At 46.1% G+C, this 72,089-nt stretch overlaps 1 pseudogene; it reads left to right on the top strand.

The window, feature by feature from the left end:
- The first annotated feature begins 42,600 nt into the window (after positions 1 to 42,600).
- Positions 42,601 to 55,507, top strand: LOC144125720 (uncharacterized; annotated as a pseudogene).
- Positions 55,508 to 72,089: the final 16,582 nt, after the last annotated feature.

Below are 72,089 nucleotides of genomic sequence, written 5' to 3'. Positions count from 1 at the left end.
GGCGAGTTAAACAGACCGTCTGGGATGGAATCGCTTGAGGCGGGCTACATGCACCACCTGAGATTGGCGTGACCGTCGACCACTAGCAGTTAGTCGTGCTATAACGTAATTAACGTCACTTATGCACTCCAACCCAACAAATGGTCCAGTGTAGTGGGATAGCAGTTTCCGACACAGACCACGCTTGCGTAGAGGGGTCCACAACCACACAATGTCACCAGGAACATAAGAAACTTCTTGGTGTTGGACGTCGTAGCGGTTCTTGGAACGCTCTTGCGAAGATAAAATTCGAACGCGGGCAAGCTGGCGAGCTTCTTCAGCTCTGCAGAGTGTGGTCGCAAGAGAAGGTTCATCGTGGATGAAAAATGGTAGCATGGTGTCAAGGCCGCAGCGAGGCGAGCGAGCATAGAGCAGGTAAAAGGGGCTGTAGCCAGTTGTCTCATGTTGCGCGGTGTTGTACGCATGAGTGATGAACGGGAGTACGCCATCCCAGTCCTTATGATCTGCAGCGACGTACATGGCAAGCATGGTGGTGAGCGTACGATTAGTGCGTTCTACCACACCGTTCGTTTGGGGATGATATGGCGTGGAGTGGCGAAAACTGCAGCTGCTGAGGCGGAGAAGTTCTTCAACAACGTCCGCTGTAAATTGACGTCCACGGTCGCTAATGAGAACTGCAGGAGGGCCGTGCCGAAGAATGACGAATCGAAGTAAGAAGTTAGATACTTCAGACGCAGTAGCAACTGGTATCGCGGCTGTCTCACAATAACGGGTTAAGTGGTCTACGCACACAAGAATCCATCGATTTCCTTTAGAGGATCGTGGGAAAGGTCCAAGGAGGTCAATGCCAACTTGCTCAAACGGGGCTGTTGAGGTGTGATTGGCCGCAATTTGCCCGGTGGACTTGAAGTCGGCAGCTTAAAGCGCTGGCATTGCACACAGCTGGCTACATAGTGCTGGATGGTTGAACGCATGTTAGGCCAGTAAAATCGTTGTTGTGTGCGGTGGAGTGTGCGTGTCACTCCCAAGTGCCCAGACGTGGCGTCGTCGTGCATCATTTCAAGAACTGTGATGCGTAGGCTTTCGGGTACGACAAGAAGCATGCGTGCTCCTCCAGAAGCGAAATTCTTCTTATAAAGCAAACCGTCGCGAATGCAAAAAGTATTCTTTACAGAATCTTGAGCGGCATCAAACAAAGAGGTTAATGTTTGGTCCTTGCGTTGCTCAGTTCGAAAAACTTGAAGATCGGGGAAGGCTTGTGAAAGTGACGACAAGTATTCATCAAAGTTGTCTGCGTCGTCCTCAGTCGTTAGAAGCGGCAAACGGGAAAGACAATCGGCATCTGAGTGTTTACGGCCGCTTTTATGCACAACAGTGAAATTAAATTCTTGTAGGCGCAAAGCCCATCGAGCAAGCCGGCCACAGGGGTCACGAAGACTCACTAACCAGCAAAGCGAGTGGTGGTCGGTCACGACGGTGAAAGCATTCCCGTACAGATAGGAGCGGAAGCGCTGTACAGCGAAAACAACGGCGAGACATTCTTGCTCAGTAACCGTGTAATTTCTTTCGCTCTTACTCAACGAACGGCTGGCATATGCTACCACGTGCTGATCGTGACCATGGCGTTGTATAAGTACAGCGCCGATACCGATACCACTTGCATCAGTGTGCACTTCAATTGGTGCAGATGGGCAGAAGTGGCGTAGGATGGGGCCCGAGGTCAAAAGAAATTTCAGATGCCGGAAAGCTGCGTCACATTCGCTGGTCCAATTGAACGGTGCATCTTTATGCAGCAAACACGTGAGTGGGTAAGCGATGTCCGCAAACCTAGCTATAAAGCGTCGAAAGTACGAGCAGAGCCCTAAAAAACTCTGCAGCTCTTTCACTGATTGAGGCACCGTAAAACTTTTGACAGCTTCAATTTTCTTTGGATCTGGTCGAACACCTTCTTTATCAACTAAATGACCAAGAACAATTGTTTCACGGTTCCCAAAATGACATTTCTTGGAATTGAGGATAAGGCCAGCTCGTTCCATGCAATCAAGCACAATATCCAGACGGCGGTTGTGCTCACTAAACGTTTTGCCAAAAATTACAACGTCGTCCAGATAACATAAACAAATTTGCCACTTGAGGCCACGCAGGATTGTATCCATGAACCGCTCGAATGTTGCAGGTGCATTACATAATCCGAAAGGCATAACGTTGAACTCGTAAAGTCCGTCTGGTGTAATGAATGCCGTTTTTTCCCTATCTGCAGCGTGCACGGGGATTTGCCAGTAGCCGGATCTCAAATCAATAGAAGAAAAGTATGAAGCGGAGTGCAGACAATCAATTGCGTCATCTATACGTGGAAGCGGGTAGACGTCCTTCTTCGTGGCCGTATTTAAGCGACGGTAGTCAACACAGAACCTCCATGTGCCATCTTTTTTCTTAACAAGGATAACTGGAGCCGCCCAAGGACTGGAGGATTCTCGAATTATGCCTCGCTTTAGCATCTCTTGAACTTGGTCATCTATTAACTTACGTTCAGTGGCTGAGACTCGATAGGGCTTCTGGCGTATAGGAGGTGCGGAGCCGGTGTTGATCGTGTGATGAATACGACTGGTAGGCGGTGGTGTTGAATCGTCTTTGGCAAAGTCGAACACGAACACGTGTTTCAGAAGGAGTTCCACTAGAGTGCGACGCTCGGTTGGGGAAAGAGCCTGATTAATCATAGCCTTAACTTGGGTCTCCATATCTCTTTTCACGTGCTGCTCACTGACAGAGTTGGTTAACGCCGCGACGAAACCTGACACACCTTCCTCGAAACGGGCGAGTTTGAGGCCCCGGGGCAACACAGCTGGCTCTTCAGAGTGGTTCACTGTCCACAGCTCGGTACGGCCTCTCACCACGGGAACGACGCAACGAGGCACGACGATACTCTTCTTAGAGCAGGCGAGTGTCGTAGGCTCTACCACAGCTTCAAAAGATTCGCACTGATTGTGAATAGAGGAAACCCGCACGAATGCTGCAGAGAAAGCTGGTACAATAGTATCTTCTTCCACCGCAAATGCTCCAAAATCCGGTGTCGAGTTATCCACAAGAGCTGAAAGTAACGAAGAATTCAAAGCAACTTCTCCCGTACGACAGTCTAAAGTTGCACCACACTCTTGCAGAAAATCAATCCCAAGAATCACATCATGCGTTGACCGTGGTAGCACTGCGAATTCTGTTCTAAACGTTAGACCACCAATAACAACATCCGAAGCACACACACCAAGTGGAACCAAAGGTTCACCACCGACACCACGGAATAACGCTGCACGGTCACCACTAAACATCACTTTCCTACCTAAACGATTCTTAAACCTCAAACTCATAACGGATACGGTAGCACCAGTGTCCACAAGAGCCATTGTTTTCACACCATCAATAAACACTTCCAGTTTGTTCTTCAACATAAACACGGGCAGAGGTAGATTGGACGTCATCGACTCGCCGGCGGCCTCACCTCCATCGGCCGCGCCTCCTAGTTTCCCGGAGGCGGAGGGGATGCACGACGTCGAGGAGAAGGTGACCGCCGTTGGCGCTGAGGTGGCGGCGTCACACTGCGGTCAGATGCGGGTGATGAACTCCGCAAATTGCTCGGACGGTACGGGTCCCAAGCGGACGTTGGGGGTCTCTGCTGCGCGGTGTGCAGTTGCCCGTAAGTATTCGCCGGGGGTTGGCAGTCTTGAGAAGTTGGGAAACGACGGCGGCAATATCTAGCGATATGCCCTGCAATGCCACACCGGTAGCACAAAGGTTGAGAGCGCCAGCGACCGCCATAAGAGTCCTGGCGAACAAAGTCGCGACGTTGGCTGAAGCCAGGATCTCGCTGCTGACGAACCACGTCTTCTGGGTAGGTGGGCCTCCTTTCTGTCGGCTGGTGGCGATAACGTTGGGCAATGTTCCGATCGTCCATGGGCAAAGTGCCGTTGGGTGGAGCCCACGGAGTCGACAGGGTGGCAACATCTTCCTCCGGTGCAGAACTGTGCCGCAGATATTGTGTGTGGCAGAAGGTATCCCGGGATCTGGACAATTCCTCGCGCACAATCTCTCGAATCATATCAGCCATAGAATTTGGAGGACTGGCTTCAACACTGGCTATAGAGGTGACATTGGCCAATCTTCCGAATTTAGGGGTGATTCGACGCAGCTTAAGAGCTTCAAATGTTCTGCAATGTTCTATAACGTCAGCGGTGGTGCTCAGGCTCTCTTTGCTAATCAGGAAATTGTAAACATCTTCCGCAATTCCTTTTAGAAGGTGGCCGACTTTGTCTTCTTCAAGCATTCTGGAGTTAACTAGCTTGCATAACTTTAAGATGGCTTCGATGTATGCCGTGCAAGTTTCTCCGGGTACTTGCGCGCGGTGAAGCAATGTCTGTTCCGCACGCTTCTTCTTTGCCGATTCATCACCAAAATTTTTCTTTATCTCGGTCGTAAAGGTAGCCCATGAACTCAGTGTATCCTCATGATTGTCGAACCAGTCAAGGGCAGTGGCGGCAAGGAAAAACACAACGTTAGCCAGTTTAGTAGCAGCGTTCCATCGATTGTATTTGCTCACCCGCTCGTAGTGTTTCAGCCACTCGTCAACGTCCTCTTCAGGTTTTCCAAAAAATGTGCGGGGCTCTCGATAATGTGGCCAGTTGTTCGCTGTGGATAGCCAGGGTTGCTCAGCATTGTCGTCTCCAGGCATGTCCGATGGCAGTGGTGGGAAGCCTGCGAGTCTACGGCTCCTTCGGTAGATGGAATGCTCCGTGGTCGATACCCGGCACCTCTCACCAACCTGTTACGTGCTTTGCACGCACGGGGGTTTATTCAAAGAGGGGACCGGTCGAAGCAGGATGGAAGCAGGAAGCCTAGCAGCGTCCTTCAGCTCTCTCTTTTTCTTCCTCTTTCTCCGCGGGTCAGTCCTTCATCTTCTGCTTCTTCCGTCGAGGTTCTGTGGAAGCACGTTACAATACTATACCATACCATGCCATACCATACCGTACCATCCCATACCATACCATATAATATCATAGCATACCGTACCATACCATACTATACATACCGTATCATACCGTACCATACCACACATACCATTAAATACCATACCATACTGTATGATACCATACCATACCGTAACATACCATACATACCATTCCATACCATACCATAGCATATCATACCCTACCATTCCATACATACCACTCCATACCATACCATACCGTACCATACCATACGTGCCATTCCATACCATACCGTACCATACATACCATACCATAGCGTACTAGACCGTACCAGACCATACCATACCGTACATACCACTCCATACCATACCATACCGTACCATAACATACATGCCATTCCATACCATACCATACCGTACCATGCTATACCGTACCATATCGTACCATACCATATATACATTCTATACCATACCTTATCATACCATACCGTATTAAACTATACATCTCATTCCATACCATACCATACCGTACCATGCCATACATACCATTCCATACCATACCATACCATCCCACACCATACCATATCATAGCATACTGTACCATACCATACCATACATACCATTTCATACTGTACCATACAATACATACCATTTCAAACCGTACCATACCATGCTGTACCATACTGTACGTACCATTCCATACCATACCATACTATTCTATACCGTACCATACCATACATACCATACCATACCGTAACATCCCTTACCATACCATATCATAGCATACTGTACCGTACCGTACCATACATACCATTTCATATATTACCAAACACACACATCATTACATACCATACCATATTATACGATACCATACCACACCGTACCATACCATACCATCCATACCATACCGTACCATACCATACCGTATCATAGCATACCGTACCATTCCATACATTCCATTCCATACCATACTGTACCATACCATACCACACCATACCATACATATCATTCCATACCATACCATACCATACATACTATTCCATTCCATATGGTACCATACAATACCATAGCATATCATACATTCCACTCCATACCATACCGTACCATACCATACATACCATTCCGTACCATACCGTCCCATGCATTACCATACCGTACCATACCTTACCATACCGTACCATACCATACATTCCATTCCATACCGTACCATACCATACATACCACTCTATACCATACAATACCATACTGTACCATACCATACATGCGATTCCATACCATACCATACCGTACCATACCATACCGTACCATACCGAACCATACCGTACCGTGCCATACCATACCATACACCACCGTACCATACTATACCACATCGTACCATACCATATATACCATTCCATACCATACTATACCATAACATGCCATACATACCATACCATACTGTACCATTCCATACCATACATACTATTCCATACCATACCGTACCATACCATACCATACAATACCGTACCATACCGTTTCATACCTTACCGTACCATACCATAACATACCATACCGTACCATACCGTATCATATCGTACCGTACCATAGCGTGCAATACCGTACCATACCATACCGTACCATACCATACATACAATTCCATACCATACTGTACCATACTATACATATCATTCTATACCATACCATACTGTACCATACCATACATACCATTCCATACCGTACCATACAATACATTCCATAAGGCCACTGAAACTGCATATGGTGGCTTCGTCTTTCTCTGGATTCTGTGGCAGTTGGCCTTCACAAATACCATATTGTCGCTGAAATAAAGACAAAAGTACTGGCATCAGCATTTGTTGCATGACCTCTGCAGTCTCGTCCCCAAGGGTCATTAAGGGGAGAGAACAGCATAGCAGGATGAAAACGAAAAAGGTACACTGAGCTTCGTAACACTGTCACTTCGCCCTCATCTTGTCGGGTTGCTTTATCCCGTGTACTGCAATGTATGCAAACCTGAAATAGTACCGCCGTCTTACTTTATAATGAATAAATATCTGGGTGTTCCAACGCTCTGCAGTAGTAGGTCTTATCTACGTAGTGAAAGGAATACTGCGAAGGCACTGTGCGCGACGCGAACACATGCACAAAACAGGATAGCACGAATACGAGGAACACGAGACGTCAACACAAGATTCTAACGAGCGTTCTTTATTGCACGTGTATTTAATTCGATCTTTCGAAGCAGCGCGTACAAATAAAAATAGGCAAATCAGTTTAATGGGGCAGACCTACAGGTCAATCCGGCAGCGTAAAACAAAGCGAGCACATAACATCGGGCGCCTTTCTCCGTCACTCCGCTTGCGCTTAATCAGTTCGGTTTAACAACATTTAAGCGCCCAAACGAAGTATGGCTACTTACGTTGTGCAGGAATAATTCGCTAACACAGATGACGTGACGACGTAGCTTTCGGTGACGAGCTTGTATGCTTTCCGCTGACATTTCGTGGTCGCTGTCAACCGCGACACGTATGCATCGATGTGTGCCCTCCGAAGCGGCGGCAACTTGGTCAAGTCGCTCTCCCATAAACGCACCGGATACACGATATCACTCATTTCCGTTCAAACAATGCCTCTGTACTAACGGTGGCTCAGCACTACAGCAGCAAAATCGCAGCTTAGCAAGTGGTGCGTGCCCACGCCAACGGAGCAAAGGCAGTCAGGCTACAGAGAATCACAGCAGTAGTCAGCTTGCGGCGGAGAGGCGGCTTCCCCTAAGATGGCGAATGTCTTCCCAGCGTGCTTTTCGAACCGAAACCGGAACCGAAATTCACCGGCAGGTGACGTATTTTTGCAAGGGGTCTCTTCCTTTCCTTAAAGCCATCGCCGTCTAGAACATTGTCAACGCCAACTCCAATGAACACAGTGAACGCCAACATCTTTCGCTTTGTATATCCTGTATTAGCTGAGCTAATCCACATTAATATTTCTTTTTTATTTTTGTATGTGTATTCGAGTGTATTTGATAAGTTGGCTCACAACAAGTTCCCGAGGCAGGGTAAAAAAGCTTAGCGCTCAGCATGCCGTTTTTCTGCGCGGCGTACGGCTGCAGGAACAGAAGTGGCCGTGACTATGTTGCATTCCACCACTTCCCTAAAGACAAGGCGCTTGCTAAAAGGTGTATTAGGTTTTGAGGAAATTAAGAGCGCATAACTGGCTCCCTCGGTCAGCGGATGCTTTAACCGCGCTTTGAGGTACGTGGCCGTGGTGAGAGGGAGAGAACTGGGCTGCATGCATTAGCGCTGACAATGTTGTGGCAAACACGCGGCACTGCAGCAATAGGCCGCAGCGTTCATTAGGTGACCAACCTCTCGCGATCAACCATTAATTTATCTGCCACCTGCCAGGGTGGCAGGGTGAACACGCTGCCTATACAGTGTGCAGAACGCACACAACATTAAGGCGCCAAGCCGCGTCTAGTTGCCCGGTACACCACAGCTTTCTCTCTAACCAGGTTCAGCAGTAGTTAAACAGCCGCTAATTTTTGAAGCCAGAAAATCCACTATGCTAGGTAAAGCAGTCGACGCGTAGGCGGGAGAATGACCTTGAACGACTTTCAGCCCAACCACGTTAGCCGTGTATGACCATATGTGCTACAGTTATGGTGTCGAACCGTTGACCCCTGACATTGACCCATGACCTCTAGTCAACCTTCGACATTGGTTGACCTTCGGGCTGGCCTTTGACCTTAAGATTATCCCATGGGATGACGTGAAGCCACGTGGTGACATCCGATGGTGGTGTCATAAGACCATGAGATACTACATCGCGGCCGCGTGGTCGTGCGGGTGTATACAGAACGGCTGTCGCGAGCATACAGCTGAGCTGCCATGGACCAACCAGCCTCAGGCGCTTAGCAAGCGTCCTTGCTTTTATCTTAATTCCATGATTAACCAAGTTAAGCCACTGCCAATTTTTTTCGTTCACTCAGTCCTTTACCCCTTCCCTTACGGCGTGGTTCGGGTGTCCAGCTGAGATATGTGAGACAATTACTGCATCATTTCCTATCCTCAAAAATAAAAAAAAAAACAAATTTAATTTTCCACTGACACAAACACCGCATTGTGATCGCCTTCGTATGCAGCGGGATAGAAAGGACAAGCGTGGAACGTTTATTACAGCATTCCGCCAGACAGTGCTGACGCGCTCGGAGAGTAATTGATCTAACCGCACTCTCGGACGATCCGCAACCACTCCCGCTGCAGGTGACGGAACCTGTGCCGACTCTCCAAGGCAATCTCCCTTCAAATCAGCATGGCTGCGTCCCCTCCCAACCAACCCCCTACAGGGCGCCGCCACCCGCAAAGACAACAAGCTCTTTCCCTTGTACAGTGAAATTGTCGGGGTTTCAAAGACCGGACCAAACGCGCCATCTTAAGGGCGTACATCTACAACCTCGAACACCCCGTCGCAGTCCTTGCGTTGCAAGAAACCAGGGATGCGGCCAAGCTCTCGGGCTATAGTACTTTTCAACGAGACCCGTTCACCTGTCTCCGAGTCCATAAGCCCTGCACTGCGCAGGAACTTAATCTCGACCTAAATCTAGAATATTCGTACGTGATGCTCTTTATCCTCCCTGTCAGCCACGGTGGCTCATTGTTTATAGCGCTCGGCTGCTGACCCGAAAGACGCGGGTTCGATCCCGGCCGCAGCGGCCGAATTTCGATGGAGGAGAGATTCTAGAGGCCTGTGTACTCTGCAATGTCAGTGCACGTTAAAGAACCCCAGATGGTCGAAATTTCCGGAGCCCTTCACTACGGCGTCCCCCATAGCCTCAGTCGCTTTGGGACTTTAAACCCCCATAAACCATAAATTATACTCTCTCTACGGCTAACATATAGCCCGCACGCATCCTGAATATCTACTGCCCCCGAAACTTAAAAACATCAGTTTTTCTAATATCTTTAGCGCAGCATTAAGTGGGCGATTTAAACGCCCCCTGTCCCATGTGGGGCTATCGCAAGGAAGAGCCGCGTGGTCGTAAGTTGGCGGAACTTATATCTACACTGGGCATCACTCTTCTAACCGACCTTGCCCACCCGACACGTGTAGGGAATTCCGAAACTCGGGACACCTCCCCCGAAGTTGCCCTCACGAAACACATCCGACACGCAGGGTGGATCAACACCGTGGACTCCCTCGGTAGTCACCACTGCATACTGAACACTAATTTACACTCGACCCTTACATCGCCCCCTGCCAAACTTCCCGACTGGAATGCTTTCCGTCAGGCCATCCCAGTAACTTCTCTCTTAGAACAATATTACTCCACTTAGGCACACGGACTCATGCAAACACTCCGTTCACACTAAAAGCAGATCCAGGTTACGGAGCATGCATCGGACGTGGATATCCACCTGATGCAGCTCTGAGAAGCTCGTCGCAGCCTCAATAAATGATGGCGGCGGCAAGAACGCAATTGTAAACTCCCCGCTCGCATCTCTGACCTCACCCAACAAGCTGCCGAGTATGCTGCCCAGCTCGCTGACAATAACTGGATAGACAGATGCAACAGCGCCACAAAACAGATGTCCAGCCGCAACACTTGGCTGCTCTTTAGAATCCTCACAGACCCCACACAAACACTCTCGGAAACCCAGAAACACCTCACTCGAGTGATACACAACTTTCAAGGAAACACAGAGCAGCTAGCGAACGTCTTGTGCTTACAGTATCTCAATCAGGATAAAGACTCGCGCGGGCAGGATTATTCTCATGTAGGCAGCGATAATCCGGAACTTTATCAGCTTTTCCAGCTTCACGACTTTCCCGCGGCTCTTGCCAAAATGAGCAGGGACACGGCGCCCGGAAGGGATAAGGTCACAGTCAAACTGTTGGAAAACCTTCCTGATCGTGCATTGAAGCCCTACTTGAATATATCAACGCCATTTGTACCGGGGACACTTCGTTGCCACGCGAATGGAAGACATCATTGGTAACCTTTACATCGAAGGCGGAAAAACACAGACAACCTCCAGCTCATCTCCCTCATTTCATGCGCAAGGAAACTTATGGAAACGATTGTCCGTGACCTCCTCTCGAAATATCTCGAGAACAAGGAAGGAAGGAAAACGTGTATTGAGCTCTAGAGAGTAGGTGAGGTATTTGGCGGAGTCAGATGGTGTCTTCCATCTTCTTAGAAATGGTCGTCTGCCCCTAGTCCAGGGCTCCGCTGGATGCTGCTGCCGGCTGTGCTCGCCGGATCAGCCCAAGTTGGACGTCCTGGCGGTCGCTGGAGAGCATTCCTTCCCATTGCTCCGCACTCGGGTTGGGTATTTTTGGTGCCACCTCTATTTTCTGGCAGGCCCACGTTATGTGATAGAGCGTGGGTGTTTCGTGGCACCATGGGCATTTATTTGTCTGTGTATTGTGTGGGTTGTATTTTGTTAAGTGTATTTAGATTCGGGTATGAGCCCGTCTGTAGCAGCCTCCAGGCGACGGCGTCTTCTCTGGAGAAAGATGCATGTGATGGGGGTACCGTTTCCTGCAGCCCTTGTAGTGGTTTAAGATTGCTGAGTAATCTCTAGGGACAGGTTCGGCTTCCTCGAGGTCGCTTGTGGGGGGAGATCGGTAAAAAGTGTACCCTCGAGCTACCCTGTCGACCGCTTGGTTCCCTTCCACTCCCGCGCGTTCCGGCGTCCATACTATCGTATGTTTTATTGCTTCTTATTCTGTGCTTTGTTTGGGTCGGTCCCCAGAGCGGAGTATGCGGAGCGCTCTGTGACCTATTTTGCCTAACAAGAAGTTTCGGCATGCCGTTTGAGAGTTGGTTAGTATTGTTAAGGATCGCTTAGTCCGGTAGCTCTCCGCTGTCGCTAGAGCGACGACCACTTCTTCCTCGACTACCGTGCAGTCCCGTAGACACGCGCTGATGATTTCCCGCATGTCCGAGTTTATCACAGCCGCTACCGCGTTGGGGTTGTTTTGTCACGTCGTTCTGGAGTATGTGGCTGCGTCTACATACACCGTTGTTGCCTGGGGTGCTAGTGATTTTTGTATGTACTCGGCTCTCGCCTTTCTGCGTTCTACGTGTAGGTTGGGGTCCATGTTCTTGGGGATGGGGGTCATTCTAATTGTGACCCGTATGCCGTCCGGGATAGTCGCTGTTCGCTGGATTTCTTGTATTTGTTCGTTGCATCCCAACTCCTGCAGAAGCTCCCTGCAAGATGGAGTCTGCTGTAGTCTCTGCAACTGGGCGACGTGTTGTGCCTCTATGAGTTCTTCAAAGTTGTTATGAAGCCCTAGTGCTAAAAGCTTCTCTGTGGATGTGCATTGTGATAGATGGAGTGCTGTTTTGTAGGCTTTGCGTATAATCGCACCAATTTGTTGGATTTCGCTTTTGATTGGGTTGTAGTATGGGAGACTGTAGGTGACACGGCTGATCACCAGGCTCCTGATCAGCTTTAGCGTGTCTTCTCGCATGCCCGAGCGTTTCTGGGAGACGCGCGTGATCATGCGGGCAACTTGTAGGGTGGAAGCTTCAAGTAGAGCCAGGGCATGTGTACGCCGTTGGTTTGATTGTATCCACATGCCCAAGATTCTTATGAGTGTTTTCTCTGGTATGGGTTCTCCCTCGAGGTAGGCGTTGAGCCTAAGCCCGTCACTGTTCGGGACTGTGCGGTTTTGTTTCCCTCTCCAGACTCTGAGCAGTTTTGATTTTTCGGTGGAGCATGCTAGCCGTCTCGCTTTTACGTAGTTCTCTACGCAGGTCGCGGCCTTCTGTAGTCTTTCTTCCTTTTCTTTTAGTGAGCCCGTATTTGTACAGATGGTGATGTCGTCGGCATACATGGCATGGTGTATTCCTTCGACTTCCTTATGTTGTTTTGCAAGGCTGATCATTGCAACGTTAAAAAGCGTAGGTGAGATGACCGAGCCCTGGGGAGTTCCCCTGTTAGGGGTGTGGAACTTCTCCGAACGGAGTTCTCCCAGCAATATCGTCGCTGTTTTATCTGAGAGGAAAGCTTTGACGTAGCCGAAAACCCTCCTGCCGCACTTCAGGTGGCTTCAGGTGCCGCACTTCAGGTGGATGGCTTCGTGGCTTACGTTGTCAAAAGCTCCTTTGATATTCATTGCCATTATTACGTTCTCTCCTTCCCTAGGGACGTTACTTAGAACTCCTTCTTTGATTTGTGGAAGTACGTCTTGGGTCGACAGTTTCGCCCTGAATCCGAACATACTGTGGGGATAGAGTTCGTTACCCTCCATGTATTGTTGTAGCCTTAGTGTTACCACTCTCTTGTACAGCTTGCCGAGGCACTATGTGAGGGAGATGGGTCTTAGGTTTTCAGTTTGTAGCTTTTTACCCGGTTCTGGAACCATAAGCACCTCTGCATGCTTCCAACCCTCGGGAACGGTCTCCGCTGCCCAGTGCAACCTCAACCTCAGTGCAGTCCGCAACCTCAGTGAGGAGCTAGTCGCAGAATTAACCGATTATATCGAGAACAAGAACATCTTCGCCGGCCAATGTTCAGACGCGTAATTTCGTTCTGGCAGATACTTTGCAAACACTGCAAATCCTAGGAGGATTTCGAAAGTACTAGATCGTCTGCGAAGGCTAAACCCAGCAGTCAGCGGTTGTCATCCATACCAGCTGTATAATGTATGGCCTCAGCAGCCCTCGCTCGGAGCTACGAGTGGCGACGACGGGCACCCTTGGCGCAGGCCTTTATTCACTAAGTGCACGACGACCGCGTTTTCCTTACACGGGTGTCCAATATTGACCAGCAGTAGCTCCGTAAAGCTCAGGTAAGACAGGGAAATAAAAGCAAAGGCCCGGCATTACGCATAATAGTTCAACGTTGAGTGATTGTTACAAAGTGTGCTCAACGTTAAATAACAAAGGCTTTACGTTTCTATAAGCAGAGTCCTTCAATACTTTTACTGGTCACGAAACTCCGGCCAAAGTTTCATATAGGGACAGCGCTTACCGCTAGTGGCGCAGCTGTCGGAGAGGGGGCACGAATCGGCCACGCGCCCTATTGGCAGCGGCTGTTTTGCGGCCAGCAGGCTCGCTTTTTTTTATTCGGCTCATTTTCATTTGATATCTGTGTTTACTGCAGTATGAACGCTACTAGTATTTACCGGTTGTTACCTGAAAGCTTGGCTGCAACATCGAGGCACTGAAAACCGCGATCGACGGCGGCCGTTAGTAAACTTGCTAGCAGCCGCTTTCTGACCAGCGCGCTTTTCTTGCAGATTGTTATGGAACAGCGATTTTTCTACATGTGTCCAGGCTGTGCATTGCTGTGCCATTAATTTTTACCGTAACTTGACTGCAGTGTCACCATGGACGATCTAGCGTAGCGGTTTGCGTTGCGGCTGTGGCAGCCGAGTCGTTGTTTTCGTCGAAGTGCATAAGACTATTGAATGCTTATGGCTGGCGCTAACCTTTCGAAAAATACTGCAAGCTCGCTGATGCTGAAAATCAGACGTCATTTGAAGAACCGCAGTGCGCGCTGCCGAAACTATCACATGACGAAAGCACCGGCAGTTTGATAGCGCTATCTGACAAATCTTTGCTGACACTTTCGGCGGTGTAAAAGCCAGCTTCTGAAGACTCCTGCTGCATAAGCCATTTATTGACGGTTTGCCACGCTGCGACGACGAAAACGCTAGCGAGTGCAAGGAAATAATGAAATTTATTGTTCAGTTTTCACTTGCTGGCTGCGTGCTACCAAAATTAGAAACAAGCTGTTAGTGGTTACGCAATAAACAAAAAAGTGAGCAGTGATAGTGATGAAGCAACATGCATAAAAAACAATAAGCAAACGAAAGAGTACACTTGTCTACCAAACCAACAGGGTCACAGATAGGCATGATCATATGTGTATGCGATACTGAGGTAAAATATAAAACATACTAAGAAACACACACAGTGCGTTCTTACATGGCAATGTGGTCCCAATAAAATAGCAAAACATATATTTGATACTAAAAACAACATAACGACCCAGATTCTTATGGTTCCAGTAAAAAAAGGCAAAATAAAAAGCTTACAAATTCCTGAGGAACACACACAAAAGCTATAAAATACAAAAATGAAGAAAATGAAGACACAACTATGCATGTTTTCACATCAGACCACACAGAATAATATGCATGCTCCTGAGAGACGCCTATCATGGATTTAGAAAAGCCAGAAAACAAATTTAAGGTGGCAATGCTTGCAGGTCTCAAGACTGCAAGACTGCGCTACTGCCGAGGCTTCCTGCCACCCCCTGCTGTGCATGTAGAGCGCTTTGTTGCCCGAGATTGCTTTTTTTTTTTCGGGTAAAAAAATGTAAACGACACCTCAGGAAAAAGTAAACAACCTATGCTGAGGTGGTTGTGTAATGTGATGCAAGGCCAATACCCGCCAAGGCAGTACGGCTGTCGACGAGAACTTCCTCAATAATGCTTGCATATACGTCAGCACATGCAACTGCGTTGACAGCCAAATCCTCCACATGGCTTTAAACAATTTGCAAGAGGCTTAGCAGCCGGCTTGATGGCACTTGCAGAAAGCCTTTTGATTTGGCTTGTAGTCGAGCCGTTGGTACCCGTTTTTGGCTCTTCAATGTTTCCACACAGCTGCAGCATGACATTGACGAGAATTTTTTTACTACATAGCCAGCAAGGTAGTACAGGATGCAGTCTTTCGTAGACAATTCATCATCAAGTGCACAATAATGCTCCCCGCAGTCATCTGGCTCCACAAGAATATCTTCGAGCAGAACCGTCTCTGAGCGTCGAGATCGTGCGAGATTGTGGCTTCGGCTTGCTCAAGTACGCTGGGAGGCCTTCGAATAGCCGTAGAACGGCGCCGGGCCTGACATTCAACTTCTCGCGTTGCAGCGACACTGCTTCTCCGCTGACCACAAATTCGTCAGTTAGAATAATATCCGTGGGGTCAAAACGCTTCTCGCAGACGCGGACATGCTTGGAGTCGAAGCTAAATCCACCGCTTTCTTGCCGTCGTATCTCCCACTTCCATATTTCACGCTTCTCGGCGTCGCTGGGCAAACAGAACATTGAGACCTTTTCTTGCGTACCTCTGAAGCCGGAGCGGCAGCCCGTCACGCAGCAAGTCTTCGGCATCGCAGGTGAGCGTGTAACATGCGCCGCAGTTGTTTACGAAAATCAGCACAAAAAATACTAGCTGCCAGACCACAGGCTTCGCAATCTGCATGTGGTCCCGCGGCTACCCAGGCGCTCGCTTGCTCGCGTCGTTGCCCCCACCTGGCTACTAGCGCCGCCTCGTGGAAGGCGGGGTCAGCATATGAAGCCCTCCCATAGAGTTACGGAGAAGTTTCGTGACCAGAGAAGCATTGAAGGAATCTGCTATAACGTTAAACTAGGAACGGTGACTAAGTGTTCATAAAAAATGTTATGTTGCTAAAGCCACATGCTAAGTTAACGTTTAATAAAACATGTACGGCAACATTTTCTTTGTGTGAGAAATGCAACGTAACGAGGTCAACATTTAGGAAACATTAAGACACAGTGAGACAACGGTTAGACAACATATTCCAATTGAAATTGAACACTAGCTGAAAATACATTGCAAACGTGAAGCAAGTGCACAGGTTGAAAGCCAAACTTCCAGCTGCTGTTTGGTAAGGACACCAACCACTGAGAAAACCAAAAGCATGGGCAAAGATATCTGTGAACGCAGTACAAGCGCAGCAGTGACTCAACAGGACTTGTCGGGCAGCAGTGACATCTTTGCTACACAACCATTAATCAAAAACGCGAACTCCTTCATGGGTATGAAAAGCAAAGGCACAATAAAATATTTTTCATTGCAATGTTTAATTCAGTAGGTACCTATTACCACCCAGTCATGCCTGCTCTTCCTGCAGATAAATGAAACGCTGTCAAAATGCAGCAAGCAGCCATAATTACTAAAATGACATAACAATGATATGCACCGTCAATGCCAGAACGCAGTGTTCCCTCAGAATCCTGAGTAGGAAATATTAGCAGTTTTTTTTGTAAAGTACTCTGAAAGCATGAATTTTCTATCCCTATTTTACTTAGCTTGCATTAATTGACACGACTTTTTCTGTACTCAGCAGCTTTGACAAACATGTCGGCCAGCTGACAGCGTCAGAAGACTGTAGCACCTTGCTAACTTGCAAAATATCAAGGCTCACAAAGAAAAAGCTAAGAAAAAATAGGGCGTTTCCTTATTCGCACTGTATTTTATATGGCACTAAGAATGTGGCTAAGACATGGCATGAACATAGTTTTTTTTCTGCTCAGTTACAAACTTTCTAGCCAGTGCTATCGTATCACTGCAATGTAAATAGTTAAAAATACCTGCACTGTACAACATGCTGCAATACTTACGAAATACTCCACCTACAAGGCTACCACATACCTCTTGCATGCGGTAGAGTTTATATCGACGAAACTAGCTAGCCTGTAAGGTGAGGAGACACCAAGCCTCTGACATCTGGAGATACATGTGTACCTCCCATGTAATTAGAGTGATTGGAAATGCTCCTTTTTGATGACACTTCAGTTGCTGGGTATAGAAGGACGAGATATGAAGGGTAACAACTTGACATCTAGTTTTAAGCAACACCACAGTGAGCAATGTGCATTGGCTTTTCTTCTGTCCTTAAAAGAGTTTCATTTGCCATGTTCTGTGTTCACATAACTGCTTGCGTGTGCTCATTTTTGCTTGCTTGGAGGTGCTTTTCTGTGTTAAACTTGAGTTTTAACCCTGTCCTCAGTCCTCTGCACCTTCTTAGTTTTTTGCTAGTGTTCAGCTTAAGTCGTGTACCAGCTCGCGCAGATCTCTATTTTTCTACATTTCCAACAGTCTCCGCCTCCGTAATGTTCACCTCTGCATCCGACGCCTTAAAGTCTGCTGTGTATAATTATCTTAATTAATCTGCCGATTACACACGCATTTTTATTAGTCACCCACTCCTCTCTGTAATGCCGATTGGCCCTGAATGTAAAAAAAATGAAATGAAACGTAGTCTAAGCTAAGCCTGAGCAAGCACGCATAATATCCAGTTTATTTTACCATTTGACCAGTAGAGAGTGGAGGGGAAAAAGCTGCTAAGTTGAGCTTGATATGCCTATCACCCCTACACTAGAAAACAGCAGGCGCCAAGGCATACGTAATCACTAGCGACAACAAAGCGTGCCAAGTGTGAAGCAATTCAGTAACGTTCCTCGCATTTATCACAGTGCATACTCGCTGATCGGTAATTTATTACTCCATTATACATCCTGCAAGGAGAGTGTACATTGATGTGTTTTATTTGAACATGGCACCACAGTAAAATGACAACCATTAACCCTGTGCCAACACAACAGCAAATAAATTTCTGCCCAATGAATGCGTAGCTTACAGTGCAATCAACAGGCGAGTACGGTCAACCCTCAATATCAAAATAATTAAGAATGACATTTAAGCAGCCGCTCATTCCTCCCCACCCCCTCCCTAAGAAAATTAAAAAGGGTGTTCATCAGATGGCACGTTAGAATGATGCGCTTGTAATATTTGCGACAGTTCAACTACGTGTGAAATTCATATATAAATAATTAACGCCTATGCATGCGGTTGGATGTGAGGCGCCAGGGCCCAGGCAAATAGTAATCGCCTTCAGGTATCGACTGGTGCCACCTCCTGCTTAAACAATACTACTCATGGCCACGTTCACATTTAACAAGCTTGTATCAAACATCAGACAGGTGTTTATATCATAATGCAGCAGCACTTCATGCAGTGCTGTTTGCCAGTGCTGATTTTTTTTTTTGGCGTGATAAACGAAATTATCCAACGAAACGCTCGTCAGCTGTTCCTCGCCAGATTCATTGCAGTCCCATGAGGGAGAGCAGCTTTTCCGTCGGCTTCAAGTCGACTCTTTCGTGCAGGGCCACTGGCATTGTAAGGCACATTCTGCACGGCCGTTCTACTATGCATCGACGTCGCATGGGACACCATGTACGGTTGTACAATCCAATGCGGCGTACGGGCCGCACGCACACACTAACGACAATGCAACGCGCGGGACACACACGCAGCGAACACAGAACAAAACCTGCTCCTAAGCACTTGTTCCCCATGCTGTTTCTTGTTCACTGCGTTCCGACTGTGGGCTTGGCTACTAGCCATTGTAGCTTAGCCAGCGCTTCGACTTTGCTATGGTTAAGCCGCAGTGTTGGCGGCAACGTGTTACAAGTAACGGCGTTACCCGCAACGCGTTACTTTTTTCGGTAACTTAGTAACGTACTCGTTACCATTAGGTAACCGTAACGAGTAACGTACTTACGTTAACATTTTTCGGTAACGTACGTGTCAGTTTACTAGTTACTTTTTGCTCCAGTTGTCCCCACTCCGCCCACTTTTTCAAGCAAAAAAGCGCAGAGCACCTAAAATTATGTTGCAAATAAACAAACAGGTGCTCTCGACGACCTTTGTTGCGGCTCGCATGCATGCCAGAAAACACTTGCCCTCCGCGACGCACCCAACTAAAAAAAAAAGAATAGCCACAAAGCACGAAACACGTGCACAAACACGCATTCACGCACTTGCCGTCGCCTATCTCTCCTTCCCGAACCATTCGCACACACAACTCACTACAGAGTGGAAGCATGCCGAGCATTTTGGAACATCACATTTTTCAGAATTACTGTAAACTTGCTGAGAGTTCAGCGATGTTTTTTTGTGAATTTAGAATTGATGATGAAGTGTCATTTTGTTTTTAATGTCACATTCGGAAAATGACTGCACCATGTGTCACAGAGTTCGAATCCATCACATGTAACTCTACAGGTAGCTTTAGTCCACTGTAACATTGCTTAGCTCGTGCACATTTCTGCAAATTATTCTCGTTAAATCAGGATTTCGCGTAAAATTGGTGTTTGGTGGTAAAATGGGTGTTTCACATGAAACTTCTATAGAAGATTTATGTGAAATATGAGCTTTATAAAATTTTTATCGTGAGTTCTAAAGACGAAGACGCACTAATTAAAATTTATGGCCATGAAGTAACGGCAAAGTAACGTGCGGTACTTTTTTTCGGTAACGGTAACGCGTTTTTATTAGTAACGTAGGGCTGTAAAGCGTTTCTTTTTTCTTAGCGTAACCAGTAACGTATTCAGTTACTTTTTTCGGTAACGCCTACAACACTGCTAAGCCGCAGTCGTGATGGTAACAACGTTCACGCAACGAAAAGAAAAATTTAATGTATCAAATCATTGAGGTTGTAAGCTAAAAAAGCTACCGTAAATAAAAACACATAACTTTGCTTAAAAACAACGTTGCGCGCCTTTGCGACGTCAACGACGTGAGCATGGACGCAAGTACGCGAATGGCGCTATGAATTTGCTGTGCTTCTCTGTAACTGTAAATGGCGCGATTAGAGCGCGGCATATATGTCGAACTGAACGTTTGTCGGTGTGAACAGTTTGAGATTTGATCGACTGAAATTGCTCAAGGAAAGTCAGCGGTACTGTATTTCTCATTTCTATGCATGGCGAGTGAATTGGTGCCAGCCACACGGCAACATGTGGCAAGGTGAGCATTTTGTTCACAAATTTGGAAAGCGTCTTTTTCCCCGTATTTAACCGCGCAGTATTTTTGTTCGTATTGTAACCCTGCGTATCGTCACATGTTATGTTCACATTAACATCAGTAAGACGTGCATGCGCTTTCTGTCTCTATTTGAAATTGCATTGGTCGATCAGCGTAAACTTTTAGATTCAATTAAGCACAAACTGTCCATGTTGGTACTGCTTGTAGGATGTGCTTTGAGATGACTGTGCGCACGAGGTGGTCTTCTGATAATTTGTTTATTACCAGAGATGGTCTAGAGGCATGAAACCATTCATCCTACTGCAACAATGCTGAAAAGCTATTTAGTGTTCATGCATCTGCTCTCCTTACACATAGCATTTCGGTAATCATTCGCGTGGTTCCTTTGGATCTGGACAAGTGGTTACTGTTGCTAGGGGCGCCTAGCAACAGAGCCCCTGGGGATGCCTAGTGGGTCAGCTGTTTGTTCAGGTGCAAAGGTACCAAAGTTACCATTCCTGGCTTTTTCTTCCCAGTCCATCTGCCTCATATTCCTTGCAAAGATTACAATATGTAATCAGGTAGTCAAAAAAATTAGTAATTTCTACATATTTCAGGACAGTTCAGAGAAATGCACATGCAGCATCAATCTTTTCTTCTTAGACTTTCTATGACCTGGATTCTTTTCTTCTAGCAGAGTGGCAAGCAGTAGGTCAACTGCACACAAATTTATTTACCTCTGCTGCAAAGTAAGGAGTGCAAAAATCATAAGACAAGTATCTAGTCTGTTTCATTCTCAGTGCATTTGATCAAAGCATAATGTGAAATGCTGTATCTCCTATACCCCAGTTTTCTTTACTTTGACCAATAGGTATCCACAATGAACAGCAAGGCAACTCCACTCGCTGACGATTTTGCCTTCAGCAGCAAAACAGGGAGACACGTTACCCCATGTGTTAGCTCGACACAGACTCAAAACTTCGGTGGACAGCTGCGTCCACAGCTGCAATCACCCTCGTACAACGTTTTCAAGCCACTGAGTCATGGATAATTTCACTTGGCACACCCCGGGCCAACACTACAGTGTTTGTGATCATCATCATCAGCAGCAGCAGCAGCAGCCTATGTCTACTGCAGGACAAAGGCCTCTCCCATACCTCTCCTGTTAACCCTGTCCTGTGCCAGCTGTGGTCACCTTATCCTCGAAAACTTCATCTCATCCACTTAGTTACCATGCTTTCTGTCAAGATGCACCACAACATGATGAACTTCATGTACTGTGCAGATATTGACTGGTATTCAATGTGTTCAGGAACCTTGAAGTGCCAAGTGATGAATGGATGGCAAACAAGTGCCACATCATGCTGGATGCTGTGAGTTACTTAGCACTTTGACATGGAAGTGCATCGAGGACGGATCAAAGTTTAGAGTGGAGCCATCAGTCAGTCCAATGCCAGGGAAAAGGGAGCTAGAATAACTTCGTCCCTTTCAGTTCCTCGAAGTATAGACGTCCAACCTTCAGGCCATAGCTCATTTAAGCAGCATTGACGGTAACTGCCTGTTCTTTAAAAATGAAAAAAAAACTGATTTTCTCTGTGGCCGCACATGATACTCTTAACGAGGGATGATATTTTGAGCAGGCATCTCAGCGCAAAAAGAATTCTGCAGCGTCTCTGTATGCAGCCTTCTGAAAACAAAACACTTGTGCTTTTTAAAAAAATTTCATTCTGTTCTCAATAAGTTTTTAACACCCATCCTTTTGGTGACTGACACTTGATGTTTGTGCACAGGCAATGACCAGAAAGTCACTGCACAAAATTAATATCGGGTGAATGGAGTGAGCAAGAAGCATGAAGTGTCAGGAATTGCGAAAAGCACTCAACTGACCCGATATCGCCGCATGGCAAATACAACTTTAATAATGACCTGATGCCTTATTACAGGGTGCTTAAAAAAGTGAAACAATGTAAACATCAAACTTGTCCTATTTAATTTCGCATCCTAGATTTTCACATGCTTACTGTTGGTTGAAAGATCCAGGCTACTTTTAGCACTACCTTGGTACTGGGTATAGTGCGGAACTTGCAAGGGGTAAAGCTGTTCTGCTTGAGGTATGTTTGGTACAGTATCATTTTGTTGCTAAAGTAATGACAGCCATTCCACCCAGATCCCAGACTAGATCTCAATTGAATTGCCCTTAATTCCGATTTTCTGCAACTCCGGATTACCATTTACAAAGCCTTGCTCATTGCATTTGCTGACAAACACCTAAGTGGTAATATTATGCACTCTGTTCTTTGGCACTATGTATCAGCTTCTGTTCTCGTGATTTCTAGAAATAATACACGCAGTGTAGAAACGCAAAAAGAGAATTTACATCCAGCTAGATATTCCATGTTGGGACCGTATGCTACAGAAAACTGTACATTGATGTCAATACTGGTGGCTTCGTTTCATTATTACAGTAGAGTTTTGTTTTAATTTCACATACAGCAAACAATAATCCTCACTAATTAGTTGTTTTTGTCATGTCAAGTATTTTGGCATACTAAGCGACCAGAGCATGATTCAGAATGTGGTCAGGAGTAGAGGCTCTGAGCCTTCCGTGTTACTAAAAATTGTGCTTTGGTGTGGTATGTTTGCTTGAGCACCTATCCCTGGTATCCCACAAACTGTATAAAAGAGGGGAAAGTGTCAGGGTGCTTGCCGACGTTTCGTGGAGAGGACTAGTGTTCGTCTGGGCAAAGCATTCGTTATTGGCGGGGTTTATATAGGGCTTTCACTCCGAGGAGGAAGGCCGTGTGAGGGGGAGGAGGGTGCGAAGTTGGAATGGCTTTATGATTTGGAGGGTGCATTTTGTCTGGGCATGATGGCTGCTAAAGAAGATTAACCGGTCCAACTGCAAAGCTGTGAAAAGAAAAAGGCGAGCTCAGAAGAAAAGATTCCCGGGGTGTGGGGCATAGAGAGATAGTTGGCTTGAAAGGCAATGTGTCCAGCTGCAACAGGTGGCTTGCTATGGCTGGCTGCCTTCACCTGAAAAACTAGGGTAAAGGAACTAAGCAGTTTGGAAGAATGAAATACCGGGGGGGGGGGGGGGGGGGCGGCAAACAAATGAAAGGAAAAGAGAAAAAGAGGGCGAGTTCAGAGAAGAGGCAGAAAGAAGGTGGGAAGGAGTGTGGAAGCCAATGGTTCCCGAGAAGTGATAGTAGGAGGTGCAGGGCAGAAGGTAAATGTGTAACGATTAATGAAATGACGGGTTGGGCTGAAGGGGTAGGGTGAAAGAAACGATAAATCAGCAGTATGAAGTACTGGGAAAACCTTTGACCACGTGTGAAACCTTTTTAAATAATTACACCAGTGCTGGAATATGCATGTTTGCACATTTAGTGCAAACATGCGAGCGCGTGGCTGCACTCTTGAGGGGTCCACTGCGTGTGAGAGAGCAACTCATCGCTGCAAAATGCCGCATGATAAGATGGACCTGAATTAAGTGCTAGTACTCCCCTACACGGCAGAAACGTAGAGGCTAACTTTTGTGTTCGGCTCAAGTTATGGACAACATGGGTAGCTATGGAAAGAAGAATGATGGGTGTAACATTAAGAGACCGGAAGCAGGCAGAGTAGGTGAGATAACAAATGCTCGTTAATGATATCCTAGTCGAAATCAAGGGGAAGAAATGGGCTTCGGCAGGGCATGTAATGTGAAGGCAAGACAAACACTGGCCCTTAAGGGTAACGGAGTGGATCCCAAGAGAAGGCAAGCGCAACAGGTGGCGGCAGAAAGTTAGGTGGACGGATGAGATTAGGAAATTTGCAGGCACATTGTGGACGCAGCTGGCAAAGGACAGGGTTAATTGGAGAGACATAGGTGGGCCCATTGCCCTGTAGTGGGCATAGTCAGGCTGATGATGATGTCATCTGTCACTTCACTTCGATCTGCGGCAATGTCGGATGCAGTGGCCCTCCAAAGAGCATGGCCATGTGCTCGCATGTTCGCATTAAGAGTGCACAACTCTCTAGTTCAGAGATAAGTTTTCTCTGGGTATGTTGATCCCAGACGAAGACAAGCGCTCTTGTCGAAACATTGGCAAGCACCCTGAGGCTTTCCCCTTGCCCTTTTCACTTTGCGAGCGCCAAGAAACCGTCTGCCTGCTCTCTCTCTCTCTACCGTGCAATCCTTTTATGGCGAGTTACCTTTCGAGTAAGCCATAAGATTGCCTTACAAAGCAGATAACCATATCTTGTACGGTTATCTTTGTATGTATACACCAGTGGTCAGTCATGAAGGGAATCAAGAGATTTGTATTTTTTACACTTACTTTGAAGCCAATCACGAGGATATAGTAGAAAATGTGCCGTTTTCTGCCTACAAGGGCTTGGTTGTGTGTTATGACTGGTTTCTCTTTATCAGGGCTACTTGACAGCTGCCATGAAACGCAGGTTTTTGAAAAGTCATACATCAAATAAGAGCGTTTCAACTCTTTCTATTTAAATGTTATTTGTTGAAACTTCAATCATTGCGGGTCGAGGATTGATATTTTCAAATAACTAGCCTTAAATCCAAAACCTGTAGGAGTAACTTGTAACTTCTTTTCTTCCTTAAAAACCCGGTATTTATTTGTTGCTTTCAGCAAGCAGCGAGAGGTCTGTATCGTAGCACATATTTTTCACTACCTTGAGTGAAAATTGGGCAGTATCGGACCACCACAAAACTAGGGGTGTACTACACAAATTTCTTGTATGCAACGGTTTTGGCGTTACAGCGTGCACATCGTGGTCTTGAAGCCAGATTCTTTACATTTGCAACTGGATCATAAAAGGCCTATTTTGGCAAAGGCATTTTGCAGAACTGTGTTGCTCTGAATGCTTCTAAGAATTACTTTAGTTCATTCAGGAGCATATATATTGACAATATCTCTTAAAGGCATGATTGCTCACATTAGCTCTTGGTACCTCACAATATATAGTTTTATGCCTCCAGCATCACTAACTTGCATCACATGTTAGAGTAGTAAAATGCTCACTATTAGTTTAAATCACTACTCAGCCAGGGGCAGTGCACTTTGTTTTGTTGCATGAAGTATACTTATGTATGAAACTTCTTTCAGTTGCACTTCACATGATTCAAATTCTACCAGAAGAAAGGCTACAACACAACATTAGTCCCTACCTGTTTCTTGCCCAGCACATAACAGGCCATGGTAAGATGTGAACAAAAATGGTGCATGTATGTGTTCTGCACGTGCATTTTGTGTGCTACCAACACTATGATGCGATTAACTGATGTCATGTAAGAGAGAGCACATAAAGCATTTTTGTATATATTTTTTACAAATCATTTTTGTGTATATTTCAGCATGTTTATTTTAAGTTTTAAACTGACCGTTTGGCTCACAACTCAGTAACTGCTATATGTGCAGAAATTTTATAGACCAAGTGATTTCCTCTAATTCAACCTACAACTTTAATTGACAAGCTCTTCTGTCCTGTTTGGACAGTTACACAATGTGCACTACCGTAAGCATATGCACACATTCTCGTACAGAGGTCTCCCGGACGGTGGGGAATGTGGTGTGGGTTGGAATGGCGAACTTACCACAGTATGCCTATTTTCTATTTCTTTGCTTTTTCTAAGCTTTCTTGCTGCATGTGTGGATAGTTGATTTGTACATTTTTAGTGTACAGCGGGCACATACAAACATCAACTTTATGTTAAGAAGACCGCGGTGTCTTCTTTCCAAGACTGTTCTTGTGCTGAAACTTTTCTGCCAAATTGTTCTCGTAGCACTCAAATTTGACAGTTCTGCAATGCTTGCTGCCCAGGTGTTCCTATTAATGTGGTTCAGGTCATTGAAAATTGATGGGCAAGCACCGGTGGCATGAATTACTAGCAAAGTGATCATGAACCTTGATGTTCGTGTCTAAACTTTAGGCGGAGTATTGCAATAGAGCGGCATGTTTACAAATATCAAAACACGTGTGGTTTGGCAGAGGTGCAGATGCCCTTGTGCCATTAAAATTCTTCATGAAGTTCATCTTGTTGCCCTAAGAGACCATTGGTGAATCATTCTCTGCATCATATGCCCTGTCCAGGTCCATTTTTTCTTTTAATTTCTGCCAGAGTATTGACAATTCAGGCTTGTTCTAAAATCAGTGTTGCCATAGTCCAGTTTTACCGCTATAATTTTCATCTCTGTGGCCTGCCATTCTTCCTGCATTTAATCTCGAGCCTCATTGATAGCATCCAAGTTTCAAGATGTGCTTTTCTTTTGAGCAACATCATTAGGCTGCTTCAGAACACAAGAATGCGCGCCAAGTTCACTACAGGCAATTCTGTATCTCCTGATAATTTCATTCTCATGGTCTAGCTCTCAAAACTCTACTTGGCTAACATACAGCTCCCTTACCACTTCTAATGCTCCTCTACTCATCATAGGCTGTTGGTTCCTTTCGAGACTATTGCACTTAACTTGTGGTTTCTGCTTACTCTTTTTATGCCCGCAGTTCTTGCTCTGCTCAGGTCCTCAAGCAAACAATGCAATTCATACTCGTTGATACTTAACAGCACCATCAACAAATCGTAGCTTACTTGTCTGTCTCCTACTGCTTATATTTCATTCCTGCATACTCTCTCTTTGCTTGTTGCTGCTTTTAGGTTTCCTCCATGATTTTCTGTTTGCTCAATGCTGGCCTTGATATATTTTCTTCTGCTGCTTAGCTTCGAATTATTCTGAGGCAGTTAATAATTTGTAGTTTTCTGTTTAATCTGTACACAGGAGTATTCACCGGCATGACAATTACTATCATTAGTTGCTCGCGGAGCATGCCTAAAGGCTGCTACGCGTGTCTAGTCGGCTTATCCTCACCAGATCTGGTCTGCACCGCTGAAGCTACGTGCTGGACAACAAAATGGCACTCATGAAATTTGAATACCCCTATCCGGTTGTATACATTTACAGTGGTGAAGTGCCTCCTTCACACACCGATGTTTATCTGACTTCTCATTTTGGTGTACTTGGTGTATTTGTAACTCAGTGGTTATAATGTTCGGCTGCTGACCTGAAAGACGTGGGTTCAATCCGGCCTGCGCTGGTCGCATTTCGATGCAGGCAAAATGATAAAGTCCATGTACTGTGCAATGTCAGTGAAATATTGTGCACTGACATTTCACGGTACATGGGGTCCAGGTGGTCAAAATTATCCGGAGCTCTCCATTACGGCGTCCCTCGTAGTCTGAGTCACTTTGGGACTTTAAGCCTCACAAGTCAAATCATAAATGGGACTTTTTCCAGGACGAAAAATTCTTAATCAAGAGACCAGCTGCTTAATTGGAGCTGCTCCTTTATTTCAGTGTACTAAAATGTATTGCAGACAGCTATGCTAGCATAGTGCCAGTGTGGCCGAAAGGTTGCAGCAGCTTATTAGGCATTGTTCAGGGAAGTGCTGCCATATATGCATTTTTCTCAGTGCGTCTGTGATATTTTTGTTTTGCTATTTGTGCAGGACAAGTGTTCCTCTGAATACTTCATGGGCTTAATGCTCCTGCTCTGCGTAGATCAAATGGCTGGTATATCTGGGCCAATAGACAATAAATGCTGCATTGCCTTCATGTCATCTTTACCACTTTAATCAGGTGGGCCTTGTGTGAATTTCGTGTCGAGCAGCAGTGGTATGCTACCATAATTGCTTTCAGTTCACAGGCCCCCTGTCCTGTGCAACCCTTTCATTTGGTGGCAGATCATCAGTGGAGCTTCTGGTAGCCGCTATGCTTGCCTACATTTTACACCTACAAGCACTCCCTTCAGCTAGCATCTGACACTCCTCAAATCACTTCTACAAGAAACTGCTCGGCAGCTTTTGCACATGGTTGCTGGCTTTCTGATGAGCATAATCAGGAACCAGTAATAATGGGCAAGAGCTGAAGATGCGGTTGAGCTAACCATTGTGACTGCCATCGCCACCCGTTACATGGTGCTAACGCTGTAAGAATGTTAAAGCTGTATGTTACCTGCAACGTAATTACACTAAATTGAACATTGTGTAAACGTTACCTTCTGATTGTTGAAACGTTGAGATTGTTAGCTTTGTGTAGTGGAACGTTTCTAAAAACGCTATCTCACAGTCCAAAAAGAGGAAACTAGCAACTTTCAGGTAACGTTACAGGATAACATTTCATACCATTCAGGTAACATTGCCACAACGAATTGCGTTACTTGGGATGGGGTACGTTGTCGTACGCTCGCTCGACATCGAGAAAACAGCAGCACATACAGACGGTCCGGTCGAAACTCATTTGTGCCGCTGTGAGTACTTTACATGAATTTTTAGCGGGCACCTCCACTCCTAGACACCAGAACACCACCATCTCTTCTTGAAATTGAGCCTCAGGTTCTGACCCATAATCTCATTCTGGCCTTCTAGCTGCGAACCGATGGTCCGGACGAAAGTATTATTAGAATATACTGGATACTGTGAGAAGACCGCCTCCGTTCATGACCTCCTCGCCTCAACTATCCTCTACCCATAGCATCCTATGCCCATGCGTTTCATAAAAATTCAGCTGAATAGAAAAATAAAAGTTTTATTTTTGTACTAAAATATTTAAACTTACACTCAATATTTTAAACGTTTAAGTTGATTTCATGCACTTTAAAGTCGTGACGTGGGTATGACGTATTTTCATGCGTGTCAGCAGCAAAGTAACCCCCCCCCTCAAGCTCGCTGGTGACGCACGCGTTACAAGGCGCAGTTTTTAAAATAATTGTGCTTTTTTATAGGTTACGTGAAGAAAGGCTTCTAAGTGTTCGCACTTATTGTATATTGGTGGGTTATTCATCGTTTAACAGATGCACCGAGTGATATATGCTAGCCTGTTTCGTATGTGTGGCAGACTTAATTATTTGTTCCATGCGACTTTTGCAAGTTCCCTGTTTTCTGAAATTGACATTGATTCACGGCTTGCTTGTTGACTTTAGTTCTTTTCTGTGCATTCGAAATGCCCTTGGGCAACAGATTTGTCTCTTCAGTTCTCACTTGTGATTGCTAAGCATATCCCTGCGCACATTACAGTGTGTATGTTCTGACAATGTTTATGTTCATTTACTCTAAGTCAGACCTATAGATATAAGCGCAGTCGTTTTGTGCATGTTAAAAACATCCATAATTTCTTACGCTGAGTTCGTGGAACCAGCGAAAGAAACACGAACCCAAGTAGCAGTCAGGACACAGGAAGGTGCTTCTCAGTGTTCTCACGTTCCGCACAGCCCCACCGTTATATTCGTTGTGGAATTTGCCGCTTCATGTCTTTTCAGCTATTTTCATGCGCATGTGGCTACAATTACTGTACATGCTTAATTTACATATCGCGTGGCTCCTTTATTCTCATGGTCTCATTCTGAACATTCACCTGTCTAAAACCTCTTGCTCTGTTTATTTCATTGAAACTTACAGTGCTTTTTGGAAGAAAAAAATAATAAAACGGCACGCGCTTGATTTTCTGCCTGTTTCGGTGGTGCAGTCGTGGTGCACGTTCACTACGTCTAGGTGCTTTGAACGGGATGCACACCAGCCGAAGTAGATTAAGGCACAGATTACCTCGACCAGAATGACCACTGTGGCGGCGACAGCAACTTCGGCGGCGTGAAGTGGCCGACGCCCCCATAGAAGGGTGCCTCGCTGGGGAAGAGCCTGCGGAATTTTTGTCGCACTTCGCTCGGTGGTAATGACCTTCCCTTTGACTGGTTTCCGAAGAAGGATGCCTAGGCGCAGCTACTGATGACGGGGGAATAAAAGCACAGCCCGTCAAGTTATTAGCCGCGTCCGACAAAAGCCGGCTAATGTGTTTCCGGGAACAGGGAGCTGCTTGCACCACTGTAGGAACTAGCAGCGGACTTGCGATTTCTCCTCGCCCGTTCCGACTCTGCAGTGAGTGACTCCACTTGCCACAGTGCTGTAACTTTCCCTTCTTAGAGAAATGTGCCTTGTGTTATAGAGAGATCTCGCCTGATGAAGGGGTGGAACCTTAGAGGATTTAAGGAGCGTGCTCAGTGAGAAAGGACGCTCTGGGCCTTGGCGACAAGGCTAACTCAGTCGCTCAGCGCATGAACTCTTAATTTTTTACTGTTTGCTCTTCCTTAAGTTGTAAATAAGTTTCGTCAAAGTGCAATTAAACCCGCTTGTTTTCATTTTCCCAAACTTGAAGTTCCATCTTTCCTCGGCGCAAAGGCTCGGCCACGCTACCCAATGGAGCCCGGGTTCGAGTTAGCCTGGGCCCCGCGATAGTGTTAAAAAAGAAATAGAAGAAAAATTGCCTTCACTTGCACCAAGTGATTGGATATGCAGAATGACTTCGACTTCAAAGCCAGCCATGAGGATAGGAGTAGTTAGTGATTTGGTGCTTGAAAGGTGGGGGTTGTTGCGACGCCACTGCGAATCTCAATGGTTAAATCAGTGCAACTGGGCGAATCCTTTGATATAACTTACAAATCTCTCAACTTCATTGTTTTTAAGTCATAAAGTTAACCAGTGCCTGCTTATCTTAACTAGGTTGCAACGCGGCCTGACCAATCCCCCACGGTGGGTACGTGCCATTTCAACCGAGACAACTGGCAGCAACGACTTCCAACTTTCATTCCATTAAATACAAGGCGCCCTTTCTAAAAGCTAAGTGACCACAACATGACACATTATGGTTATCTATCAGCAGATCAGCTCCATCTTCTGTTGGAGGTTTTGCTTGTGCAAGGCTTGTTTAGCCGCGCGCACTTTGCCATTACACCTTGACGCGTCTGGATATTTTTTTTCTTTCGCGCTTGTTCCAGCGCGGGCATGATTCTGCGCATAAGGTGTACTTCACGGTGTCACTCTGCTAATAGGTAACAGTGACATGGCAAGTGGTGGATGCCGAGGTTATAAATAGGGTGCCTTGTAACTTTTCAGATAAAATTGGGAAGTCTGCGCAATCTTTTCTTGTCGATTCGTCCTAGTTTTTTTGCGAGTCCTTCAAAATGGGAGTTATGTAGCATACTTGGCCGTGTGATCAGTCGCAACGGCGGTCCATTTATTCTCTGAGCAGGCTATAGGTGATAAAAGGGTTAAGGGGGAATCTTAATTTGAAGGGGAACAGAAGGCAACTGACATGCAGTATTTAAGAAAAATATATTTCAGTTTTTAGAATTTAACATTTCTTTTCACCATACAGAACCCTGCGCACGAGGTTGGTGGGACAAGATCCGACTTCTTACACAATAACAACCAACATGTATTATTACAGTAAGCCATAATTTATTCCCATTTCTAATTTCTTGAACTGCTTTCTGCTCTGCGTGAAGGTACCAGCTATAGTATCTGTTTTTATTACGAAGTGAGGCAACAATTTCAAGAATGCCTTTTCACAAAAACCTAATGTGTCAGTGCTTCACACGCAAGCCTTGCCGTCGATCACTGCTTGACACCGCCGAAGCATAGAGTCCAGGAAGCTGTCCGTGGATGTCTATAGTCAGATACAGCTCAAGAACGCAGCGGCTTTTAGCCAATGGTGTCGGGCGATTCTCATGACCCTGTTAGTGTGACAATGCAGGGAGCGAAGCCACAATGGAAAGGTCTATCCCCGACCATAGAGGAAAGGGATTATCCCCTTTCATTTACCACTGCCTGCTTTGTCACGCCAGCAGGGCACTGACAATCAGCCGATGCCTTTGGCTGGAAGGGGGTCCTTTGATGGGGAAAATCCTTGATTTCGTGAGCTGTATCAGACTATTAGTTTTTTACCCACTTTTGCAGCAGGTGGTCGACCTCCTGCTCGGCGCTTCTCGCTTTTGTCCCTCGGACGACGCGCAGTGCCTACCCAAAGATATTTCATTGAAACAAATGGCTGGCGGCTCAGCATTTCTAAGCACAAAGTATTGTGCGAAAGCAGTTTTTTCAAGGCGGACGCGACAGCCACGTACCTGAAAGCGCGATTGAGGCATCTATACTGACCCGGGGAGACAGTTCTGCGCATCTTCAACTTTTTCATTGTCAATGCCAATTTACCCAACGTACGCGGGCGGCCTATGCTCCAGTGCCGCATTTCTGCAGCAGTATTGCCAACGCGTAGTGCTCTAGTGTCGTGTTTCTACCTCAACGCTGTCCACGCAAACGCATGCAGTGCACATCCCAGACGGCCAGCAATGTCCGACGGACGTCCGATTAAGGTCTGTACGTCCGAAGCCGAATACGGACATCCGAAGGAAAAACGAAGCAGACCCTAAAGCGGATATCCGAATCCGGATGTCCAGTGGGCGTCCGAAAATCCGGATATCCGAATCCGGGTGTCCGGCGGGCTTACGAGGGGCGTCCTACTTGGACTGATTTTGAAAACGGGCAGAACGGAAAAATCACTTTTCTATTCGGCAGTAAACCGGTATATTTCTTGTCTGGTTGTTGTAGGAGGCGGGGAGGGCTAGAGAGCTGCCCACTGAGGACTCTTATTAGAAGCTCGAATTAGCTCCGCGACCTCTAGTCTTATTCTTTGCAACATTGCTGGTGCTGAAAAACTTATCCATATTGCAGGCTGTAAGAGCAGCACATGGCATTGGTTCTGCCATCTTTAGCACAGCTGCTTGAATACAGACGCCGCGGTTCGAGGCAGTGCTTAGCCATTTTTTGACAGCTTGATCCGGTCTTAGTGCAACGCGCGCCACTGACTGCGCAGACACAGCTACCACCCAAACCGCCAGCCAGATGCACGCATCTGGACACGTGCGCCGCACATGGAGCCTTAATTCGTGCCGAAATGTTTGCGCAATGAACAAACCTGTCCCCTCACCTCTTTCATTTCACTTCTTCAAACTGCCTGCTATCTTTTATTTCCGCTGCCCCAGCTCAGGTGCCGCCGCCACAGTGATGGCAGATGCCGGGGTTAGCAAAAATCTTGTAATTTCTATTTTCTTATTAATTTTTAATAAACACTTGCTACTACTACAATGAACAAAAAGCACTCCTCACACAGCGCGAACGATTGATTTTGGTATAGTGCCCCAGTATTCTAGAACACATTAATTTTGGTCCACCATGTCTGTTTATTGCTAGACTTGCATTGACTTGAATCCAGTATTTCTTTTAACCGAAAAGAAATGCCTTCTGTTGATTCCGAACGTTAAACTACAATTTTAAACACTTTAGAAGCTACTTATACTGTGGTGGCTGAGTGGTTATGGCGCTCAGCTGCCGGCCCGAAAGACGCGGGTTTGATCCCGGCCGCGGCGGTCGATTTCGATTTCGGAGGCGCAATTCTAGAGGCCGGTGTGATATGCGATGTCAGTGCATGTAAAAGAACCACACCAGGTGGTCGAAATTTCCGGAGCCCTTCACTACGGCGTCCCTCATAGCCTGAGTTGCTTTGGGACGTTGAACCCTTTATTCTTATTTTTATTCCTGATTGCAAAAGAAACCAAGAAACCAAAAATTTCAAAAGAAACCAAGAAAGCCAAAACCAGCCAAAGCCGATCGCGAGCCGCGCTGAAGTAAACAACAAGTATGGCCGCCGTTCTTTGTGGCTATGTGTATAGTGCATGGAGGAAGGAAAAATTAGAGGAAAGGCCGTCACGTGACATTTTTTGAAGCCGGAAACTAGCTCGGCGCCATATTGTCCGGGCGCGCTTTTGTTTATTTTTATCCGTGCTCTTGTTTGCGTATCTCCGCGTGCGCGTTTCAAACCATGCGAAGGAGCCGGCCTAAAGAGACTCCAGTGCGAGTGGTGCTTGGTTTCTGGCCGTTGTTCATGTACGGGAGATGTCGGAAGCGTTCGTGCGAGACATTCAGCTGCTTCCAGTTATTTCTCTTTGCCGCGTCGTCTCCGCACCATCCCCGCTCTCTCGTTCGAACGAAACAGTCGGGCCTAGCATGGTCATAATCAAGTAGCATTTCGGCGAAGGCACTTATCGCAACTGCGGTAAGCGCGGGTAGGAACTTTCACTTATTGCGGTGGCCCACCATGGTACGCAGTGTCTTTTGCCGCTTTTGCCTGCGTCGTTTTGCGACGGCGGATGTTGCTTGCAGGCTGCACTTGGCGAAATATACTGGTTTACTTACATCCGGTTCATCCTAGTCTCGTGTTAATCGCATGGATAGAAGGTTAATTTCACCAGATAAGGTGAAGGGCACAAAATTTTATTTCATTGAAATTGTGTGTAAATATGCAGCTGCTGCCAGAATATAGCAGAAGAAAAGAAAACCTAATCTAGCATATACACTTTGAAGGCCATGCTTGTTTGTGTTCTTTCTTTTTTCTGATATAAACTGTTACCCATGGCGCCATTGAAATAGAACTTGTTACTTTGTGCCGTGTATCATCTTTCATTCCTTTTTTTGCGGTGTGTCTTGGATCGCGCTGTGTACTTCATAATGCTTCCGAACCAACTACCCCACCTTAATGCAGTGTAAAGTACAGTGTTGTGTTTTATGACACATAGGCAACTCAGGTCATCGTGCAGCAAACTCAAGGCAAGGAAAATTGTTTTCTGAAGACTTTTTTATCAATATTAATTATCGGTGGTGTAGAGGGTGTAAAACATTAACTGTATTACCTAATGATGAAAAAGAAATTTTATGAATGGCTAATATTAAGAGGTTTAAACAAGGTCGGGTAGCAAGCAGGCATCCTTGGCTGGGCAAGGTAGTCGAGCCTCCCAACCAGTAATACAAAACCACAGCCTTCTCAGAAATGAAAAGATGGCTGAGGTGTACCAAAAATGAAGGTTATCAATGGTTAGAAATTTAGAGTTTGCTGAGGAAACCTGCTTCTCTTAAGAAGCTAAAAACACATGTCGTGTCAGCAATTGCATCTTCACACAAAAGAAGCATTGGGTGTAAAGGAATGTGTTCATTGCAAAACTAAGTAAAATATTTTTTCCTAAGTTTTTCATGTTTTGTGCATGAGTATGAAATATGATTAACTGTTAGGCCATCTCCGCATTTTTCACAAATCGGTTTGTCTTCACTTGTCAATGAGAGAGAGAATGAAAAGGAAACGCAGGGAGGTTAACCAGATGTGAGTCTCCGGTTTGCTACCCTACACTGGGGATGGGGGATAGGGGTTAGAAAGATGACAGAGAGGAAAACGCAAAAAAAGGAGCGTGCACACATGGAGACACACACACACAAGGCATTCCAGTTAGTCTTTCACACAGGCCGGTAGATTGTAAGAAGCGCAAAAGCGCTTGCACGGCCTTCTTCTGCGACGGTAGGTCCTTTCGATGTTGTAGAATTCTTTTTTCGGATAGCGGTTCGGCGTCCAGTTGGTCAAGTTCGTGGCTAAGGCATGCCCTCTGTGGACTGTACTGCGGGCAGGAGCACAATATATGGCCAATTGATTCTTCATGGCCGCAGTGGTCACAGGTTGGGGTGTCGGACATCCCTATGCGGAAGGCATAGGCTTTAGTAAAGACCACGCCCAACCAAAGTCGATACAAAAGCGTGGCGTCTCTACGGCGAAGCTGTGATGGCGCTCGAAGACTTAATGTTGGATCAAGTGAGTACAGTCGCGTATTTCTTAAATGTGGCTCATTCCATTGCGACTCGGTGCACTGCCGAGCAAGTAGGCGGAGCTTCCTTGCCGCGTCAGTTCTAGAAAGAGGAATTGGGACGTGGCGCTCCTCAGTATGGGCTGAGCGGGCAGCGTGATCCGCCCGTCAATGAAAAATTGTGTGTGATGTGCATGTGGCGTATAGGGAGACGACATAAAATAACTTCAATGAAATTCTCCCGGTGCAAACATGACTTCCATTCACCTAGAACTGGCTTTACCAAGTGCAGTTTGTTGCTTACTTCACTGTTCCAAGCTGTCTGCCATTTTTTCCTTAATTCCCTTTGTACTAATCTAATGCAATCCTTAAAGGTCATATTTACCTTTTTTATTTTCTTGCCACGAGATTGAGCAGCGCACAAATCTGCTCTCTCGTTGCCCTTTCTTCCGCTATGACTCGGGACTCAGCACAATTTTCTGTTTTTCCCTAAAGCTGTGGCTGCTACAATGTTGTGTATGTCACCAACCATAGCAGTGATTGCATTTTTAGAGTAGAGAGCAGTAAGTAAACTTAAGGAGTCTGTGTAAATATTACTGTTTGTGAGGCTCTCGTAAACTATTTGTTCCTCTCGTAAACTATTTGTTCAATGGCTACACAGACGGCATCACATTCGGCAGTGAAAATTGATGCGCACCGTGGAAGCCTATTTCATTCCAATTCTCTTTTATCACTGTGCTTCCAAAGTAAATATCTTCTTTTGAGCCATCTGCATAAAAGGTGTGAAAGTACTGTATTTTTCCTCAAGTGCAAAAAATTCTTCTGTATTATATGTCGCTGTGGAGTTTGTTTATTACGGAACTGTGTAAGAGTGAAATCACAGATTGTAGGAAAATGAAACCATGGAGGCAGTGGATCTCATGTTCGAGAAATGCCAGGTAATATCAATGTAAAGTACTGCCTTTAAACTAAAGCTCACTGAAATTTTTTTATTACATGGCTCTCCTTGGAAGCTTCCTGTATCCAGCTTGCTGGCACGGGGTTATATTTAAATGGCCCTCTGCAACACTGTGTTTGAGAGAATAATGATTTTTGAGTGGACATCTGTCAAATGTGCTCATGAGGTAGTAAAAAAATCTTTCTTTGCTAGAATGAATTTAGAGCTTCATGCATGACATCCCTGAGGAAGGTTTTTGATGACTGGCTGTTTGCATGCTATGCTCTATAAAAGTGGCCCACATACTGGCCACGCTTTAATCATGCTCTATGGTGGATAGCACAACCCTCTCAGTTTTATGCTGAATGAGCGTGCACGTGTCTTTTGGCTGAGTCATGAACAATGCTGCCATGCATGGTCACACCCCAGCTTAGTGTTCAGCCTGTCTTTTATGCTGCTCTTGTTTTTGAATGTTGCAACCTGTCTCCATTGCGTATGTTTGGGCGCTGTGACAACAGGGCCTTCTGCTACAGCAGTGAGGACGAGAAAAATCCTGCAGTATTTTGTTTTTGATCTTGAATACTGTATTTATCTTCATAACATGTTTTTATGTGGCTGCCGACGCCAGGAATACTTTGTCATACAGCAGTGAGGATGGGCAAATATACTAAAAAGTTAGAGTGCTTGACCCTGAATGCAAAATGTAGTATCAGAACATGTTCATAAAGGTGCCCGTGCCAACAATGCCTTTTGATTCACAGCTCCAAGAGCCACTCATAGAGGTGACAGAAACAGAGAGGGCTGAAGTGCCTATAGTAGCACAGCAGGAGAGAATATATGGCGGGGGTGTCACCCCTTCCCAGAACATGAAATTTTACTTAGGAAAACCATGCTGAACCCCTTTTTCTCAACAAAAACAGTCCAAGAAATATATGTTTCAAATAGGACTGGCACTTTTTGAGGATGATACATAAATCCATGCATTGTAGCACTGCAACACAGCATGTTCCACATCCAGAGATCTAGTTTGGAGCATAATATTATGGTTTGGTTTATGGGGTTTAACGTCCCAAAGCGACTCAGGCTATGAGGAACGCCGTAGTGAAGGGCTCCGGAAATTTCGACCACCTGGGGTTCTTTAACGTGCACTGACATCGCACAGTACACGGGCCTCTAGAATTTCGCCTCCATCGAAATTCGACCGCCGCGGCCGGGAAAGGAGCGTAATATATATGACCGCAGCTTTTCAGACTGCTTCTAGAAGTTTAGAAGTACCCAGTGGCTGCAGTATGTTGCACAGTGCTGTGCATTATTTCAGTGCTGTATTTCATTTTTAACGTGCAGAGCTGCAGCTGTACGCACCAATTTTCGCTACTTGATAAATACTAGCTTGTAATGTTACTGCATAGTAGCACACTTCACTTGTCGTCAACAATACAGGCAATGAAAGTGAATTTGTTGTACGTAATGAACTGATGAAATTATTTTTCTTCAACATAACCACACGCATCATTGAAATTCAATGCACATATGTGGATCCTCATTTCACTAAGTGCTTTTTACCACAAATAACACACTCACTGAACATGCGCACATTAAACACGTGTGAGAAAAGGCCTCCAAATTCAGTTAGAGCTTCACTGTTTTCGTACTGCTTGACCATGGCCACAGCCAGAAAAGCAATTGCAATACTTGCTACAGAGAACTGGTCTAAAAATAGCATGCGATCAAAAATACAGACTTGACCTCGATATGAACGAATAGACTTGAGCCCGGCACGCCACAGAGGCAAACACAGACGCTTCAGACGTTATACGCTTCAAATGGGCATGCAACAAAATTTCTGAATACTAAGCACAAAGCTAGAGCAGCTGCTTCATTTACAATAGCGCCCTCCTCCCATGTTATGGCCCCCGCCGCTAACACAAGCGCAATTTCGGGAAAACAAAATTGGCAGTTGTATTATAATCAACACCAGTTGCAATCGCTGGAGCGTTGCAAGAACAGGTATAAGTAGCAACGAGGTTTCACTGCCGATGCAAACGGGACCGCGAATGGCACACGCACACTGCACGCTCAAGACACGAAACGTTCGCACAACACGCCGGCGAACACTCTACAGCGCACGCCGTACTGAACCAATGGTGAACGAACAGAGCGAATGGTCCTCGGTGAACAGCGGCGGTCTCCCGGCGGCTCTGGCCAGTGTCGCAGTAGATAAAATGCCCGTGCTATCGTTGTCGCCGAGCGCGTTCAAATCCGGGCACGCAAAAAGATTTTTTGTGCTCAATTCCACCTTGAGATATGGGCGAACGCCGGCAAACGGCAGCCTGTGAGCACCACCAAAAACAGAAACTAAAGCAGTAACGCCTACGCCGCACCTCAAATGGCACGCCGCGGCCCACTGCTGCCGCCCGGTTTGTAAACAAGCTGCCCGGACAAGATGACCTCACGATTGAGAAAAATGACGTCACTTCCGCCACACTTTTTTTTCATGTTGTTGTATGGCAAGGGCCCCTCCTGAGTTTTCCTTCCTCCTGGAGCAGAAGCGAGCGCGTTGCCGCTGCGCGCGGTGCGTGGCTAAGGGGGGCCGATCGGAGAGTCGCGCTGTTTGTTGTGGCATTATCGCGTAAGTATCCCCTTTTTCATGCATCACCGCTTGGCTGGTGATGTAAGGCACAAAAAATGACTGAGGCTTTTAGAAGGAAATCAGGGAGTTGCGAGCGCGCTTAATTTCGGGACAAAAGGCCAACGGCTTACCTCTGTTCTTCCAAGGTTTCATTTTTCATATTTTCAGGAAGGTCAGGCTGAATGTGTTCCCGACGAAATGGGATAGTAATTGCTATGGGTCCGGAGATGACCTCGACGGTTTCACTTCACGGCACTCGTTATGATAACAACACATCGCAATATTAATTTGTCGATATTCTTCTTTTATTTGTTTCTTTGCAATATAAATTCACAGGCGTACTGAGCCTGGTTTTTTTACAGTGGCGGAACAAGAACAATTAATAGCCGGATATAATATAGTTGCATGACATCACAGCACTGAACAAGTTGATTGCAGCTATAGTTGAGAAAGACGAAAATGAATTTAGTGAAAATGTACAACTAAGACGCTTCTCGATCAGACACGACGATTTTGCAAATCTATGCAGTTGCTGCTTTCTGTGCATCAGAACTGCACTCCAAACGCAAAGGAATGCCTACATATATTCAGACGTGAAAGCAATGTGCTCACTACAAAACTTGAACAAGCACGAGAAAAGAAATCATGAGAACAAAATACCTTTCCGCAATAAAAGGTTACAAACACATGTATATTTACAGCAACATTAAATAATCGAATCTTAAATACAATAAAAATGCACGCATGAGAAATCGTATTACAAGATCACGAACACATGTATTATATATACAGTCCTATACAGGTTAAATAGTTACATACTGTGACAACCTAGAAGTAAACGCACTTTGAAAATAATGACATTCATATGAAAAATATATAGGAAACGAAATAAAAATGTCGTGAAAAGTGCGACTTACGTGGTGCGACTAAGTTTAAGATATTTCGCGGCTTCGCGCTTCTGAAAAACTGAAATAAAGAATTCATCAACATAAAAACGACGTCCGCAACTTCGCAAGAGAGCGCAGTCATGTGTACCAGGACATTCCGAAGACTCAAACCACAGAATCAACTTTGACGAAACCTCGTACGTGCGTGCCATCTTCTGAACCAAAAAAAATTCTCAAAAACGGCTATTCCTAGAATCCTCGCACATTCCTGGGACATCGAGCGCACAAAAGGAAACCTGGCCGCAGTATATGCGCAGGGAGCTCAATTCGCTCTGCAGCTCAAAGGAGACAAGTCGCCATTGACAGCCATTGACCGCGTCAATCCGACAACGTACCGTTGTTCTACACACCCTAATGTGAATCGCAGCCGTAACCCCCACACTGCCCGCTTCTTTCGCATCACCGCTTTTCTTTTTTCGGCATCCTGCTGCTCTCATCCATGCATACTTAAAGACGCTAACTACTGCCCCCATTCACCCCTGAAGAAGGAGCCCAGCTGGCTCGACCGCAACGTTGGGTTTTAAAATTAGTTTTTGGTTGAAAATGTGCCTGAGTTTATTACAAAGCACTAGCGTGGCCGAATAACGAACAAGGAGAAGCCCACTATTCCACAGAACACGCGATGCAAAACACGCCTTGTTCCAGCGATGAGAAGACAGCACGAGAGAGACACAACACGGACACACTGACGAGTGCTGGCTTTCAACTGAGCATTTATTTCCAAGTAGCGAAGCAGGAGGAACGGGGAAGGCTAGAAAAAAAAAGATTGTACAAACAAGACGAACTTACCACAATTTGAAAGCTGATAAAAAATTCGAGGGGCAAAAGCACTGAAGTGCGGGATATCTCCCTGCTGCATTCCTCTTCACCCCTCATTCTCTTGTCCCTTTTCCACTTCTCGGTTCATTCTTTTTCCTCTTCTTCACACCCTTTCTTTCTTGTTCTACCGCCGCTTTCTCGCTGCTCCTATGTGATTTCGCAACCCCTCCCCCGCTTCATTCCACCCATCTCCTTCCCCTTCGCCCCTCTGCTCCCCCTCACTTTTGTTTGTCAACTTTTGCATTCGTTGGCCGCCGAGCTTACTATGCACTGCACTTTCTCTGTCCCATACGCTTTTTCACTCTCTGTGCCTTTGGGGAGCAATGTTTCCTCAGGGTGTCTCGTTCAGCGTGTGTTCGCAGGTGGCTTTTAATTAGGCAGCTAGGGCCACATGTCTGAGGGGCGCTTTCCGAGTTTTGTTGTCTTTTTGCACATTTTTGCATCCCCCAAGGAATATTCTTATCTGCTGTTCTTACCCCAACTACTCCAAGAGCCGAAAGCAGACGGCTCGCTTTTCCCCTCCAGTATTCGACGGCAGCGCCCCGAGCGGCCGACCGCTTTTTTTGCTTCAGCTCCTCCCGCCGAAACCCGCTTCGCTCTTGCCACTACAACCTTCTAGAACACTGTACTACTACCATGCCTACTAGCGAAGCGCGTAAACCCTGCGGCGGCCCAGTCTTCTTTTTTGTTTGTGTGGTTCAAGCCGTCCCAGTCCTCCCTAGGTCTGACTCCGCCCTTAGATTTCCCCGTCCCTAGGGGTAATTCCCTTCCCCTGGCTAAATTTGTTTGTGTTGTTTGTCCAGCTGAAATAGTTTTTAGTATCATATTTGAAAACAATGCTTATAAATTTTTCAGAAACTTTTTATATTTTTGTTTTTATGTGATTTGAATTTTGTTTTTGTATTATACATGATCACGTGACTCCTTTGTTCCGCAGATTTGTCCCCCGTTGCATCGTGCAAGCGTCGTCGCTGATCCCTCGGTCTGCGATCTTGCTGTTGCGCTAATTGCTGTATACTTTGCAGTAATTGCACTGTTTTATTACCGCATTGTCCAGCCGCAGCTCCGTTGAGCTTTCTTTTTGGCCGTTGCCATATTCTGTGTTGCGCTGGGCGCGCACTGTTCTACTATTGCGAGTTTCTCCTTGTTTGCTCCGTTGCGCGTTCTGTTTGCCAGTGTGAATTGTGTTTGTGTCTGTCGCCGAGGTGCCCTTCTAGGAATGGAGGGACCAAGCGCACCACCCGCAGAGTCACCTGTACGAGATAAGTATCAGTGTCCTGTGTGCCAAGCTGAGTTTGTTTTGGAGCAATCTTGAAGGAGGCATGTGCGAAAGCAGCATCCCGAAGCTGCAAGCTCTCTTAGTGGTAGTGCGAAAGCCTCCTACAGTTGTGATCAGTGTACTAATGTGTTTGCCCGCCATTGCCAATTGTTGCAGCACCACGAGCAGAATCACGGGTTCGTGTCGAGGCTCAGTACGCATCAGTTCTCTTCCTATTCAGGTGAGGAAGATGCACGTGTACTTGGCGCCATTTTTTTGTGTCTGTGCATGCACGAAAAAAGTGTGAGCTTGTGTACAAACGCGAGTAGGCTTGCGTTAGAGCGCTCGCGTAGCGTTTACTGCATGCACGAAAGAAATGTAAGCTTGTGTACAAACGCGCGTAGGCTTGCGTTAGAGCGCTCGCGTAATGTTCTGCGGAGGAAAAGGGAGCGAAATTTTAAAGCAGCCAGTGGTTTCACAGCAACAGATTAAATCGCTTCCACGTACCTACATAAACGACAGAGGTATGACGGTCGAGTCACCAACATAGCAGATTTGAAGCTTCACCTTTCCTCCCGCAGCGTAGAGTTCTTGACAAGTCGGCCCACGTCCGTACATACCAGTGCATTGCAAATTATATCGCTGGGTAAAGTAAGGAACAAGCACAACAAATGCAGGACTTCCTGCTTTATTCAAACGACGCTGTTCGCATGCACAACCATTGAGTCTGCCACCAGAACAGCAGCAGAAGCGCAGGGTGTATTAGAAAAAAAAATAGGCTGACAAATGCAAATGAAGGGGAAACATGCACCTCAATGCTTGTGGTTATCTGCTGTGTATTGCTCTCTCCTCTGTAATTTTTAATGCACAACTTGGAGCAACAGTGCACCTCTTCTTTCCGCTTTGGCAAACATGCATTATTTTCGAGGGTGAGAACTCGGACACAATGGAGCTACAAGCTTGCGCAATGTTCCTCTTGCTAGGAAATATTTCCCGCAACTGGCGAAATGATGGTCTTTTCTTTTTGTGAACAGCTGACGAAAACGTATTGTCCACTAAAAAGCCATCAGTGCTCACTCTGTACTCTTATTAAAGGAGTATGGCTACTTTCTGCATGATATGTATATTGTATGTGCAGGTTACTAATACAAATACGAAACTTATTTTGAGGCAGAAGCCTTGCTTGCTCTATGGAGCGAAAACTTGTGTGTGTTAAAGTTCAATGGTAACCATAAAAGATGGCGAACTCATGCAACCTGGCATGTAGCCGTTAAATTAATGATTGGCTGCGGGAGGTTGCTCGAGAGGGACAACCTGCTGTTGAGTTGAGGAAAGCCGGACCAGCGACCGGTTTATTGCCCGGGCAGGCGAACATTGCCCAGAACGAGCTCGCGCGGCTCGCACAGCGTGCATCACGTGATCGCGCAGCCAGGTGCGTTCTCGCTCTAGCCCTATGCAGGGGCTACACTACTGCCTACAACACCTGTATCGCATAAATTCCACCGGTGGCAGTATCTGCCATCCCATGGTAGTGGCTTGTGAAGCGCTACCTGGACTGCACAAATTCTTCCTTTGCCAGCACCTGCTATCCCAGGGCACTAGGACACCCCTTAACTGCTGTACTACTGTGCTAGCCGTGGCATGAGGACTCCCAGGAAAGTAGACTAATTCTGCATATATGGGCGTTAACCCACTAGCTATCGCATCATACCTTATAATGGCGCCGAGCATGGGGTGTGGTACGGCGGCGACTGTCTTCAAGAGGTTAGCGTGCAGGTCACAAGAGGTGCGGCAGTGTTTTGGTGGTGGCTATGTAGAGCCATGCAGATGTACAATTGCCGGCTGCATGGCATCTGATTACATCACGCTGTTAACTAACAGTCTTAAGTGTGTGCGTCTTTTTAATGTTGTAGCGTTGAAGGTCCCATTGTCAAGAAAGTGCGGTGTCGGTGTTGTTGGCATTGTAAGCGAAAAATCACGAGTACGACTCTGGAAAGTAGTCCCCAGGGAGCAAGCTAGGAGGCAGGTGGCCAGCCTACGTCACGTGACTTTTGGAAAGTAGTCCCCAGGGAGCAAGCTAGGAGGCAGGTGGCCAGCCTACGTCACGTGACTTTGTGGCATCCTCAAAGCCTGCCTGCCCATTGCAAACTGCTCACCTTTGCAGGTGGCAGCTAAATGAACGATTGGTATTTGAGAAGAGGCCTGGGTCATTTAAGACCTGCTGCTGGGAGCAGCTGCCATTGCAGGACAGTGGTGAATTGCGTATCTGCTGCAACACTACACTAGTTGGGGTATGAAGACTCTAAGGGATCCATGAAAGGGAAGTAGAGAATGACCTTTTGGATGCATGGAAATTAATCCACTATGCTATCGTGCCATACCCTTAAGCTGGAGTTTTTTCCCCTCCGATTTTTTTCACTGTAATTTGAAACTGCAGCCTTTGTGAAACTTATTTATTGTGTACAGTATTGTATCTGACAATACAGCATTTGCTAGCCGGGGGTAGCGCACAGTTGCGTCGTACCAATAGTCCATGACTTCAACACCTTTACTTGGGGGGGGGGGGGGGGGCTTGCTTCACTTCCAGTAAGTACAGAGTAGATCACGCTTGGCTAGAGCGCTCGAGCGGTGTGCTGCGAGGCAAATAAAGTTAAATCTTATCGCAGCTGCTCTGCTGAGGGTAGGGCGCTGGTGCGTGTGCGTTTCACATGAATATTAGGCTGATCTTAAGCACAAGTATTATCAGTGAATGTCAATACCTACTTTATAATTTCGCTTTATTTCCACCGGGCTGCACCGCTCGAGCGCTGTAGACAAGTGTGATCGACTCTTTACTCGTTAAACTGCTTGCAAAAAGAGTGTGCATCGGTCATGGAAATCAAAAGAGCTCGGTATTGATCAGATGACTGACTCAGCAAGCGCTTATGAAGTGGATCCAGTATGGCTGCCAACTTCCATAATGTTAAATGGTTTCCTTCTTCTGTCGGCCGCCCCTCTTTGTCGCGCCAACTTAAGGGCATTGTAGTTCAAAAATCGGGTAAATTGCGTTTCATCCGATCTTTTAAGAACATCTTTGAGGTGTAAAAATTTTAAATAGGGTAAAGTCAGGTTTTACCTAAAAACAAAAACCCCTATGTACTCAGGGTGCCTAGTGCCTCCATACTTAAAGACGCTTAGCTACTGCCCTCAGTCACCCCTGATGAAGGAGCCGAGTCGGCTTCGAAACGTTGGGTTAAAGTTAAAATTTTTGGTTGGAGTTGTGCAGTTTATTATAAGTCTTCAAACCCAACCAGACAGGCAAATCTGTCAAAATGTTTAGTTTTCAATCTAGTTTAAGTACCATGTCCCCTCTGTCCTTCGCAAAAGATATGCTGTTACCTGATCCTCACCATCTGATTTCCCCCTTTGCATTACTCTTAAGGCTTTCTTCACTTGCTCTTTTGTTACTGTTGGTATGTCACAGTGCTGTCCGCTACTGCCTCTCATTATTAACGTCCTGATTGCATTGGCTACTCTATAGATTGGTTACTGTATAGAATGACACTGTCTCTTAACGAATACATCTGGTTTTCTAGTGAGAGCTACACGGGGCTACCAGTCGAGCATTTCGCGGTAGCTGGAAGAGGCCAGTTGTGTGCATGTGCCGTTACCATGGCAACCGGAGAGGAGCAGCAGGTGCGCCGCGTTCTTAGTCGCCGCCTTGCCACACGTCCCTCTATCACCCGAACCGTGCGTCGCAAGTGCAGCATTGCTTATAAAAGGCGGAGATGTAATGGGCGTCTCTATTTCAACGTTTGACATGGATGCAGAGAATGCGAGTCCAGCTGCTTTTTACTGGCGGTATAGACAAGAGAAAATTAACTCTTCCGATCCTGAGGTTGTCGCCTGGCACTTGGCTACTCAGCAAAGAGAGAATGAGTGTAAGAAGGCAGAGAAAGCAGCGGAGACGCCCGAATAGAGAGGAACGGCTTGCCAAACTGAGATGCCAGACTGCCGAGCGTAATAGACGGCGTAAAGCCGCCGACATGGAGCCCAGTGTCTCACTGCTAAACATACAATGACCACAGCAAGCTCAGCCAGGGAAACGTATACCTCTCGATACATATATTCTGGCATAGATGAGCTAAGCCACTTCCAATTTTTTGTCTATGGCTTGTTTCCTAGTCACTGCTTTTAGACTACGTCCATTCTTTAGAGCATGCTCGATACTCTCTATATTGTAACGTACTTGTTGATGGAGGGTGTTTTAATACATGGTGCTGCTCAAGACGGCACAGCATGAGCGCTAAATCACCGTCTTCCAGGTCAGCCACATGCCACCTGGCAATACTATAGTCGGATACAACTCAAGTCTGGCGCGAAGCTCCGGCCCACATTCAGGACCTCTCCACACAATTCTTCCACAACAAAAAGTAATCTGTCGTTAAAACTTTTCTTGTTACCTAAAGAAAAAAGAAAAAGCTACTTACAAGGAAAATAATTGTAAACTGTAGAGTTTTGAAAACGTGGCTTGTTTGCCGTACTCAGTGAAAAGCTGATTTAGTTTACTATTTTGATTGGCCAGCGGAGTAATACAATACACCTCGGATCATGACCCACTGTTAGCAACCGCTTTCTTTTCTTTTTTAGGTTGTGTCCGACTATAGGTGGCACTATTGCCCCTTCCGAGAAAGAGAAGCATTGTCGTGATGCTGACAGCATTGCGGTCGACAGAAGGTTAAAATTGAAAATAACCGGGGGGAGGGGGGAGGAGTGAGCAAAGGATTCCAGCTGAAGCGTGTTACGACTTCAACATGTTTGCTTGCCGTTACCGTGTATAGAACGGCTTAAGCCGCACAAAGTGCACAATGCCAAGAGCTGAGCTGTTGGCGTCATGGTTGCACGGCACTGTCCGGAAGCACTTGATAGTCGACATCACTGACGCACCGTAGCACTCTTTAAGGGCCAAACTAGCGCCACAGTAGTTTCTCAGACAAGCGGTGGCAATGAACAGGAGTCCATATGCAGATTTGGTCGCCGGGTTTGTAGTCAACCAGGCGATAGCAAAGGTTGTAGTGGCGTGCACCTGTGCTGTGATGTCGCCGTATCTGCACGTGGGCCAGCCGACTGCCTTCTTCAGCTTGTTGGGCAAATTTTTGGGTGCCTGGGATGAGTTGGGCATCATCTGGGCACAAGATCAGGCATACTATGTACCTCACATCTTTACACGAGGTGAAACGGCGTGAAGCGCATAATTTCCTTCAGGGGGTGTTGTTGGCGAAGGTGACATGCGGCAGGACTTCATCCCAAGCTTTGTGCTGTGCATCTACATACATTGACAGCATGTCCGCGATGGTTGTGTTCAATGAATGATAGGTCAACTGAGAAATCAATTAACTGCGGCGTAAACGCCGATCATCTGTCAGTAATCGTGTATGAAAGGCGCCATGCCGCAAGACATTGTGCATGAAAAACTCCGTGATAGATATCAGAAGCTGTACTACGAGGGATTGGCGTGGCTTTGGCATAGCGAATGAAATAGTCTGTGCCAGCTATAATCCCATTGTTTCTGGTCAGCAACAAAGGGAAAGGGCTGAGGAGGTCCATACCTGTTTGGTCGAAAGGAGCGCGAGGGGCTGTAATGGGCTTAAAAGATGGCGTCTTCCGGTGCTCGCATTCTCTGGAGCTTTTAATGTAACGTTTGACAGCGCCGGTGAGTCCCGGCCAGTAGTAAATGCTCCGCACTGTGACGAGCGTTCGTAAGAAAACACAAGTGGCCACATGTGGGCTATTGTGGAAAATGAAAAGTGCGTCAGCATGAATATCAGCTGGAATTACGAGGTGGTAAGCTCTATTGTGGCCTCGAGTTGTACAGGAGACCATCCGGCAAACAGAAGGAGCTGAGATAGAGAGAAGTGTCAAGATAGATTCGTATTGTTGCCTTCAAGGTGGTCAATGATAGGGTGAATGTCCGCATCCGCCTGCTGCTGGGTCATCAGGTGGTGTGCGAGCCAGTGTTTCCACGTGTTCTTGTTTACGGCCTGACTTTTATACAGTAGTGATGTCAAATTCCTGGAGCCGTAAGCTCCATCGTGGCAGGCGCCCAGATGGTTCTCGCAAATTTGCCAGCCAGCGTAGATAGTGATAATCAGTTACGAAAGGGCAATTTTATGATGGCCCGCATGACCACAAGACATTCTTTCTCAGACTTAGAGTAATTGCTTTCGGCGTAATAAAGAGTGTGGCTAGCATATGTAGGAACCCTCTCAAGGCCATCTTGGTGTTGGACAAGGACAGCATGAAAACTGATGTTGCTGGCATCGGTGTGAACCTCGGTGTTGGCATCTTCTTTGAAGTGTGCACAAACGGGAGATGCTTGAAGGTGCTGGCGTAGCATGGTGAAAGCAGTGTGTTGCTTGGTGGCCCACACAAAGGAGATATTACTAGTGAGCCACGTCAACGGCTCTGCAGTTGTGAAGTCAGCAATAAAGTGCCAGTAATCCGCACAGAGACTCGGGAAGTCCTTGAGGGCTTTCTTGTCAGTAGGAACGGGAAAATGTGCGACGGCGGCAGTCTTCTCAGGGGTCCGGCCGCATTCCTTCAGCTCTCACAACGTGACCCAGAAGATTGAGGTCTTTGTAACTGAAAGGGCACTTCTGGGGCTTCAGGTCTGCCGACCAGAGGTCTTCGAGGACAGCCTGCAGTCGCTGGGGATGCTCATCAAGTGTTTTCAGAAAACGATGACACCCAAGTACACAAGACAGCTTTGCTGCTTGTCACCTGTGAGGACAGTGTCCATCATCCGTTGAAACATGGAAGGGGTGTTGCACAAGCTGAAAGAAAGCACTTTGAATTCATAGAGGCCATGTGCTGTCACAAAAGCGGTGTTCTTGTGGTCCCTTTCATCTAGTTCAGTTTTCCAATAGCCGCTTTTCCAAGTCGACTGAGAAGCACTTAGTGCAACACAATTTGTCCAGCGTGTCGTCATTGCACGGCAACGGGTAGACGTCCTTTTCGGTCACACTGTTCAGTTTTGCATGGTTGACACAAAACCGCAGATCAGCGTCGTCCTTTTTAGCCAGGATGACAGGCGAAGATCACGGGCTTTGGGAAGATTTAGCTACTCCATTATCGAGCATCTCCTGAGCTTGAGATACTTAGCGGAAACATGAAGTGATGGGTGTTTGGCAAACCTGCGAAGAACCAAAGCACAGCTTGAATTCGAGCAGTGGTTGCTCCAAGGCCAGCCGTTGCTCCCCAGACAGGCGGCAGTTGATGTAGACGTTTTCAAGGTAGGGCTCGTCAGTGCCTGCTGCAGCGGATGCAAAGCAGAAGCGATACCAGTTCCAGGAAAAGCGTGCCGGTGCTCATTATAAAGATTAGTGAAAAGGATCGCAGACTGGCCACCATGAAGCGTCAGTAGGCTGTGAGCAGCGCAGATGCCCTGAGTCAGCAGGAGTGAATAGTTAGCCTCTTACTGCTTCAGCATCATGCAAGTTGTCGTAGGTGAGTTCCAATAAAATACTGCTCCGTGGTGGCAACGTGACGATGTCTCCAGAGATGCGAAGCGTGGCACTATGGCAGCAAAAGCTATTCAGTTGGGTGGTCATGCCGCTCGAAAAGTTAATAATTTGTTGTAGATGATTGCACTATACTTCTATACTTCTGCACAGTCAATGCCGATAATCAGATCCCAGGAGCAATCGCACAGAACGACGCAACTGAAAACGTAGATCCATTAATTTGATTGCCAACTGTGCAAGAACCCTTTAGGGTAACGAGATGACCACTATCGAATCGAATAGTCAGCCCCAGTGTCCACCAATGCACAGTCTTTGTGACCGTCGAGAATAACCTATGCCTAAAGAAACACGATTCTCTGGCTTGGACGAGGGTGCCATCAGTTCATGTTCGGAGTGTAGCAGCGACGGCGGTAGGTCTTCAGCGCAGCGACTCCTAGCAACTTCGCCCCCTGAAGGTCGATGGTCTCAGTTTTCCCGGCGAGGTCTGGACGATGGACCCTGTGCCGCTCCCAGAGAGCTGTTCGGATCAGCGAAGATGAGCATAACTAACGTGGTACACGGGATAGAAGTATGCTACAGTGAATTGATATAAAGGGTCAGTCGCTGTTCCGCAAGGAAGTCTTCAATGGCAGGGGGTTGGTGGCCAAACTGGGGTCTCGGAGAATTGGCGCGAAAACCCTGCAGGCTGAGGCGTCAGTAAGAGCAATAGCGGTACAGGTGGCCTGGTTCTCCGCATTGAAAGCAATGTGGCCAGCTGTCAGATGTGCACCAGATGTCGGCCTTCCACAGGGACGTTTCGCGATCATTGTTGGCACTGAGGGCAGCATAACAGGATGGGTTGCATGAATCGGTGCTGATGAAGTGGGAACCAAATGCTGCACAACCTTACCATAGGTGGTAGTCTCCCGGTCGACGTGGTGTTTCCACAATAGAGCCCGGGACGCCTGTTGCACCTTTCTGCAAACGAGCGGAGATCAAACCCAGCGTAAGCTGCAAAACTTGCGAAGCTCTTCACGCACAATGGTGCGAATCAGATTGCGCAAATTGTTACGGCGGCTCATGGTGGTGGCAAACGATGCGGTTACTGCAGCAGCATGCACGGGCTGCTTTTATGTCGTGAACAAATGAAAATGACCCCAGGTGGCCAAAGATAACTATGTTCTGTGCATGGCAGGCCTTAGCACCTCATGGCTTTGGTGCATTTACTGCTCAAGCATTGTTTGAATGTACGTAAAGGCTCTTTGGCCCATCTAGCCTTTTTAGTCATGCTCATCATGATTGATTTAATGTAGTAGTGCATGCATTGCGGTAAAATTTTTTTGGCAGCATAGTTTATCATGTTCTTAGCAGCCATATGAGGATAAAACAAAAAATTTGCAATAAATGCATTTCGACGGTAAGCACCGAAATACGAGAACTCTTCTTGCTGTTTTCCTGCCCATTCATGTAGTCCCAGCAAGTAGAACACAAAGTAAATAAAAATGACAAGGTACTGACTAATGTCCGTGCTGCACACACATGTACACGCTGTTGCACCGAGTGGTGACGGTCACTGTGGCTTGATGGGCCTGCTTCTTGTGGCACAGTTATTCTGCACTAAAATACATGATTTGCAAACAAGCTCTGGTCGCGCTTTTGGCCGTGGTATCAAGATCTAAATAGTTCTTGCACCATGATCTCAAGGCAGGATGTGAATTGTTCTTTGTTAAGAGAAATTTCAATCCAGCTGAACACAATGTTAAACATTGCACCAGAATCCTTTCTGTACGTAGGTTATGTGCGGCTTGAATTCCAGCAGTCCTGCATTGTGCGGAACCCCAACACCTAGGTTCTCGTTTAGTTTCTGGGACATCTTTTTGCCTTTAGAAATTTCAGCCAAAATGGTATTTGGCTGAACCGTATGTCGCCTGAAAAGAAATTTGTGTTTGACAAGCTGTACTAGCTGCAAATCGGACACAGAAAGGAGGGCCACAAAGCATACGACGAGGTGGATTATGTACAGTTTCATACATCAGGTGCTACGTTGTGAAAAGTACAGAAGTAGTCCATGCGTAAAAATTAAGGGAGGTGTGTTACTCCGCACTTGTTCTGTGACCGTGTGGTCTAAGGCATGAGAAAGTGACACTGTGTCGTCAGCAGTAATAGTGCATTTAATTGGCTTCATGACGAATGTGGGATGTAGTATTCTTCTATATTGTTATTGCGCTATTCATGGTTTACATAAACAAGAACGACACATACAGACGGCATCGGGTAATCTGGCGGCGCATTGCTCCAAGTGCAAAAACTGTAAGCCATTGCTTGATAGCACCACTGTCATCCTTCGATCCCAAGATAAAATGCAAAGGGAGCTTTATGAAGCATTTCGCATGACGTCTGAGAAGGAAGGCACTTGCGTAAGCGACCCTTTGGGAGCGCTGACGAAGCGAGAGATTTACTTTTTAAGGAAGTGAAAAGACTGCATCCTCCACACATGCCTGTCAGCAGAAATCACGGAGTCTCCGTTTACGTCACGTTTCACGTCACTCCGTTCTGTGTCGTCATAAGAGTTCTCCGTGTCGTCATAAGAGTTCTCGAGTTTGAATTGGAGCGGCGGGAAAAAATTTTTCAACTTCGAATCCAAATTTCTTTGAAATAAATGCATCTTTCGCTCCCGGACATCCGTCAACAAAGTCATGAAATGCCGAACTATCAGATATTGCTAACAAAAAAAAATTTGATAGGGTTCTCCTCAGTGTTTCTTTAAAGATCCCCAGGTGGTCGAAATTATTCCAGAGATCACTGCAGCACCTCTTTCTTCCTTCTCTCACTCTCTCATTTATCTCTTCCCTTACTGTGCATTTCAGATGTCCAACGATATACGAGACAGATAGTGCGCCATTTCCTTTCCCCAAAAATCAATTATTATTATTATTATTATTATTATTATTATATCTGTTCGAGCGGTTTTTCATGTGATGTAGGTTACGAGCGTATAGTACGAGTATGTGTGAGATAATAGAGGCACATATTAAGAGATTAGTGATTAAATTAGTAGCAAAATGCGTGTATGCGAACATGGTTTGGCAAGGTGAGGTGAAGACAGTGGCCATTAATGCTGTTGCATCATACCCTTAAACGGTAACTGAAAAGGGGTAAAAATAGGTGATGGTAATGATGTATACTGAATCACGTATCATCCTTCCGTGAAAATTTTTCATCTAGGCTCTGTAGCTCTACAGATATCTGCAGTTAAAAATGACCTCTGCGTTTTCCCTCAAATCACACGCAGAGTGAAGTTCAGAAATCATCACATTATAGACATGTGCTGCACACCACCCACAAAGCATTACCAGGTAATTCTGCACACTTGGTTATTTTTTTAACAGCTCTTACTACTTCCAATTGTTTGTTTCGTGTCTGCTCTCAGATTTCAAGATGCGGGGCTAAATCACGTGATCATAGCTGTAACACCTCAATTCAGCAAAATGTGACAACCCACTACGTGACCACGCGCGCGTGCAGTTGCCGAGCCGGCACAGCAGCTGGATTACATCCTATACAGGCGTTCTGCTATATGTGTACCGTCTGAGCGGGCGCCAAGACTGGTGCCACTTGGGATCACCATTGGTGATAAAATCGTGGCCCGCCTGTTTGGCACAGAGGGTTCAGAGTGTGGCAAACAGAATGGCATGAGTCGGCACACAAAGTTGTTAGTTGAGTTTAAACCCGGTGTGTGGGGGGGATTCGTACCCATAACCTTTGGTCTTCGAAACCGTAATGGAGGAAGCTTTTAGAGGGCCGTGATGGGTGAACCAGTGGTTGCAGAACGATGCGAGCGGCACCGAACGAATTATTGTTGCTTGGTGTACACATTGGTATCCAAATTTGTCGAAAGCATAGGTGAAAGCAACTTAGCTAATGCTCTTCATTTGATTTCGCATTGGTAAATCATTCTTTAATTTTTCTCTTTGCCGCCTGCGGCCCCACTGCGGTTAGAAAGCAAACGAGAGTGGGAAGGGCACACAATGCATTCTTCCAGGGCCAGGCAAGCACCTCGCCTTCTTCGCTGCGGCTCTGGTGAACTAGTGACAGCGTTCCCTGACTGTCGTGCTGTGCAAAAGCTGGGATTTTTAATGATGTGTTGTAAACAGTCAGCTTCTTTTTGAGGACTTGAGTGCACCCTGCACACCCAAGTATATCCTCTACATAATTGCACGCACTTCATAGCCACCTTGTAAACACTGTCAGGGATCCTTTAAAGGTAGACGTGAAGCGTCCCCCTTTTTTAAGTCGGGCTTATTGTCCCAAGGCAACTCTAGCAATGAGGGACGACACAGTGGAATACTGATAATTTCTGCTGTCATGGTATCTCTCCTTTCACATCTACTAAAATGTGGCCACTATGGCTGGCATCGAGTCAGCCTTGCCCAGTGCCCTAAGCACTGAACCATCACGGCAGGGCTGGACATGCTTTTCAGCCAAACACCATTATTTAAAGATAAGCATTTCCAGCGGCACATCCAAGTGCCATATCCGCTACCTATAGATTAAGAGAAATTTTCCCGCACGTCTGTGTGTAACGGAATTTTTTTTCGAGCACTATGCATTCAGTGCAATAGTACTTGTAGTTGATGCAAGGATTTCTGGTGTAATTAACAGTTATGTGGTGGTTGCCTTTAGTATATCGTGCTGTTTGCCTGTGTTTTCAGCTTTTGATTTCTCATAGCTTGCATTAGGTTGCTAGACTTTTGAAACGTATGGCACCCATAACTCACACAACTGTACTGCACCGCTTTTAAAAGGCAAGGTAGGTTATAGTTAGTGACATCAGAACAGTTAAGATATGTCACATATGAAGTCAAGCAGGTGCTGGGGTAGGTGGGCCTTAAGCACTTTGAGTGAGCCTTGAGCGATCACTTCTAGCCCATTTTCTGATGGCTTCCTTACATCTTGAACTTCAGCTAAAGGGATAGCAAACCAAGTTTGCTCAGTGTATAATATGTCTTCATTAAATATGTGCATTTGTATTTTTATTTGCAGATTTTGCAGCCTGGAAGGGAATGGAAGAAATGAAGGAGAAAGTGAAATTCATAGCATCTAGTGGGCCTAAGCGTTCGTCCTCAGGAGTAACGCAGATGTACCTGTTGTGCAATAGGTCAGGAATGCATGTGAAAACTGGAGAAGGGAAGCGGCAGCCAAAGTTAGTGGGCAGTGTGAAGTGCAACAAGCACTGCTTTGCAACTATGGCTGTCACACAAGAACGTGAGAACGTAACTGTTGAGTACCAGGCTGAGCATTATGGTCATGACAAAAGTGTGAAGCATCAGCGCTTGACATCCACCCAGAAGAATGCCATAGCAGCAAAACTAAGCCTGAGTCCCTAGTAAAAGGATTTTGCTGGATGCACACGCAACTGGTGGAGATGAATTGAATGTGCTCCATACTTTGAACAGGCACGATGTTTACAATGTAAAGCGATCATATTGGATATGAGGAGCAGAAAGACCCAGATTAGTTTGTTAGCATGAGGATGTGGATTGATGAGCTTCAAGAAACCTCAGCTTTGCTGTATGCTGATAAAGAGCTGCTTACGGAACAAGGCATAGGAAAGTTTAAAATGGCTCTTATGAATAGCACTCAGAAGGAGTTCCTGCTCGAATATGGTAAGAAAAGTGTGTCCACAGACTCGACTCATGGCACTAATTCTCATGTACTCCAACAACAACATTGCTTGTAATTGGCAAAGATTGGTCAGGGATTCCATGTGCCTACCTGCTCTCAAAAAGTACTACGGAGGAAACTACTGTTGCTTTTTTTCAGGCAATCAAAGACAGACTTGGTGAGGCACTCTGCACTGAGCTCTTCATGTCAGATGATGCGCCAGCATATTACAATGCTTGGGCAAGGGTAATTGGCAGCCCCCAGAAACGTGTGCTCTGTACTTGGCATGTGAAGCATAATTGGAACTCTCATGTCAGTAAAGTGAGTGGCAGAGAAAACCAGAAAGTGGTCAAGGAAACTCTGCATACATTGATGCTTTGCCCAAGCGTGCCAGAATTTGAGGCTATTCTTGCAAAATTTCAGGCGTCAAAATCTGTGGTTGAGCTCAGTCCCTTTATTGAGTACTTTAAAAAGTATTATGCAAACCGTCCAGAGCAGTGGGCACTCTGCTATAGGGAGGGTAGCAACCTACAAACAACCATTTGGAGAGTATGTATAATGAACTGAAGACTGTTTACTTGCAGAGGCTGCAGTGCAAGCGGTTAGACAAGCTGTTGATTACTTTGCGGCAATTCACTAATGAACGGCTCCTGAAGCAGCTTGTTTCTGAGGTGAGGCCCAAGGCAGACCACCGCACAGCTGACAACTTCAAGAGGCATTGTGCAGGTGTCACTATATCGAAATCTAGCGTTTGCAAAGCACTTGACGGTGCCTGGCTTCTGGAGTCTCAATCCTTAAGACAACATCAGTACACAGTAGTAAAGGGGTGCACGGCATGCACAGGTTACGGGATGAGCTGCCAGAAATGCAACATTTGTATCCACAGTTTCTATTGTACATGCAGTGACTTCGGGACCAGCTTGAGTTTGTGCAAGCACATTCATGCTGTTGCACAATGGGAACTGGAACAAAATTTTGGGCTTCAGGGCCCACATGATGAAGATGGAGCCCCTCCCTCAACTTCTGTGCAGACTAGTTCATTTCCGTTGTACGAGCCTCAGGCACTTCTTGTTAGCATTCAGGCTGATTCTATCCCTCAGCCACAAAATTCTAACCTGGAAGGCGTTTGCACCCTGACTGCAGCTATTCTACAAGACCTCATGAACAAAGAGGCCCCAGTTGATCCGTCAAGGGTAGAATTTGTGATGAAGAAACTTCACGAAGTTAGGCAAGCTGTTAAACAATTCCCAGACAAGCAGCCATCACTACCGAATTCCACTCCTAGTAACAAAAACTAGAGAAGCAGCCAGATTATTGACCCAGAAAGAACCGCACCTCTGCATCTGCTTCGTCTGCATGCTTTCCAGCACCGATGGTTTTGCAGCAGGACTACTTAAAACAAATGCTTCTCAATGATGTAGAGGTTCCTGTTATTCAAACCAACAGTGACCATGAATTTTAGTGCTGTACGCAGTTTGGGCATGCAGTTCAGTGTCATGATAACTTTGCTCTAATTATCACATGCTGCAGGAAGTAGTTTCGGCTTACATCGCGCCTCGTTTTACTGGGAATTAAATAGGGGGAATGTATACTGAGGTGTTTTATGATATATGTAGTCGTGTGTTGCTCCAACCTCCAGATTTTCGGTATGGACTGCCTGTGCGTTCCTGTGCAGCATATAATGATGATGCAGTGTGGCTGTAAATTTTAATAGGAATAGTTCTTGTTTATTCCACTAACCACCAGGTCTGCCCATTATTGCAACATGTAATTGCACAGTATAAATGAGCACTCTGCTCTGGTACGAAGTAACATGGATGGTGCGCACGTAAGGTGCCAACATTGCTCATGTAGGCTGTCTGGGTAGAAATAGTGTTGTGCTGAATAAAACAGTAGGAACAGTCATATCCTTCATGCTGCGTATTCTTCCAATAGTGTGGTAATCAGGTGTTCTCGAGCGCAATACAGTGGGTTACAGATTGTGCATAGTGGTGGTCTGCTCTGGATGCTGGTAGTGTGTGTGTTGCCAATCTAGTAGTCTGCAGGTTTATAGACTAGTGTTGCTTGGAATGGGGCTCAGTGTTGAGTAGCGATGCAGTCCGGTATGGTGGTAGCATGGATGGTGCGTGAGTGAGAGGTGCCTCCATTGCTACTCGTATGGCCCGCTCGTGCAGTCAAGTGTTCTGTAGCATGAAACAGTGGGTTGTTGTAGATTGTGGATAGTGGTGGCCTGCTTTGGATGCTGGTAGTGTGTGTTGCTAAGCCAGTCGTCTGCAGGTTTATAGACTAGTGTTGCTCGGAATGGGGCTCAGTGTCGAGTAGCGATGCACTCTAGTACGGTGGTAGCATGGATGGTGCGTGAGTGAGGCACCTCTGCCAAATATAGTGCTTGTGTTCAGTAAGGCCTCTAAATACTTGTGTGCTATACTGGTGTGCTTTCGATTTCAGCAGGCACTACAAGTGCCGCAGCATAGTGCTGCATCTGGCACAGTTTCAGCAGGCAGCAGCATTGTGCTGCATCTGGCTGTGTCAGACCCCCATTTTTCTCTCGGCAGAACCTGGCTGCTAGAGAGCGCGTCTCCCAGGTGGCGGATAGGGAGGCTTCTACCAAACAAGGCAACTTCAAATTCAGTGCATCAGTGATCACACAAACAAGAAATGTTAACGCTTTAAGAGCTTAAAAGCGGTTGAAGTACAAAAAGGTTTGAAATAAGGGGCAATTGGTACATTGCAACTTGAAAAAAAAAACAGTCACAAGGTACAAGAGAAAGAGTGTTCACTCCACGACTGGTCATTGTGGCGTGAACACTCCTTTTGTCTCTTGTGACAGGTTTTTTCAAGTTTAAGTACGAAGCCAAACTGATTTTGCTAAGCTTTTGTTTGGTAGGAGTGGTGCTTGCACCCGCAGACCAACAGGTGTTTCAGAAATGATCGACCACTTTGTCATCATTACATGTCATAAACGTGGCATTTATCGAGCTCATCATCATCATCATCATCATCAGCCTTACTACACCCACTGCAGGGCAAAGGCCTCTCCCATGTCTCTCCAATTAACCCTATCCTTTGCCAGCTGCATCCACCCTTTGCTTGCAAACTTCTTAATCTCATCCGCCCACCTAACCTTCGGCCGCCCCCTGCTACACTTGCCTTCTCTTGGAATCCACTCCGTTACCCTTAAGGACCAGCGGTTATCTTGATTCGCAACATGCCCTGGCCAAGCCCATTTCTTTCTCTTGATTTCAACTAGGATGTCATTAACCCGTGTTTGTTCCCTCACCCACTCTGCCCATTTCCGATCTCTTAGCGTTACACCTATCATTTTTCTTTTCATGGCTCGCTGCGTTGTCCTTAACTTAAGCTGAACTCTTTTCGTTAGCCTCCACGTTTCTGCCCCGTAGGTGAGTACCGGTAAGATTATACAGTTGTACACTTTCCTCTTGAGGGAAATTGGTAAACTGCCACTCATGATCTGCGAGAATTTGCCATATGCGCTCCGCCCCATTCTCATCCTTCTAGTTATCTCCCTCATGATCCGGATCAGCTGTCACTACCTGCCCTAAGTAGACGTATTCCGTCACAATTTCTAGGCTCTCGCTGCCAACTGTGAACTGTTGTTCCCTTGCTAGGCTGTTGAACATTGCCTTCGTTTTCTGCATGTTAATATTTAGACCCATCGATCTGCTCTGCCTGTCTACTCATTAATCATGATTTGCAGTTCACCTCCTGAGTGACTCAGCAAGGCAATGTCATCAGCAAATCGCAGATTATTTAGGTATTCTCCATTTATTCTTATTCCCAACTGTTATTAATTCAGGCCTCGAAATACCTCCTGTAAACATGCTGTGAACAGCATTGGCTAGCCGCCGCGGTGGTTGAGTGGTTATGGCGCTCGGCTGCCGGCCCGAAAGACGCGGGTTCGATCCCGGCCGAGGCGATCGAATTTCGATGGAGGCGAAATTCTAGAGGCCCGTGTACTGTGCGATGTCAGTGCACGTTAAAGAACCCCAGGTGGTCGAAATTTCCGGAGCCCTTCACTACGGCGTCTCTCATAGCCTTAGTTGCTTTGGGACGTTAAACCCCTATAAACCAAACCACAGCATTGGCGAGATCGTGTCTCCTTGCCTGACGCCCTTCCTTATTGGAATTTTATTGCTGACTTTATGGAGGACTATAGTAGCTGTGCAGTTGCTATATATATATATTTTCCAGTATTTTCACATAAGGCTCTTCTACCCCCTGATTACGCAATGCCTGTATGACTGCTGAGGTTTCCACTGAGTCGAATGCTTTCTCGTAATCAATGAAAGCTATATATAGAGGTTGGTTATATTCTGCGCATTTCTCTCACCTGATTGATAGTGTGAATATGATCTATTGTGCAATATCCTTTACGAAAGCCTGCCTGATAATTTGGTTGATTAAAGTCTAACGTTGCCCTGACTCTATTAGCGATTACCTTAGTAAATACTTTGTAGGCAACGGATAGTAAGCTGATCGGCCTGTAGTTTTTCAAGACCTTGGCGTCTCCCTTCTTATGAATTAAGATAATGTTTGCATTCTTCCAAGCTTCTGGTACAGTCGAGGTCATAAGGCATTGCGTATACAGGGTGGCTAGTTTTTCTAGCACGATGTCCCCTCCATCCTTCAACAGATCTGCTGTTGCCTGATCCTCCCCAGCTGCTTTCCCCCTTTGCATTGCTTCTAAGGCTTTTTTTACTTCATATTTCGTTACTGGCGGAATGACCCATTGCTGTGCACTGCTGTCTTCTCACTAAAGCTGATTACATTGGCTACTGTACAGGTCTGTGTAGAACTCTTCGGCTACGTTAACTATCTTATCTATATTGCTAATGACATTGCCCTGCTTGTCTCTTAATGCATACATCTGGTTTTTACCTATCCCTAGTTTCCTCTTCGCTGTTTTTGGGCTACCTCCGTTCGTTATAGCATCCTCGATTCTCTTCACATTAAACTTACTTATGTCGGCTACCTTGCGCTTATTTATTAACTTTGATAGCTCTGTTAGTTCTATTCTATCGGTAGGGTTAGATGCCATGTTTTGGCGCTTCTTAATCAGATCTTTCGTCACCTGAGATAGCTTCCCGGTATCTTTTCGAACTGTCCTACCGCCTACTTCTACTGCACACTCCGTAATTATTGATGTCAGATTATCGTGCATTGAATGAACATCAAGATCATCTTCCTCAGTTAAAGCCGAATATCTGTTTTGCAGCGCTATCTTAAACTCCTGTGCTTTCCCTCTTACGGCTAACTCGTTAATGGTCTTCTTCTTCACTAGCTTCTTCCGTTCCCTCTTCAAGTCTAAGCTAATTCTAGACCTTACCATTCTGTGGTCGCTACAACGCACCTTTCCGAGGACGGCCACATCCTGAATGATGCCAGGTTTAGCGCATAGAATGAAGTCGATTTCATTTTTAATCTCACCATTGGGGCTCTTCCAGGTCCACTTCCTGTTTTTTTCGTTTGCGGAAGAAGGTATTCATGATCCGTAAATTATTTCTATCCGCGAATTCGACTAATAAGTATCCCCTGCTATTTCTAGAGCCGATCCCATAGTCACCTACCGCGTGGTCGTCAGCCTGCTTCTTGCCCACCTTCGCATTGAAGTCGCCCATCAGTTTGCGATTTTACTGCGTTTTTACTTTATTCATTGCCGATTCTACGTCCTACATATGTATTTAAACATATGTAGGCATCATTCGCTTTCAACATATGTGCCCCAAGCTTTATTATTTAGGTCTCTGTCGTGCACTTTTTGGTTTGGACGAGGCTGACCCCAACCATGGCCCCCAAACGGAGTTACCTTCACCCCACTACAGCAGAAAGAAGGAGTAGTGGCAAAGTGCTGTGTGAAAGTGAGCAAGGCATCAGGGGTGAGGTGATTGAGGGAAGAGAGTCAACCAACCACGGCTGCCAACCAAAGTGACCTTCACACCGCTGCAGCAGAAAGAAGCATTGGTAGAGTGGTGTGTGTGAAAGTGCGTGAGGTTTCCGGGTGAGGTGACTGGGGGAAAAGAGCGTCTACGAGAGTCAACTTTTTTAGCTGGCAAGATTGACCGCAACCACGACCGCCAACCATATTCACCTGCACCCCACTGCAAACAGGAAGGCCAAGGAGTGGCAAAGTTGTGTGAAAGTGTGCCACTGCCAAGCACTCCTGGGACTATAAGATGGTGACGACACCACATCACTCTTGACAACTTGTTTTCCGAAAGGGCCACTGCCTTTGAGAAACGCTGTGTTGTGTGCATGGACTGCCGCTGCGCCGCGATCATTGTGTGTTTTTAAATTCGTATTCAGTGCGAACATTTCGATTCATTCTAATTATTATCTGACATTCTTAATCCTAACCACTAGTGTATGTGTTCAATTTGCATCTAGTTAAGCGGCAGACTGTAAATGTATATAGTGCTCTGTCATCCGTAATTGTAATCACTTGTACATATGTAGATTACACACATACAAGTGATTACAATTACGGACGATAGAGAGCACTATGTACACGTGTTTACAGTATCTATCACATGGCAGTCTTTGATTAATGTAGCATGGTTTTTGATTTGCCTGCGTGTGTGTCTTCATAGAAATATGTGTTGTTTTTACCTGAATTTGTGGCTGTGTCCCATTCACAACGCGTCAAACTCCACCCCCTTCCGGCATGGTTTGGCAAGGTGCTTCGCATTTCTGCTGAGCTGCGAGAGCACATATGCATGGTAGGAACACAGGTCAGCATATTCACAAATGCCTTCATTCTGCCTCACACTCAGGCTTGCGAGTGGAAGGTTTGCTGTGCACTTTTGTGACGGCTATACGTGTTTAGTTGAAGGCAAGGATGAGTCACTACCGAGAGTACTTGAATTGGAGTCCAGTTTGATTGGTAGAAGCAGAGGATTTGACGAATTACACAACAGTATGCCTTGAACTTTGTTTTGCTTGCCTAATTGGCTGCTTGGCACTGTCTCTATAGCCTGAATTTTAAGGAGAAAGCCTTTAATGGCTCATACTCGCCGCCATGGATCTGTCCGGCGTCCGTTACATTCAGCACCTCTATAATAAAAAAAAATCTTTGTGCACGGGATTCGAACCACCATTCTTCCATTCCGCAGCCGAGCGTGCTAACGACTACGCTACTTCCTGCCAATACATATGTAATTCTGCTTGTCCAGGACGCTGGATAGTGCTTGTGGAAAGGTGTGGAATCAGACGGATGCCTCCCAAATGCCCTTCAGTGTCTCCAGCATTTAAGATTCACAAACAGTTGTGTACTTAAACTCTTAAGCACACGTCAGTGACAAGCAGGAACACCGAGCTAAAGGGTTTTGCCTCACCGCACTTCAGGTCAGCAAAGTGCCCCTCGGGATTTTTTTACTTCCAGTTCTACAAGGATTGCATATTTCAAGGCCCGTACTGTGCAGTGTCCCTGTGCTTTCTAGACCAAAAGGCCCATTGATTCAAAATTTGGATAACGGGCTGTGCAGTCGCAGAGTATGGTGTCCGATTCCCAAGTAGAATGCTTGAATAGCATTTCATCCAGTTGTCTTCTTTATAAACTTGCTTGTTGAAAACAGCCATTGTAGAATGTTTGGGCATTTGCAGATGTACTGTTCTATAGCATACCTGTGGGGGCCAATTCACCAATTTGAAAGAGCCCCATCTATGTACATCAAAATAGCAGTTTTTTTCCCCAAGGTGGCCACAGGCTAAGTTCTTATCCCTTGTAACCGCCATGGAGATTAGAGTTTCTTTTGGAAGTCATGCAAACCTGGCCACTCTTCAATATACTACCCTCAAGCACATTGGCAAGCACAATGCTTTAATATTATTTAATCGAATTGCCTCCTTTAGAATCTTGCTTGCAGGAAAGAGCAATGATACAATAGTTGGGTATTTACAGATGCACTCCACAGGCATGAACAGGAGCAGGTGCACCCACTGTTGCACGGGAAACATCTCGAGACCAAATCAGACGTTGCGTTTTTCTCTGTTCCTTCCTGGTTGAGATTAGCCCTCACCAAGCACTTCAGGAATTGAGAGTAAATAAGTAAAGTACTGTAAATGTACAGATACACTAAAGGCGGCCAGTACACCATAAAGTGGGAGAGTTTGTTCATTTGCAATCCTGTCTCTTTTAAATGCGATGAATTTTTTGTACATACAGGAAAGCATTCAGAGGAAAGGGTCCAGCTTCGTACCCCTTGAATGAAGGGAAGACCTGGAATGCATCACAAATTTATCTCCATTGTCTTGTAATTAACCATAACTGCACCTTTTAAAGGGGTGTGGGGCGACTTGGCTTTCAGAGCTGAAATTATTTTTCTGTCATGAAGAGATGCCAGTGGGCCCAAGTATTGGGAAGTTAACTAATAAAATGAATACAAATTCGACCAGTTTCGACAGTACAAATTTTTATGTGCTTTACTGCTGTACCAAACTTGCAGAAAGCCTGGCATAACAATACTTGGCAGAAGTTTGAGTCTCACTTAAATTTAAAAACCCGAGTTTTTTCTACACTGAATATTACATCTACGCTTGCACAACGTGCTCGTTACCCGTCAGTAGACATATCCCCTAACACTTCCAGTACCTCGCTGCAAAGTGCAAACTGCTGTTTCTTGTTGAACTTTGGTTGAGTTATCAGCATATTAATTTTTAGACCCAATTTTTTGCTTTGTCTACCTGCAACATTGATGATGCTTAGCAATTCAGACAATTAATGGCCTAGCAAGGCAACGGCATCAGCAAATTGCAGAATACTAAAGTATTGTTCATTATTACTTTCCCTAACTGTTCCCATTTCAGGTCTCGCAATAATTCTTGCATGTAAGTGGATAGCAATGGAGAGACTGTGTCTCATTGTATACCATCGTTCTTTATTGACCTTTTATTGCTTTCTCTATGGAGGCCTAATTCGTTGCGCAGCCGCTGTAAATATCTTGCAGTATTTTCGCATATGCGTCTTCTGCACCTTAGTTCCACAATATCTCTGTGGCTACTGACATTTTGACTGCTATACAAAGGGGTTATCTTCAGTGTATTTTTCTATCAGCTGGTTGATAGTATAGACATGATCTATTGTAGTGCTGTGCACGTGGCTACAAACCGCGGCATCCTACAAGAACAGTTTGCTGAACGTACACTCTTCATCTTCAAGACTCGTCTAGGTTCTTCTGGGATCCACCCCGAGCCCCATACTGCAAGAGACATGCTTGCTTGCTAGTAGCACACGATAGTGACAACAGCAGTGCAATATTGAAAATTTTTCCATGCAACTCTGGGCAAGACGGGCGGCAAAAGACGTAAAAAAACAAGGGCCAAAATTATACTCAATTTGTGCATGCAAAGCGAAAACACCCCTACGGAAGACGGATGTCAAGAACGAGAAAGGTGTCTCCTTGTTTGCTGCTATTTATTATGGAGAGAATGAACAAGTTGAGCATTGGATAGGTGTCGGACCAGATTACTTTCCACCCTAAACACGCATCTTAAAATGGTTCTCTCGGTTAAACAGCTGTACAGGCGCGACCAAAATATAGAGCACACTTCGACATGTTACTTTTCTCGTGCGTTCCGCAGTCTGTTTCAGCACTCGCGCCAGCTAGGCCGTGTTATGACGCGTTTCGTATTTTTTTATGGCCGCACTGGTGTTCGCGCCGAATGTTAAGGTAAATGATAACACGTAAGAAATTCAAGTTCGTATAACATTTCCGGCCAAACGCATGCTTACACCCTAGTAAGCAACCCAAGAAAGATTTCTCCCGCTCTGCAGCACTCACGCTACCCCAGCTGCCATCACGGACTCTTGCATTCGATCCTCTCGGCGCTGCAATTCTGAGTCCCCAGCTGGGTAACAGTAGCCACTCTCGCTCAATACTCAACAAGTTCACGATAGCTTCTGCTGTTAACCAGGGGAGTTGATAAAACTCCGCGCCGCTATTACTCCGCCATGTTGGTATTCGTTTACCGGATTTGTGCTAGGCTTGTGGCTAGTCTTGGCCCTCGATGGATGTAACTTTGCAACGAGATAGTGCATATTTTTTAATGCAAAAACGACCTTTTAGAAACACAACTTCAGGCCCACTGCAAGGTATTTTGCATTTCTCCGATACGATACGCTGGTTACTAGCGTTGCCTTTGAATTAGTGTGATACTTGCGGGGAGACGGAAAAAAATGAAACATCTTCCCGTGTGATTACATGGCAATCGCATGACAATTTTGCATGCCTAAATGAACAGCTTCTTTTGCGCACCTCGAATTCTGCAAGTACTGTGGCCCTGTGACCTCCATGTCATTTGGGTAAAACGACTGCCAAGAAAAGCACATTGATTTATGTAGCAAACGCATGGTGCCGTTCGTACAGCTCATTTCCAGAAAACCAATGCTGGTTCCTGCGTGACACGCAAGGTCGCTGCGTAAAACGCGATGAACGCGACGTGGCCGACAAGGAGGGAAGAGACGTAGCCTGCACAATGCCACTTTATTAGATGTAACTAACGCCAGACGAAACAAACAGCACAAATGGGAGTACACAACATGTTTGAAGAAAATGTGAGATAGGTTTAGTATGCAGCCATACATACTTTCGAAAGGTGCATGCACACCTCACCTTTTTAGGGTAAGACGAAGAGAGACACACAGGCACACACACTCTACAAGGCAGTAAACGTTGTGCAATACTGGCTTCAAAGAGGTAAAAGGAACAGCCTAGACTCCATGGCAGACTAGCAGCTAAAATCTCATGGTTGAGGTGCAGTTCGTACTATTCTGTCCTCAAAAGCATTCATTGACTACCTCTCCAAAAGGTCTACTTCCACCAGCTATCTATATATGTTTGGTCATGCCCATGCTTATCGTTTTTTTTATTGTTCATCTTTGACACCCTGTTTCCAATGTACCCTTCATCCCTCATTACTTAACCAAACCAATGAAGCGGCAACCTCTGTTGCTTCACGCCTGTATTTGCCACTGTAACCATACTCCTTATCATGATCTCAGTTCGTCATAGTCACCCTACAGATCTAGGCATTCGAACCCGACACCTCATATAATATGATAAATACATCAAATTCACAGTAAATTGCAAAACTACAATCACACATTGCACCACCCTTCTTCCTTTGAGGAGCTGGAGAAAATTATGAGGAGGTACAGTGAATTAGCAGTTCATTCCGAAAAAATCTAGCCGAATAGAAAAAACTCAAATTATTGAATTTTTAACTCTTGTCATAAAACAAAGTGACAGCAAACACAAACCATAGTACAAAAATGAGCATCTTCATGAAGGGGCACCAACAAAGTCGGCAATTCATGCCACAGGAAATTTCACTTCCATAAATACAATACAATACAAGTGCTAAAATTCACACACTGTCCTCACAAGGCACACATTCCAGTTTACCCCCAAGTATAACTATTTCAAAGCATGTAAAGCCATTTAAAGTTTGACTATGCTGACAAAGGCCCATAACATTTGCTTGATTTATTTGTGTAACACCTCCAACATCTTGCACCCTTTGAAAACAGGCAAAAACAGAAGTACTGCTCCTGTCGATTTTGGCACATCACACAACGTGACTGGGAGCAGAAATCATAACATAAAAATGTGCACATATATGAGCAATACGAGGTTGACAATTCATACCAAGTAAGTCTCATTTCTAAACACACAAGTTCTAAACCATTTCACATTAGTAGCACCAGGCATACATTTCAGTTTACTGCTAAAAACCTTTTTAAAGGATGTCGAACTGAGCAGGTTTTACTAAGCTTACACAAGTCATGGAACATCTTAACACACCCATTTTTTTTACACAAGCAAGGAAGGGAGTACTGCAGTTCGTCCCTTTTGGGGACACTTTTTCTGCATGCTATGCCCTCGTAAAACAATGGCTACCAGAGTGAGACGTTGCGTCCGTTGGAGCCGTACAGTCGAACGGCAGAGTTGCATGGTATGCCCTAAAGTCTATGTGATAAGTTTCCACAAGAGAAATCTACGTGGCCTTCAATAAAAAATTAAATAGCAACAAAACGGTGGGAGTCATCGAACGGGCAGTCCCATCCCAAGTGGCTTAGCAGTGGCTTTCCGAGCTTTCCAAGCAGAGGAGTCAGTAGCCACGACTACCATGACAAATGTGTAAAAACTGGCACATGCTATAATGGTCTTCGTAGGGCTGGTTATGCAATCCAGCATCTCGGTACGGTGACGAAGCAGACGTGCTGAGCGGTGTGTTTGCAAACATCCAGGTGTTTGCAACATCAGCTAGCCGCAGCTGTGTTCCTTGTCGCAGGTGCCTGATGGTGCATGAACTTCGTCGAAGGAGCACTTAGAGAGGCAGTTGGAGGTCTGCTGCTGCCCCACCCTTGTAAACTGAGGAATGTGAAACAAAACTACGTGGGCACACAAAGCGCATAGCCGCGAGGGACCTCAAAACGTACCGAAACTCAGCTGGCCACCTGTTGTGCAACCAATTATAGGCTTTCTTTGGCTCACAACATTCAGGATGTCTTTTTCACCATCTTCCCCGCATGATAAAGGTGCATTAGCGGTTTTTCAGAACAAAACTTTGATATTTATCAAAAACGTAACCTTCATGCATGGTTGTCAGCCTCAGTGATTCGCGACTCCTTTTTGCATATTTCGTCATGACACTTGCACTTGCAAGACTGGCCTCTAAAGAGGATGTAAGCTGTGTAGCTCTACAGGTATCTGCAATTAAAAACGACCTCTGTGTTTTCCCTCTCAAATCACACACCAAGCCAATTTAAAAAATAATGGGACAAAGCAGCGCCCTGTAAAAATGCCTCGCACAACTTTGGGCTCCAGCAGAGCTGGTCTGAAAGATTGTAGTCAAGCAAACCGATGATGAAGCAATCTCGGAACAAGCCTATCTTCAGTAGCAGATGGTGCGTACTCAGTGCTTAACCACTGTATGGACAGCACTGCAAAAAAACGGTCTCGCCCAGCTGCTCCATCCGGCGGTGGAAACAGGCAGATTCATATAGCTTGAGTGGATGTACGAAGTGGTCGGTGAATGCCTTCTCGACAACTGATGCGGCCATAAAGTCTACTTCAGCCTGCAATGTCAATGCAAGAACTGTTCTTGCATGCGGCCCCATGCAGTGGAGCATGGACTTCGAAACTTTTACTGCAGGATATTCATTGTCGACCTTTAATATCCAAGGCATACTGCACCTTTATTGAGAGCACTCTTGTAGAGCCCTTTAAAAACGATAAATGTATATTAGCTTCGTGAGGCATTCATGTCATGAAGCGCTTTACATATGAATACAATAAGCTTCATAAGCCAAGTGTTGCACCGAGCAGAAATGTTATTAATGTCACACTTAAGAAAAATAGTATCGGATGGGGTGCACAGGTCTCAGGCTGTTTGCCAATGGTTGCGACATACTAAGATGATGTTATGACATCATGATAATTAATATAGATTATGAAGAGAGGTCCTAATACAGGCCATTGAGGAACACCTGATGTTATGATGACAGATGTTATTATTAGCTGTAGTGCATGCGATCACACAAAAACAAGCCTTTTTAATAGGTCATTCTATACATTTAGTTTACTAATTCTTAAAGGGAGATTGAGGAGAAATCGAAGGTGGCTTGTATAGACAGAATGCCAGGGTCTGTATTCAGAGTTTGTGTCACAATAAAAAGCGTCATATTCTGCCGCAGCAGCCACACCTGATTAATAGAATTGCCTGCAAGATGTCCGCACTCCTTGACTTGGCAAGCCCGCCATCAAAGACTTGCAGGTGTTAACCTTTGTCAGCGTCGTCACAAGGAAGGTGAGGACAACCCTTCCCATCAAGCAGCACTGCCTTGAGTGGCTGAGGAGGAGGAGGAACAACTTTACGTCATGGCCAAATGGCATCATGACCTAATGGTGCCGTGACGGGGGCCCAGGCGGCAACTCAGCGGAGGATCTGAGGCCTTTGTCGCTCAAGAGCCACCGAGACCTGCTGGACGGCCCAGGTTTGCACGTCACGGTCAGAGCATTCCGCCGCAGCCGCGAGTCGCGGCGGAATCGTTATGCTTTTAGAAGCCTCGTCGGGGAATTTTGTGCAGTCCCATAGGATGTGCGTCAGAGTTGCCCTCTCCCGCTGGCACACGCGACACACATCACTTTCATATAAGTTTGGGTATAGATGAGTCATTAACACCGGGGTTGGTAAAGAACCAGTTTGTAGTTGTCTAAACAGCACCGCCACCGCTCGGCTCAGTCCCGGGTGTGGGGGTGGGAAAGTCCTTCGAGCGAGGCGGTAAAACTGCGTAAGTTCATTGAATGTTGTCATGTGGTCTTTGGCACTACACCACGTTGGACGGTCGGTTGCAGCGGCGCGGTTGGTTAGCGCTCGCGCCACTGCATGTGCCGTCTCGTTGTGGTTAGCGTGCTTCTCCGACGCATCGTTGCCCGCATGCGCCGGGAACCACCTGAGTCTGACATACCTTTCTTCCCGTTGTAGGTCAGTCGAGCACAGAACGCGCACAGCCTCACCGCACACTTTGCCCTTGGCATAATTCCACACTGCACTTCGGGAATCACACAGCACCGTTTGGCATCCGGGGTCGGCAATGGCCAAGGCAATGGCTGCCTCCTCCACCTGACATGCCTCTGGGACCCGTAAGCTTGCCGCTGCCCTCGTGGCGCCTGATGACGCATCGATGACAGTAGCTACGAACGCCGTGTGGTCTCCCTGGTATTCAGCCGCATCCACAAACCTGGCGTGCGCATCCTTGGCATGAAAGTCGATGAGGAATTTGGCCCTCGCCGCTCTTCGCTCCTTATTAAACTCAGGGTTCATGTTTCTCGGGATGAGGTCTACCCGAATCCGGCATCGGGTCCCGTCAGGAACAGGAACGTCACTAGTGGCCTTTTTCAACCTGGGCGTGAAGCCCAAGTGGCTTAAAGAATCCCAGAAATCAGATTGTGTGTGCTTGTATCTCCGAGAACTCTGCACAAAAGAAAGGCCTTCTCGACGAGATTTACCCCTTGAAGTGAGATCCTTCTACGAGCGTCGTCAACAGCTCACAGTAGAGGACGATCTCCTACTCTACGCAGCCTGTGTTGTTGTCCCACTCACGTGCAGGAAAGAAATTTTGGGCTTTTTGCACGAAGGTCATTTTGGTCCCTTTACTGACATGCAAGTTCCAATTACGCTTCACATGCCAAGTACAGAGCACGCGTTTCTGGGGGCTCCCCATTACCCTTGCCCAAGCACTGTAATATGCTGGCGCATCATCTGACATGAAGAGCGCAGTGCAAAGTGCCTCACCAAGTCTGTCTTTGATTGCCTGAAAAAATGCACCCATAGTTTCCTCCGTAGTACTTTTTGAGAGCAGGTAGGCACATGGAATACCTGACCAGTCGTCGCCAATTACCAATAATGTTGTTAGTTGCAGCAATAAGAATTAGTTGCCATGAGTAGAGCCTGTGCACACACTTTTCTTACCATTATCGAGCAGGAATTCTCTCCGTGTGGTATTCATAAGAGCCGTTTTAAACTTTCCTATGCCTTGTTCTGTAAGCTCTTTATAAGCATACAGCAAAGCTGAGGTTTCTTGAAGCTCATCAATCCACATCCTCATGCTGACAAACTCATCTGTGTCTTTCTGCTCTTCGTATCCAACAAGAATAAAAGCGCAACAACACGACACAAAGAAGGAGGAAACCGACAGGACAGGCGCTTTTATTCTTGTTAGCTATGAACCAATATGCCCGGGAGAGTGTTTTACTGAAGTACCTTCGTATCCAATATAAAACTTGCGCTTTACATTGTAAACGTCGTGCCTGCTCAAAGTATGGAGCCCATTTAATTCATCTCCACCAGTTGCGTGTGCACCAAGCAAAATCTTTTTACTAATGCTGGCTGAAATAAATGCTTTTTGCGTTCTCGTGTTGAGAGCGTCTCGGTTCCTGTGGCTCCATCTGCTAGCCTAGATCAAGGCTAGGTTTAGCGGCCGACTGAATTCTGTAACATTGCCATTTCCACATGGCGTCACAATTGCTTGAAATCCAGGATCAAGTTCCTTCAATATACGTTAATTCAAGACCATCTTCTTCGTAGTGAAGGCTCACGCTTCATCGTTATACTCCACTGTCGGTCTGAGATGTAACCTCAATTCACCGGTTTGGTAGGCCTAGCACCGCCACCAGCATTCAACTTCAATCAGCTGGCTTCCTGGTCATCACGGGTGGAACAATTTGAAGATTTTCTGTTGCTACGGCAGCGTCTTTGGCAATGAATGAAGTCAAGGTTCGTATG

The sequence above is a fragment of the Amblyomma americanum genome, chromosome 1, assembly GCF_052857255.1.
Source record: "Amblyomma americanum isolate KBUSLIRL-KWMA chromosome 1, ASM5285725v1, whole genome shotgun sequence".
NCBI classification, from domain to species: domain Eukaryota; kingdom Metazoa; phylum Arthropoda; class Arachnida; order Ixodida; family Ixodidae; genus Amblyomma; species Amblyomma americanum.
Note: the sequence above shows the minus strand (reverse complement) of the source record. Positions and strands in the feature narration are given on the sequence as shown.